Here is a 72,089-nt window from a genome sequence, read left to right as displayed (position 1 = left end):
TTTGTTCTAACCTGTCTGCATCCTCTAATTTCTTTTCGTTTTATTCTGTAATTTTCTCTTATTAAATGTTTCTTTGGATAAAAAAAAACACCTTACTTTGTTCTGCTTACTGTTTTATTTTTGAAAGGATTTAAATATAATGAATTTATAAAACATCTTTTTGATGGCCATAATGTGTAAAGTAGTAAATGAAATTTTAAAACAATTTAACATAATGCTTTTATATATCTGCATGTATGACAAAGGAATTCCCAAAAGGTAACTAGAACCATTGTACCAGTTTCAACATAGTGAAGATGGTCTGGAAAGGAAAGAAAGGATGGTGCATGAAGGTAGGAGCCACATCAAGGGAGATGAGGGAGAAGCAACATTCCTTTGGCGTGTTGGAGAACACGGAGCACAGCAAAAACCACTCAAAAGGGCTCATGTCTTGGGGAACAACAGCGGAAGAGAAACATGTCCAAAACTTAGCTGGAGATCCAACACAAGGTGAAACCTGCCTTCATTAACTATTGCTAAATCAATACTAATTAGCTTAAAGGGGAATACTCTACAAGAGAATCTTGGTCGTTTAGAGCGGGAGCACAGAGCTGTGAAGCAGCAACAATTACAAATCACCGGAATGAGAAACTCTGTATAACAGCAGAATAGATGTAGGCAAAGATGAGCTGGAAAACCCTCAAAGAATTCTCCAAAAAACTATATCAAAGCTAGAGCAAAAAGTGAAAATGTGAAAGAAACATCAGGGCAAAGACAGAAGAAGCTTTAGAAAAAGACAATAAATGAAGAGAAGAAATTATTAAGAACTCTTGATTGTGAACCTCCTACAATTAGAGGAAGAAGAAAAACTACAAGGTGAAGGGTGAACAGAAAAGGTGAGAAAAGGCATACGTTTCTAAGTAATACGGAAATCCAAGGACATCAAAATCAAAAGGAAGGTTCTGGAGACAAAAAAAGATAACACCAAGTTGATAATTTTTTTCTTTTTCTTTTTTCTTTTTTCTTTTCTTTCTTTCTTTTTTTTTTTTTTTTTTTTTTTTTGCTAGAGGTTATAGCATCAAATCTCTGGGTGATACTAGAATTCTTTCCTTCTCCTTTCCTTCCTTCCTTCCTTCCTTCCTTCCTCCCTCCCTCCCTCCCTCCCTCTCTTTCTTCCTTCCTTCCTTTCCACCTTCTCTTTTCTTTTGCTGTAGTAAGAAAATGAGTTCACAATAATTTTGTAAACACAAAAGCTAAGCTCTTGTCAAGGGTCATGACATCACACTCGAGCACACACCCGCCTTGGTGGCTCACAGACTTCTGTTGGCAATATTCTTGGAGGAAGTGGCTTTATGAATAGATGATGTGCAGGAAACACAAAGAAAACAGGCATAAAGGCGGAACAAGACCTGAAAACTGCAGTTTCCCATGGGAACCCTGAAAGGCCAATGAAGAGCAAAGTGGGGTGATCTGAATGAGGTTGAGCATAACTGGAGTGAGGGGACTCAGAAATATTGAATTTCCAGATTCTGAAGTTATACTCTTTGATGTGGAACCAGGAAGGCTCCTCGTCACTAAACATCAGAAGAGCCGAGCAGACAGCTGTGATTCGGTTTTAAAACTGGTAATACTTCCATAACTTGTGTTATGGTTTAAAAACGTGTCTCTCAAGCTTGTGGATTCAAAGCTTGGTTATTAATATATTGGATGTTTAGAAGGTGGTTGGACCTTTTAGAGGTGAGGTTTCTTGGAGGATGTTAGATCGTTGAGAGATGTGGATGGGTCCATTGAGATCTGCGCTTCTTCTCCTTCTCTTTCTTCTTCATCTTCTCATCTTCTCCATCTTCTTCATCCATCTTTCTCTTCTAGTCACCATTCTGCACTTTCCCATGGTGCACTGTGTTGCCACAGACCCAAAGCAACAGAATGTGGTCTGATGCCTCAGAAACTGAGCACCAACATAATTTTTCCACCCTTTAAAGTTCATTTCATAGGCACTCTGTTACAGTGGTCCAAAGATGACTAACACAATTTGTGAGTTTTCAAATTTCAGAAATAACCTCATACAAACACAAACTGTGTAAAAATATGTAGAATTTGTATTTACTGAGGATGTCCTGCTTTCTTCTGTGTCTGAATTCTGAGTGTGTGCTAAAGGAATGCTCACCATATTTAATCTTAACTATTAGTGTAAACTAAAGGTCTGCTACTAAAGAACTTCCCATCTTTTTCTCAAACATCACTGATGAACAGTATATGTTATCACCATGTCTGTTATTCAGATATGTTGCTTGTCCTGGTCAGCTTTAACTGTCAACAGGACACAATGCCGAGTCACCTGAGGAAGGCTGTGATTAGTGAATTGTCTAAATCACAGTGGTCTGTGAGCATGTCTGATGGTATTGCCTCGAGTATTAGTTGATGTAGGAAGACCCATCCCATCATGGGTGGCTCCATTCCCTAGGCAGGTGATCTGGGGCTATTTAGAAAAGCATGAGCCAGTGAGCAAGCCAAGTAACAAGCAACATGCTGTATTTTCCTAGCTATGACTGGATAGAGAAATATCGCTCCTGGAGGTTCCTGCCTTGATTTCCTGTCCTCACTTTCCCCAGTGATTGACTGTGACCTGAAAGTGTAAGCTGAAATAAACTTTCCTCTACAAGCTGCTTTTGGTCATAGTGGTTTTTTACAGCCATGAAAAGAAAACTATGACACCACTAGCAGCTTTATTGAGGTTTCAATACACAGAGCATCAGCACTTGTATCAAATGGAAAAAAACAAACAGATATGTGCCTCTAAATATAATTTTATCACCAACCAACATACACATTTACAAGACAGGGATGGCCAAAATGTAGCCATTTGGATGACCAAAACATAAATGTTGCTCATAAATATATATAATGAGTTTTCTGAGGCCACACAGAAGGGCAAAGTGTATCCTAGTGTACCAGCTGAGGCAGTATATTGACATTACACAGTTCAGACATTTTTAACTTCCAAAATATTTTGACATTCAACCGAAACTTACATTTTGTTACCTGACATTTAAGGTCATTTTGCCACTTTAAGAAAAAGCCATGCTCAAAACAGGAATCTTTGAAAACACAAAGCTAAAAAGAAGCAAACGTTTCTGCTATCCATGTGGCTGTTTAGTGTCCCTTCAGTGGTTTTGTCAATCCTGTCACTTAAAGCAATGTTCACTAGTATACAGCTTACAACTAGTTCTTTTTCCACCCCACACATAGACCTGGGCCTGGAAAGTGCCACCGACTTCTCCTCTATAACTTGAAGGGTGCAGCTGTGTAGTCTGGTATCTACAGAAGAAAGGACAGAGAATTAATATACCTATAGCTATACAGATGCATATATAAACACATACACACATACATAGATACAAATGCACACATACATATATACACACATCACAATACACATATCACACACACACACACACACACACACACACACACACACACACAAGGGAACTTGCTGAGTGGCCTATAAGACACAGGCTAGATAGTCCAGCAATGGTTGTCTGCACCCTGGAGAGGCTGAGAACCCAGGGAGCAGTCAGTCCAAGGCACGATGCCGCAGCAGTCCCAATGTGCAGCTGAAGGTCTGGCGGTTTCCTGGAGGGCTACTGATCTTCAGTCTGGGTTGCGGGGCTGAAGAAGCTGGGCTTTGACGGCAGTGGCAGGGAACCAACAGAGACACACTCAGTAAGAGGCAGTAAGTAAAAGGGTAAAAAGCTTTTCATCGGATCTCTTCAGATCTGGACCACTGCCAGAAGGTGCCACCAATGTAGGGAGGGTCTTCCCCCACACTTAATCCTTCTGAGATGGATCGGCACAGACAAGCCTAGAAGCTTGTCTCTTAATTGGCTACAGATCCAATGGAGATTCACCGTCACAGGGGGATTATCTGTCAGATGGTGTGATTACAGTTCTCATCTCGTGGTGCTGCTGTGAGCAAAGAGAGCGAAACATTTAACCCTGTGACTGGTGCTTAGAAAGCATTCAGCAAATGTTTGCAATTGTTACTAAAATCATCACAGAAGCCAGGCATAGTGGTGCCCTCCTTTAATCCTTGCAGAGGCAGGAGGATCTCTGAGTTTAAGGCCAGTCTGGCTTCACAGCAAGTTCTAGGCCGGTCAGGGCTACAACACAAAACCTGTCTCATAAAATAAAATAAAATAAAATAAAATAAAATAAAATAAAATAAAATAGATAAATTTTGATGAGATGAGGAACCTTGGGGCATGGCATCTACTCGCCCAAATTTCTCTCACCTCTCTTCACACCACCTAAACTGTAGTTTAAGGCCAAGCTGTAGTTGAAGACAATGTTGGCATCGAACATGCCATATTCTGCTATCTATTCCAAAGTAGAAAATCCCTGTGGATTCATCTCACAGCACTCCAGGAGAGCATTCGATAGAACTCACACTTTGAGTCATTCAAATATAATACTCCCCTGTTTCTAAATCAAGACATATCAACACAAGGCAAAGAACACTGTTCAAGCTGTCGGGGCTAGGAGGTCTGTCAGTTGAGGATGACCACGTAACAAGAGGTAGAGCATCCTCACCTCCCACAGGGAATCTCTTCATAGGACTTCCAGAAGTTTCCTATGCTGTCAGACATGCCTTCTTACGGGTGTCATCGCAGCCGGCTTCCTGTTCTCATGGACTACTTTTGCCTGTAGCATTTGGATTTCTTTTGCATAGACTCTGACAGCGCATGCGCTTTTGTGCCTAGCTTCTTTTGCTTAACATGTCTTTGAGATGCATCCCCATTGCTGATCTAACACCCACGAGGCTCTCAATTATTCAAATGGTATTGAGCAGGGGAAAGTGGGGTCATGGAAAAGCTTTTCATCTGAAAGACCTAAACTAGGTTTGCACCTTTGTACCAACTGGATAAAGCTCAGCCTGACAGTTTAACAACTGTTTGTAAATCCCAATGTTCTTCACTTCAAATGGCTGTGGAAATGTTCATTTAGTAACATCGCTGTCAAGATTAAGGTGAATGGGTGAGAACATGGTGCCAGACATTTGCATGAGAGATTGTTCAATCTAATATAGCTGGCAGGTGCTGCCTAATTTTTTTACCACAGTTAACCTTAGCAGGGTAAAGGGATAGAAACTGATTTTTCTATATCACACATGCATCATAAATCTTATTTCCCACCATGGAATATATTTCAGGTCTTGGAAGAGATTGTATTCAATAACATAGTCTCAGAATTAAAATAAGTGATTAAAAATACAGAAACTCTAACAAGGATGTGTCTGGGACTCTCTCTCTCTCTCTCTCTCTCTCTCTCTCTCTCTCTCTCTCTCTGTGTGTGTGTGTGTGTGTATGTGTGTTCTTGTGCATGTATATATGAATGTGTGTATATGGAGGCCAGAGGTCAATGCTGGGTGTCTTCTTCAATATCTTTCCCTTTATTTTTTGAGACACAATCTCTTCCTAAACTTAGAGTGTTTATATCCAGCTACACTGCCTGGCCAGCAGGTTCCTAAAACTTTCTTGTCTTTGCCACACCAGTGCTGAGATAACAGGTGCGTCCAAGGTAAGCACATCACCAACTGAGCGACGCCCCAGCCCCTCGTTTCTGTATTTTCATTTTGCAGGGTGAACTCTGACCCCCATCACTCATCTTTCCTCGGAGAGGGTAGATTAATTCTCAAGGTTTAAATGTAGCTAGCTATTCTTGTTATGGTAACATATCAAAGCAAGATGTGATTCTGGCAAAAACCCTTTCAGGATAATAAACTGCAGGCAGAGTACATAGTGGTATTAAATGAAACAGTATAAATGAAACATAAAATGAGAAAAGCAGAGCACTTTCTGACTGTCTTTCCATCAGCTCAGAGAACTCCCTCCTGTAAACACTGATTATCTAAGACACAGGGAATTCAATAACACGAACAGCCCATTATTTGTGCCGTTCTTGGAAAAATTGGGACCCTCGAATAGAACTAATTTGGGAATGAAAGCTGTTTTTGAATACACTGAATATTTAGATACTTCAAAAACCACTGCCACTCTGATTGCCTGGTATGACATGACCATGGCCATTACTAGAGCAGAGAAACTTGCACATCAGGACTGGGAAGCTCCGGGTAGAAAATAATGTGGGCCAGAATCCCCATCTATAAGGAGCACCACCCTGTGGGGAGCACCACCAAACTCTCATCACAAACATGTCCTGGGACGAGTGTGAAGAGTTGAGAAGAAAAAGTCATTTCCCTAATCTCATACAATGCCTGTGCTTATTTCCCAGCCTGAACTTCCTGAACTTTATTTTCTTTTTGCTCCAAATGTCACTTAATACATTGGATGGAAAATCAATATAAACGTCAAATGTTAAACGTGGGTATTTCTTTGTGTGTTTGGAAAATGGATTGTTTTTCATTAAGGTGCTTTTTCCCTCCATGACATACATATTGATTTTGAAACAATCACAAAACAAAAGTAATTTTAAGGGAATCTATTAAAAACACAAAGGAGTTTTGTAAAGCAAAAACCCCAAACACCCACAGGCAAGGGAGCAGCCTCAGGGACATTGTAGTTGTTGTTGTGAGATGAATTCTTGGTAACCTTTATTATCTTTGTGTCCCTGTCTATCTTCAAAATATTTCATATTCTCATCTGATTTTGATATTTTTTCGACCACCTGCTCCTCTTCCAAATGTGGTACAACGAGGTTGGGCTTTTGGCTAACAGATTCCATTTGGCTTCTTCTCCATCCGTAACAACATCCGTGATGACTATAGACCACTTTTCTTGTCAGTCGGCTTCAGGACCCATAGAGTTGGCTCGATGAATAAGAACACTGGCTGCACAAGCTTAGAGGCATACAGATCCCTAGCTCCCAAGTGCAAAGCCCGGCGTGGTTGTGTGTGCCGTGAAGGGCTGAGATAGGAGAATCGGGGCCTCACTCGCTGCCAGCATCGTTCCAGGTTCAGGGAGAGACCCCGTCTCAAGGAAGGAAGGTGGAAAAGGATGGAGCAGGACACCTGGCACCCTCTTCTGGCTCTTCCCTGTGCATGCATGGTCTTGTGCACCTTTACACATGTGCACTTAACACATGTGTACGTGCATATGTGCACACACACATACACAAATACACATAAAATAAAGTAAGATAAACACAATACTGAATTTGGATTTACCATTGATGACATTAACTGGAAAACAATATAGCCATGGGACTAGATAAACATTTAAATATGACACTTTATAAGGAAAAAAAAAACAAGAATGATCCCAGAAGTGTCCTCCAGGACACACAGCCCTGATATTAGTATTGCTCTATCCCAATAGAAAAGTCATTCTCCTTCTCCTCACTTCTCATCACCTGGCAATGTAAGTGGAAGTAGGAGGCTTCATGCCCTCTGTGGTTGTCACTGTCCGGGAAAAGCATGAGCATTAACTTGACATGATCTCATCAGACAGCTTTTCTTCTGTAAGATGACCTGCTCTTGGAGATGACCTGCTCTAGATGATCTGCTCTAGGAGATGACTGCTCTAGGAGATGACCTGCTCTAGGAGATGACCTGCCCTAGGAGATGACCTGCTCTTGGATATGACCTGCTCTTGGATATGACCTGCTCTAGGAGATGACCTGCTCTAGGAGATGACCTGCTCTAGATGACCTGCCCTAGGAGATGACCTGCCCTAGGAGATGACCTGCTCTTGGATATGACCTGCTCTTGGATATGACCTGCTCTAGGAGATGACCTGCTCTAGGAGATGACCTGCTCTAGATGACCTGCCCTAGGAGATGACCTGCTCTAGGAGATGACCTGCTCTAGATGACCTGCCCTAGGAGATGACCTGCTCTTGGATATGACCTGCTCTAGGAGATGACCTGCTCTAGGAGATGACCTGCTCTAGGAGATGACCTGCTCTTGGATATGACCTGCTCTAGGAGATGACCTGCTCTAGGAGATGACCTGCTCTTGGATATGACCTGCTCTAGGAGATGACCTGCTCTAGGAGATGACCTGCTCTAGGAGATGACCTGCTCTAGATGACCTGCCCTAGGAGATGACCTGCTCTAGGAGATGACCTGCTCTAGATGACCTGCCCTAGGAGATGACCTACTCTAGGAGATGACCTGCTCTAGGAGATGACCTGCTCTAGATGACCTGCCCTAGGAGATGACCTACTCTAGGAGATGACCTGCTCTAGGAGACAACCTACTCTGTAAGATGACCTGTTGTCACTTATTACTACAGAGGATTATATTTTAACTTGACTTTCTTGAAGCAAATAATAAAAGCTATTCACCAAGAAAAGTAAATGTCTCCATGCATTTAGTATTAACATTGCAGCATATGAATAAAGAAAGTTTACTGTACTCTGAGTCTCCCATTTGTCTTCTTCCTTAAAAAGGTTGCTAGGCTTGAGGCCAATGTAAGCCCAATCTTATTAGTTTGAAAAACATTTTTTTCTGGTTATTAGTATGTAAGAACCACAACTTTTCACCCACTGTTTGTCTTAAGTTGAATTTCTCTTCATTTTTTTGCCTGCTGAGTGGGAAGGCTGCCAAGAGAAAGCCAAAGTTGGTCTAAAACAAGATCCATTTATAACTCATGTGGAATCCAGAACCTTCTCATGTCTTTTATTCCAGTCTAGCCCTCGCTCTGGATAAGCTGCAGAATGGACTATGTGACCAAGAGACATGCACGCCTTACTCAGTGGTTTGCATAAGAACTTAAGTGTGAATGAGAAAGAAGACTGCAGAATAGTGACAGCTGCTAATCACTAGTATCCACAAGGGGCAGATCCCAAACAACTGGGAGCAGTTAGTCTTTGAGGTGGGTGACCATGGGCTCTGACATGACAGTAGTGAATACTGAACTTGTATATGTATATGTATATGTGTATATGTATGCGTATGTGTATATGTATACATATGTAATGTATATGTATATGTAATGTATATGTATATACAGACAGATTGATAAACAATGACAGATTGACAACATGTAAATAGGTGAGATATAGACAGATAAAGATGATAATATAAATAATAGATATAGGTGATAGACAGATATGGATGATAGATAAAATTATAGACAGGGCTTAGAGAGATAGAGATGATAGCAGATATAGTTGATGATAGAAATAGATTGATGATAGAAAAATGGCATAATAGGTGATATATAAATACAGAGATGATTGGCATATATGTTAGAGATGAAGATACATGATGGGCAGATGGATGGATGGGTGGATAGATAGATGGATGGGTGGGTGGATGGGTGGATAGATAGATGGATGGATGGGTGGATGGATGGGTGGATGGATGGATGGTGGATGGATGGATTGGTGGGTGGGTGGATGGGTGGGTGGGTGGGTGGATAGGTGGATAGATAGATGGGTGGGTGGGTGGATGGGTGGGTGGATAGATAGATGGATGGGTGGGTGGATGGGTTGGTGAATGGATGGGTGGATGGGTGGGTGGATGAATGGATGGGTGGGTGGATGGGTGGGTGGATGGATGGATGGGTGGGCGGATGGGTGGGTGGATGGGTGGGTGGATGGGTGGGCGGATGGGTGGGTGGATGGGTGGGTGGATGGGTGGGTGGATGGGTGGGCAGATAGATGGATGGATGGGTGGGTGGATGGGTGGGTGGATGGGTGGGTGGATGGGTGGGTGGATAGATAGATGGATGGGTGGGTGGATGGGTGGGTGGATGGGTGGGTGGATAGATAGATGGATGGGTGGGTGGATGGATGGGTGGATGGATGGGTGGATAGATAGATGGATGGGTGGATGGATGGATGGGTGAATGGATGGCAAAATTGATACATCATTGATGACAGACATAGATAGAAAGGATAGATTTTAGAGAACAGAAGGAGCCATATTTGCAGCCAGGAATCCTAGAACTATCTGACACGCAGTTTCAGGGACAGTTATCTCTTCATCTGTTGGTTGTGGTGTAGTGTCAGAAGTCATTCTGGAGACTTCTGGCTGGGTCTGCAGCATTAGGAGTACTCCATATTGTCTCATCTATAGGAACTGTGAGAAAGTGTCAAGTGTGGTTGAGAGTGCAGCCTGGAGAGACCAGACAAGTGCAAATGTATCACTGAGCTAGACTGCTTATTTTTTTGGGAAAAGGGGCCTGGGACAGAGGGAGTGGTTCAGGGCTGCCTATTAGAGAAAAAAAAAAAAAGATGAGAATTCTCAAGGAACAAGGGGCTACATGTAGTTATATATGAGAACTAAATTGGCAAGTTGCAGGGTTGAAAGAGATGTATTCTGTGGTTACTTCCCAGTGGGAATTATTGCAGCTCATAGCACATCCCTCATCCCGAGGTCACACATCCAATGATAACAGAATGACACTCAGTCCTTATGATATTTACAGTTGGCTCTGTCCATAAGCTGCACCCCTTGGTTACTGGATTCTCATCACAGAGGACAGAAGAGAATACCAATAGCAAAGAGACTGCTGTCACTAAGCAGACTGAAGTGAAAGAGAGAAGAAGAACTGGGAAGCACCAGTGACATCTTTCTCTATTGGCCACACCGTTGGCCTCTATGGAAGACAGGAAACCTGTCCTCTTGCATGGTTTAAAAAATTATATTCTTCTACTTTTTGAATAGTGCCACAATCATTGTATCTCTATGATAGAAATACGAATTCGGGCTCCATGATGCTAAAAATATAATTACCATAGCAATCAGGAACACTGTTCATAGGTATGGAGCCAAACAATCTAACAATTAAAAGCCCTGTTTATGACATCAAGTCATGTACTCATCCTAGGTGCTTGTTAAGAAAAACATGAATAAAGGAAATGCACACAGAGACACACACATGTATAACATATGCACACATATGCACATGTATACAGACATACACATACACAGATGCACACATGTGTGTAAGCATGCATGCATGCACATATGTATACACATGCAACATATGCATACACACATATGCACATACATATGCCAACATATATATATACACACATGCACAAGTATAACAACATACACACACCTGCAAGAACACATTCACGCACACACACACACACACACACACACACACACACACCTAGATTTCTCTGTATTGCTAGGATGATAGTCTGACTAAAAGTTGCTAACAGGAGTAAGGGGTTAGTTTTGCTTACACTTCTAGGTCACAGTCCACCATTGAAGAATATCTGAGCAGAAACTTGGAGCAGAAGCTATGGAGGAATGATGTTCACTGGCTTGCTTCCTGTTCTTGCTTAGCTAGCTTTCTTGCAGAGCCCAGGACCACTTACTTGCCTAGGGCAAGTGTTTTCTACAGCCAGGCATCAACAATCAAGATGATGTCCACAGACTTGCCCACAGGCAACTAATCTAAGCAGTCTCTCCATTGAGGGTTTCCTCTCAGATGACTCTGGGATGTTGACAATTGAAGCTGATTGGTACTTGGTACACACACACACACACACACACACACACACACACACACACACACACACACACATACACACACCACCCCTCTGAGTTTTATTCAGCTATTAAGAATAACAATATTATGAAAATTTCAGGGAAATGGGAGGATCTGGAAATCACTGTTGAGTGGAAGCCAGAGTCAGACAAGTATATCACATTTTCATCTGATGGCTAACTAGAAATAAAACCTTTTAAAGACATGAAAGTAGGAAGGATATTATTAGGAAATAGGGGGACAGGAAGAGGAGAGGGGGAAATACTTGTGAGTAATGTGCGACAAATAAGATAGATGTGGCTTGTGCACACATATGAAAGTGTCATTGTAAAACCTACTTGTGACAAGATTCCCATCTACTAACGAAAAGAAAGTAAAAATGCAAAGGCAGGATTTACCCTCGGTGTGAACGTATACAACAGACCTTCCATTCTCAACAAATAGGCCAAAGGTCTGGGTTAAAGGGTTTTCCTTGCCTGACCTGTTAAGATTGCTTCACAGGGACTGACCTTTGCCCCAGTGACTGTGACAACCAACTGTGTCAATGTAAAATGCTATTTGACACAATTCAGTTCTCTCATGTACTATGTAAAGGGACTGAACACCAAAGCATAGGCTTGGGGCAGCAGTTAGCCATTGTCTTCTCAGTGGCCATTGAAGGTAATAGATAAAGAGAAAACACACTGAGGTAAACTCCTCTTGCCCTGGGCAGAGGACATATTCTTAGCTCCCATGGCTTCTATCTTCATTGGATTGTAAAATGATCGGCAATTACTTCAAGTTGAGGTACTGCTCATATATCCCAGAGGCTTTACAAATACTGTGAGAAAGAGCAGGGACTCTGCCCTGCAGTCAGTGTGTCACCACACTGTCCCTAGATGGTGCATTTCTCTGTTATAGATGTGGCAAATGTTCCTTCTCACAAGGGGTGTGGTCTGGAGACAGTCATCAAAGCTCAATGACACCAGCAAAGGAAAATGTCTCCCTCGGAACAAAGACTGGCCTAGGGGCCACTAGAATTCTATATTCACTATTCATCAATTCCAGCCAAGACAGGTTATTTGTTATGTGCTGCGTGTCAAGAATTAAAAACGAAATCCAAGACTTGGGAAGTAGGCAACGGGTGTGTCCATGTTCTTTAAACTGTCACTGAGTGCACCGCATAGTCTGCAACCATTTTGATTCTCTTGGAAACAAAGGTGACAGTCACTGGAAAATTCCTACCATATTGGGCACAAAAAGATCTGGAAGCTCCGTAGGAAGCGGATTGCACACCACTCTCTTCCTCTGTGTATCTAGTGTTTGTACCTGTGGCTACTGTTCAAGACAGAAGCCATCGGAACTGCCTGATTCCATTGTGAATTCATAGCCTGTTATTCCAGCAAGCAGCAAGCTGGAGCTTAGAAAGGGACACAGGCACACACAGACATCCTGGCTCCCTTCTGAGCCAAAGAGCTGGAGAGAATGGCCAGTTGAGCTGGCTGGGTTCAGCTCTCAGCAGCATGGGGACTTGGCCTCCATCCCTCCCACTGCGGTACGTTTATGCGACTAGAAAACAGATCAAGTGGTGTCTGCAATGCACAAGGTATGAGAGTGTAGCAATCTATTTCCCTGAGGGGTGGCAGCTCCACAGCTCTAAAGACATTCCTAGGAGCAGGAGAAAAACCTAGAGCATGCCCTGTGGCTGGTGGAGCCTGCAGGTCTCCTTACCTATGTTTACAGTCCTATGTTCATGCAAGAAAAGGTAATGTCACCTCAGTAGAGCCATACACACCAGAAGACAAAGGGAAATGGGGGGGGGGGGTCCCAGACCTACACTCAGAGCCAAGTGTGTAACTCAGTTATGTAATTCACACTGGGGACAATTCTCATAGTTTCTTTGGTCCTGACTCTCCAGTTTCACCCTTCAACAAGGTCACATTCTGTTGGCACATAAACGCCTAAGAGTATTCTCTGCCTTCATAAACATATGTATGATCTCCCACTGTGCTGGGAGCTCATGGCCCTCCCAGTGTCTCCTAATTTTGCTTTCCTGTTTTATGGAGATGATGCGCTGTGGAGCTGGAGAGGTGGCTCAGCAGTTCTGAACACTGGTTGTTCTTCCAGAGGAATGAGTTTACTTCCCAACACTTTCGTTGAGTTTGTGTAATTCCAGGCAATCTGATGCCCCCTTTTGACCTCTGTAAGCACATGCATACACGTGTTTATGACATAGACACACATACACATTCTTGTAAATGACAATAAGTTAATCTTTTCTCTTAAAAAAAAAAAAAGAAAGAGTGTATTGGTCACCTTTTCCGTACTATAGCTAACAGCAATGGTGGAAAAGTTATGAAGAAGAAAGGTTTCGGCTCATTGTTTTATGGGTTTAGTCCACTCAAACTCACTGCTTTTGTAGCTGGGAAAATGTGATGGAGCAAACTCTGGCACCTCATGCCTGGAAACAAAAAGAAGAAGAAGAGACTGAAGTCTCACATCCCTTCTGAGGATGGTCCCATGACTAGACCATTCTCACTAGGCTTTACCTCTCAAAGATCTTTTGTTATCTTTCCAACAGTGCCATACTGAAGACAAAGCCCCCAGAAACAGAAGCCTTCGGGGAACACTGTAGATCCAAACTAGAACATGAACATAATAACAATTAAAATTCCTTTGCTTGTTTATGTTTGAGACAAGGTTTCCTGTGTTCCACACTGGCTTCAAATCCCCTACACAGCTATGGGTGGCTTTGAACTTCTCATCTTCATCCATTCTCTGAAGGCTGGCTTACAGATGTGCTTCCACCATGTCCCGTCTGGGAGTCCTGGGAACTAAGACAATGGCTTTGTGCATGCTAGGTAGTCACTCTAGACAGTGCTAGACTCTCGGCCTCTTTTTCTTTTTGGTATAAGAAAGCCCTAAGGGACAGTGGTCATTGTTGAGTGGACAACATGACCACAGCCCGCCATAAAAGACATACCTTGTGCTATGGAGTGAATTGTGTCTGTCCTAAAACCTACCAAAGTACTGCCCCTCGACATGATTGCATTTGGTGATAGGGCCTTTAGGAGGCAGTTGAGGTTGACTGAGTGCAAAAGGTTGAGCTCTGACATCACAGCATTAGGGACTGTACATGCTGAGACCTTAAGGACTCATGTTCATCGCTTCCACCGCTGGCACCAGCAGCACAGCAAAGCACAAGAGGCCTTGAGCCCATGGAGAATGTTCATTGCTCACAGGCCAAGGGGAAAGGCTTCAGACGAAAACCTCTGCGCTGACACTTGGACTTTCAATGTCTTGAACCACAATAATTGTGTTGTCTCACCCTTCGATAGGCATCTCTAGGAAAGTCACTTCCACCATCCAGAGCAGACAACCACTTCTGAACCCAGGTTATTGTCAACCAGCAGTGTGAGCTCAAGGTCACTACACCTTCCACTGTTAGAAACATGCCCTGGCTTTTAAGGTTTTAATGTAATTAATAACAATACAAGCATTGTGAAGATATGAGATGATGTGTGTGTGTGTGTGTGTATTCAACTTGATGTCATTTAGAGCATAAGTACAAATTATTTATAGATTGTTTTTTAAACATTGGAAATAATCTAGTATTCATCAAGAAGGGATCGGTCAAGGTGGGTCAGATAAATAATGAACCATCCATGAATCAAAATTCTTTATTAACATATATTTTATAGTGAGGACTAGCCATGAAATTCATAGAGAAGATAATTGATATCAGGATGTAATTTTAAAATAGAAGTAAATACTTAAATTCTAAATTTTAATAGATTATATATAAATTTATAATTAATTATAAAACATGTATTTTAATGTATAGTTGGTGAGACCAAGCACTCTAGATAGCATGACTCATAGCCCATAGAAACTCCATGAATGCAACAGGCAGAAATCCAGATGGAACATGTTAGATTCAATAAGCTGTGAGAAAAGCATACCTTTCCATTTCCAAAGTCTGAGAAATGTATCCATAATATACACATTTCCTTTCCAATCACAGAAGACTCACGTCACAGGCTTGGATGATTATGCACAACCCTGTGACTATCCAATGGCACATTTGGAAAATCTGCACAGAACTCTGAGTATTTTTCTTGGGTCTTGAACATTCACCAAGGGTCCATGTGTTCAAGACTCAGTCTCCTGGGACCTTATAGATGTGAGGTCTGGGACTCTGGGGATGAGCCATGACCTCATCTCTTTGTTTGTTTGTTTTGCTGGCTCATAGGAAGCTGGTTCTGCACTAATGCATGCTCTCTTTCCTTGCTACCTTGAGGCCTAAAGCAATGGGGCAGCCCAGTATTAGACTGAAGCCTCTGGAACATGGGAGCTAAAGCCAACACTGTCTCTTTATGATGTAAATATCCCAGATATTTAATTACAGCATAGAAAGCTAACCTTCACAGAGAGGAGAGAAAGAGCATGTGGGGAAAATGTCATTGGATTGTGTATTATAGAATGTCTAACATCTCTACTAAATGTCAATGTTATCCTGATCTCCATGACAACCAAAACTACAATTTCCCACACAGTTCATGATGGGCTGAGTGTTTTTATTGAATACTATAGATGAAATGCTTGTGTCTCCTCTAATTTTAAGCTAAAGCCCAAATCTCCAATGAGACTGCATTAGAGGGATGTTTGAGACGCTCCCTGACTCACTGGAGGACACAGCAAGAGTTCAGCTATTTGCAGCCCCAGAAAAGAGCCTTTCACAGACTCTGAACTTGTTGGTTCTAAACTTGTAATGCTAGACTTATACTTCTAAATTCCAGGAGTGTGAGAGCACACATGTCTGTGATATTTTGATATGGTCGTTCCATCTCACTAACACACTGAAAATCACAGAGCGGACCTTTGCTCATTCCCTTTTCTATTCTTTTGTATGTTGTAAGTCTATAGAGACGATTGCAGTGTGCAGGGAACTGGGGGATGATTATTAACAGAAAAGCCAAGGCTGAGAGTCCTTTGGACGACCTCATTAGTGAAGTCAACCAGAATTCTGGATATCTGAAGTAAGGGTAGAGCCTTTGCAGGAAGGAGAAAGTTAGATCCTCCGGGGACTTGAAGTGGACAGCTGACTGTCTGCCACCCAAGAAGAAAGCTGCTAGTGTCTTTCAAGTCTTCTGAGCGCTTCTGAGTTTTCCTGGGACAGATGCTCTCTGTGTGATCGGCGAGAGAAAAACAAAGCACAGTGAAGACCTGGTGGGGTGAGACTAGTAAAAAGACCAACATCCAGAGGTGATGAGACAAACCAAGTGAGCAGCATCAGTCAGATCAACGTCCTTGCTCAACCAGCCTCAACAAAATTTACAAACGCAAGGTTCAACAATGATTCTCTTCTGCCTTTTTTTCAAAGTAAGTGTACCTTCCGCCAAGAATCTTTAATTACTGGTTGTTTACAAAAGCCAAAATAACAAAACGTTTCAGGTCCAATGACTGAGGTCACAAAATCAGACATGCCCATCTTCAGACTGCTGTTTTCGTCCCTCCCCTTGAGTGGGGAATAGTTAATGCTCTTAAAAATACTTTGCCCAAGTTCTAATTCTCCACAGGGTGTGATTACATGAATAATCCTGTCAGAGCCAAGTAGCTGTTCCCTCCCTCGCCCGCCTGTCCACCCCCTCTATCCCTCCTCTTGCCCACTCCTCCTCTCCTGCTGGAATCCATCCTGAAGTTTCTCATCAGCTTCCCGGTGTGCGGTCCAGAAGTGAAGTCGACCCCTGTGCTGAGAACGGCTGTGTTTGAAAGCCACCAGTCAAGATACAGTTAAGGAGAGAACACCCAGCCTAGGGCTGGGAAGTAGAGGCTTTGCTGTATGGTCTCTGAGAAGCTTGGTGTAGGAAAGAGAGCTGTAAGGAGGAGGAAATAGTGTTCCTCCTCTTCTCCTTTCTCTCCCTTCCTCCCCATCTTTCTTCCTTCTGTTCTTAGATATTTCCATCTCCTTATTAGCATTTAAACTCCAAAGACAAGGATTCTGCTAAGTGTATGGCTCTTGCCTGAGAAACCACAGGAAAGAGGACCAGCTGGGAGCATCCTTTACTCGATAGCTACATGAAGACCAAGGTTCTGTGCTCCATGGTAGGTCATCCTAGATCTCTAGTAGAGAGGTTCAACTGTACCAGCATTCAAATGGCTCTCTGATGAGTGTTTGGATCCCAGGAACCCATGGTACCATTGAATAACTTACCATCCTCCTTGACATAGTTTTGGGATACTCCATTTGTGTGTGTGTGTGAGTGTGTGTGTGTGTGTGTGTGTGTGTGTGTGTGTGTGTGTATGTGGCCAATGGATGGAATAAATATTTTTGGGGTTGTCTACAGTCAGGGCCATAGCATATGAGGACTTTGGAGTACGCTGGCTGCTCCTGACATGAAGAGTGTGAAAAATAAATTTTATTTGTCAGCTCAGGATGGATTCAGAACGTGCGACCTTTTAAACTTCTGTGGCTGCCGTGAAAGAGCCACTTATCTTTCCTGCAGACACCCAGCTGAGGGAGCCAACAATCAAAGTCAAGGCTTCATCCTCAGTCTTGCCAGAATCCAGGGTCAGCTGAGCGCACGATGTGGGGGGGGCACCTGGTTTTATCTGTGGATAGCTAACATGCAGGATCTTTGGTGTAGGAAGTAGAGAAAACAGGAAGATTTGAGTTTTATGCTCCAGTCCTCGGAAGGTCTGGTCTGAGGAGTCCCAAACCATGGACAGCACCCTTCTCCTGATCCCCCCACCCTCACCTGCACCCCACTGTCTTGGTGAAAGTTGTCTCCATCCACTGCAGCTGCTTAGGCAAAGGCCCTCCAGGTCCCTTTGGGCTTCCATCATCTCTGTCTCCAAACTACAAGTAGGCCCTGGGTACCAATGCCATCACCCCTAAGAGAAGTCGGTTTATAAAGGCAACTGAAAAAAATGTTTCCCATTCAGTTTTCAAGAGATAGTAGTAGCTAAAAAGAAAATTACAATAAAATGTCCCTGAACATCCTCTTCAGTCTATACCATTGCAAACCTTAGGATCGACTGCAAGGGGACAGGTTCCCCAGTGGCCTTAACTGAGTCGTTTTACCCCCATCTCGCTTACGATTCTCAAGCAGAATGTGAGAGAACAAAGCACCCTGACAATGAGGAAACACAAAGCACTCATAGGGCGTGCCTTTCCTGGTCACACAGCAGGGTGCTCTGATGTGCTTGGCCTCAACAAGCCACACTGCACCCAGGAGGTAAAACCCAAGCCAGGTTTGTTTTCCCCAATCCCTTCAGTGTGGCGAGACACACAAGACAAGACAAGACTGTTCGCTTTGTTCATCGTCCCTGAGACCGGAAGACTAGCTCAGTGTGGATCCTATCTTCTTGGCATCTATACCTGAAGAACCGAGTTGCTTAGCTTGACTCATGCACAGACTGTTGGCACAAGGAGGAGCGAACAGTTGTCATGCTCCGATGCTCTGAAAACTCCCTGTCTACAGACCCCATGTTTATAAAAGAAAAGACTGGCAGTCCCTCTCTGCAGTCTCCTCCGAAGGCAGCGGAGAGGCATTTGACAAGTGTTCTGAATCTGGTATGTCCATCTGAACCTCCTCCTTCAAAGCAAGTGAATTAAGCGCTCAGAACAAACTAAAACTTGAGCTGCTTTCCCGGAGTTCCTGGAGAGTAAACCAAAATGGCGAGCACACAGCGGGAGGAGACAGTGCGAGGAGGTGGGGAGAGCAAGCAGCTGGAGTAAGGCTGAGACCCAAACCTCAGGACTCAGCCCAGTCTGCTCATGTGCACAGCAAAGGCAAGGATCCTTCCGAACCACACCCTTTGGTCGATTCTGGTCAATCAAGCAGGAGAACCTGGAGACGCTGGATGACTCCATAGGTCAGGCAAACTCCGTCTGCCCGAAGGTCCAGATCACAGGTTTGTAGGTAGAAATGCAGCAAGCATGGGTGCTACTCTCATGAAATTACAGCAATGTGGCTGCCTAAATAAGACCCACAATGAAAAATACCAGCCGACATGCCAAGGTGGATGGGGAAGTCTCCCCCTGGATGAAGAGATGGCTGTTGGCAATTAAGGGCTGCTGAGGGAGGGAGAACCGGTTTGCTCGAGGGAGGAGCTCTCTGATAGATTATCCAGTCTCAAGTGGTCAGCCCTAACACATGTTCATAAGAGTAACATTAAGTGCACTCAGGAGGATTTTACATATATATGTATATGTGTATATACATATACACACACGTATATACACATATACATATACATTATATACACACATATACAATATAAACATAGACACATACATATGCACATACATACACATATATTTGTGTGTTCATAAAAGAATAATCATTTTTAAAAGACTGTATGAATCTGAAAGGAAGTGTCATAAGACAGGCAAGGGTTGGAGGGAGGACAGGTGGGATGATTTAAATACAGTACTCATGTATAAAATCCTCGAACATAACCTCTAAAGAAGGAAATTGAGGAGGATCTCAGAAAATGGAAAGATCTCCCATGCTCATGGATTGGAAAGATCAACATTTTAAAAATGGCCATCCTACCAAAAGCAATCTACAGATTCAACGCAATCCCCATCAAAATTCCAACACAGTTCTTCATGGAATTGGAAAGATCAATGTGCAATTTCATATGGAACAACAAAAGACCTAGAATAGCGAAATCCATCCTCGACAACAAGAAAACATCTGCGGGAATCACTATCCCTGACCTCAAGCTATATTACAAGGCAATTGTGCTGAAAACTGCATGGTACTGGTACAGAAATAGGCATGTGGATCAATGGAATAGAATAGAAGATCCAGAAATGAGCCCTCACATATATGGTCACCTGATTTTTGAAAAAGGAGCCATAAACATTCAATGGAAAAAGGACAGCCTATTCAACAAATGGTGCTGGTTTAACTGGCACTCAGCATGCAAAAGAATGAAAATAGACCCTTTCTTATCTCCTTGTACAAAGCTCAAGTGTAAGTGGATCAAAGATCTCCACATTAAACCAGATACACTGAAACTGTTAGATGAGAAAGTAGGGAAAACTTTAGAACATATAGGCACAGGAGAAAATTTTCTGAACAAAACACCAATGGCTCAAGCTCTAAGGTCAAAGATTAACAAATGGGACTTAATGAGATTGCAAAGTTTCTGTAAGGCTAAGGACATTGTCAAGAAAACAAAACGGCAGCCAACAGAATGGGAAAAGATTTTTACCAACTCCACATCAGATAGAGGCCTAATATCTAAGGTATACAAAGAACTCAAAAAGCTAGACACCAGAGAATCAAATAACCCTATTAAAAAATGGGGTACAGAGCTAAACAAAATGTTCTCAGTTGAGGAATATCGAATGGCTGAGAAATATCTGAGGAAGTGCTTGACATCCCTAGCCATCAGGAAAATGCAAATCAAAACAACCCTGAGATTCCACCTCACACCAGTCAGATTGGCCAAGATCCAAAACTCAGATGACAACAGATGCTGGCAAGGTTGCGGAGAAAGAGGAACCCTTCTCCACTGTTGGTGGGGTTGCAAGCTAATACAACCACTCTGGAAATCTGTCTGGCGATACCTCAGAAAATTGGACATAATACTACCTGAAGACCCAGCTATTCCACTTCTGGGCATATACCCCAGAGACACTTTAATACACAACAAAGATATATGCACCACAATGTTCATAGCAGCTCTATTTATAATAGCCAGAAGCTGGAAAGAACCCAGATGTCCTTCAGAAGATGAATGAATACAAAAATTGTGGTACATTTACACAATGGAATACTACTCAGCCACCAGAAACAATGACTTGACCAAATTCTTAAGAAAATGGCTGCATCTAGAGAATATCATTCTGAGTGAGATAACCCAGTCACAAAAGAACAGACATAATATGCAGTCACTGATAGTGGGATGCTAACCCCAGAGGCTCGCACTGCCCCAGAAACAATTCACAGACTGTATGAAGTCCAAGAAATAAAGAAAAGAAAACAAAACAAAACAAAAAAATCTTTATACAACAAGAAAACTTTGACTATTTCTATGTTACATTTTGTTTTACATGTACTTTATGCTCATTGTAACTATTAAGTTTTCAATGCATACTATCAAACCTTTAAAAAAACCAAGTACTGACTAACAAATATATTCATACACTTTTATGTAAAAATTATTTTAAAATCTGAAAAAAAAGTACTGACAAAAATGTATTGTATAATTTTATGCAAAAAATGCTTAAAATCTGTACATTTGTCTTTGTTTTGTAAAATAAAGTTGTTAAAAAAATCCTCAAACATTCCAAAAAAATTAAATTTAAAGTATTTTCACTTGAAATTATCACACTTACAGTTCCACTTACTTGATTGCACACCCACCCCTACAGGCATTGCACACACCCCTCCAGGAATTGCACACATCCTTCAGGCATTGCACACACACACACCCTCCAGGCATTGCACACATACCCTCCAGGCATTGCACACATCCCTCCAAGCATGGCTCACACCACTCACTCCAGGCATTGCAGACACCCCCTCCAGGCATTGTACACACACCCTCCAGGCATTGTACACACGTCCTTCAGGCATTGCACACACACTCCAGGCATTGCACGCACGCACACACACACACACTCCTCCAAGCATTGCAACCTCCCCAGACATACATGAAGCAATTTTAATCTGTAGAAGGCTGTAAGCAGCAAGTACGCTGCGCCCTCCTCCTGCATAACTCTTGTCCTAGGAAGTCACTACTCTACTTAATTGTTTAATGTAATCGATTAAAATTAGTATTTGTCATCTAGAAATAAGTTGACGATGTCAGGGCAATCACACAGTCTTCATCTTTTTGGTGACTGGGTCATTATTTTAGTTCACAAAGTTCTCAAGGTTTACTCACATTGCAAAATAAGTAAAAATCCATTTCTTTGTAAGAGCAAATGGTGTTCCAGTGTATGCATACAGTATACTTTGTCTGTTCACTTACAATACAACTTGGTTCCTCCACATTTTGGAGAGTGTGGACATTGCTACTAAGCACAGATACCCATTTGAGGAACTGCCTTCATTTCTTTTAGACATTTTATTATATTATTTTGACAAGTAGAATTTCCAAATCATACGGTAATTTTAAATTTTAAAAATTAATTTTCGAGGTTCAGAACACTTTTTAAATGAGTAAAAATAAACCCAAGGACTATACAGGAAACTAAGAATATGGAGATAAGGCATTAAAATATTAAACATGAATGTATATTGCAGTGATATGTACTCCTTACTGATGCATTAAAGCAAAAATATATTTGAGATAGAGGCCAATTAAAGTTATTTTTAATCTCTTAAAAGATGCATTAGAATAAAGGCTTTATCGGTAGCGATGGATAAGAAAGCCCCTGTCAAGCAGCCTTTGGTAAGAAAGCAGAGTGTCCATGGCATTCTCCCCATTTTGACCTTGGTTATTAACACTTTAAAATCCCAATTTTATGAAATCCCACCTCTCCCTGAGGGGCTATTGGCAACTGATGGCTGTTGGAGGAAGCAGAGTCAGGTTTCTTCAGGATGTGGCCCTTAAGAGGCTGCCCATCATCCTGAAGATGGTCCCACCCCCACGCATGGAGGGCAAGGTGGATTACTACTCAGTGGATTAAAAAGAGACCCCATGAGGTTAAGAAGAAAACGTTGGGGAAAGAATAGAAGGAGTGGGGTGGGAGAAGATTTGATCAGAACACATTATGTACATTTATGAAATTCTTAATAAAAAAAAAAAAAAAACAACCCAAAACTTTCAGAGTCCTTTCTGCAGGGAAAAGTGTGTTTCAGAACTTTGGTGAGGCCAGGAGAGGATCCTGGCCAAAAGCTGGAGCTGTCATGTTTGCCATTAGAGAAGATTACTTTTGTCTGCAGATCAACATTTTAACATGGTAACAACAGGAGTTAGAGAAATGGCTTGACAGTTAGGAGAACTTGATGATCCCATGGGGGACCCAGATGATGGCTCACCTGTCCATAGTGCCTGTTTCAAAGTGTCTGGCACCCTCTTCTAACCTCCGTGGGCACTGTATACACCCAGTGCTCAGACGTACATTTAGTCAAAATGTTCATGCCCATTGGGAATAAAATAATGTAGGTCTGATGCCATGAAGATGCAGGCAGTCTTTGAAAAGCTCCATAGGGTTTCCTCACATTCTCTACTCACATATCTGAGTAAGAAGTTTCCATTCTGTCTCAAGTTGGAAAAGCTAAGAATTCTATACTGGACAGTGTGCATGGATGTTCTACTTCTTCAAGATTTGCCAATAACCAAGAGAGTTTGGCATTTTCTCAGATGCATCCATTAGAGCAACGTTAGAGTCCTGGTTAAAAGTAAAGCTCATGTCGGATGGTGGTGGTGATGCATGCCTTTAATCGCAGAACTCAGGAGGCAGAGGCAGAGGCAGGAGGATCTCTATAAATTCAGAACCAACCTGGACTACAGAGCAAGTTCCAGGAAAGCCAAGGCTACACAGAGAGACCCTGTCTCAAGAAACAAACAAACAAACAACAACAACAACAAAGAAAACCAAAATAACTTCACTTAGGTCCCCTTGGCAGATAGTTTATCACCATAATTACCACCACAATTCTTTATTCTGAAAAACTTGGGGGATATGACTTGGTTACTTTCACAAACACAAAACGTCTACTTTCAGCTCATCCACACACCACCAAGTCTTATTCTTGTAGACCAGCAAACATTGCTGTCACCTATTGCCCAACCCAGTTATCCTCATCCCCAAACTGCGCATTTGTTGCTTGTACACATGGTCCCACCTCTTCAGGCATGCATGCGAGACCAGTTAGCCAGCTCCCTGGAGACCTCATCTCTCTCAGACATCTGGCTAAGCAATTAGAAAGGTGCCTGGTTTTCCGATCGGAGTCTCAGCCACTTAGGCTGACTTTGACTTTTTCCTAATTGTCATTATTTGTGGTTAAATATTTCTTTGCTGAGATAATTGTCGAGGTGCTTTCCTGGAAGTAGTGCACGATTGCTGACTGATCTCTGCAAGAGTACAGAGCATTTCTAGTGCTGCAGTGCAAGAGAAACAGACGGCTTCACGTTTGCCTTCATATGTGCTCTCTGGGTTATGAAGCAGCGGCATGCAATGTAATGCATGACAAAATTGTTACCCATGTGTTGCTGTTCTATGAAAATACCATGCATTGAGAAGTAGCTTTTTCAAGAGCTGGAGAGATAGCCCAGGAGTTAAGGACACCGATGCTCTTACAGAGAACTGGGCTCATTTCCATATGCTCACACCGTGGTTCAGAGCCACCTGTAACTCCAATTCTGACACCATTTCCTGGCCTCTGTAGTAACCTGCCCACACATGGAGTACATAGAGATAAGCGCTCTCTCTCTCTCTCTCTCTCTCTCTCTCTCTCTCTCTCTCTCTCTATCTATCTATCTATCTCTCTATCTCTATCTCTCTCTCTCTCAAACTTTTAAAAACACCTTTTAAGGAAATCATGAAAGCTTCCTAAAATGCAGCAGCCAAACAACTCTATGTGACAGCAGTTGAATATCAGCGAGGACTTGGATTCTCAACTATTCCAGTAATTTGCATGTGTCCCCAATTACAATTTTGGATATACTTAAACGCTTTGCTATTTTATTTTCTTGTCATGTAAATGTCTTTAATATCTTGCATCTAGTTGATGTAAAATTAATGACAATACTATCATTGAACGATGGGGAGATGCTCTGAGAGAGGCATTGTCAGGCAATTTCATCATTACGAGAACATCACATAGTGCTGGGAGAGCTCAGAGAACATGGTGCACACACAGGGTATGGCCTTTGGATGCAGCCAAGAGACCTAGCAAATAGGAGATGCATATGCAGCTGCCACAGAGACACACTCACAGTAAACACTCAACGAAATAGAACACTAGCCATGAGACATGTAACCCAGCAAAGGCATGAAACAGTAACAGACCCTTTATTGTCATGCTTCCTCTTCCATGCTACCCATGACCACATTGCTTTATGTTTGATGTGACATCACAGTGAGCTTGTCTGTGCCACTGTCACTACAAACACAAGTGATATGCTATGTCACAAAGGAACGCCACTCGGACATCTCAAGCTGATGGGGGACTTTTCAGTACACTCTGAAGGACCATCATGGTATGCATCGTCAACCCACACACCAATGTGGGTTTCTGTGCATTTAAGCCACTTAAAACTCTACACTCTCAAACCGATAACTGGATCATTGTGATGTGGTTTAGTTTGTTATTTATATTTACAGACCTCATTTAAGTTGAAACATCAACAAGGTTAATGGGTCATGTAGGCATGTTTTCATTTGTATTGTCTTTTAAAAATATTTCTTGTTATTTCCTGACAATTTCACACATGTATAGAATGTGTCTTTATTCTCCTCAGATTTCCCCTTTGTCTCTCAATAGACAACCCCATGTCCTGTGCCCCTTTTAATGACGTCTCCTTTTGGGGTGAACCTCACTGAGTTTAATTTGTATTGCCTTAGTCCAGTTTCTATGTTGGATGCTAGCTGATCGTAATGGCTTCTTTTTGTGCAGATCTCACACAGGTACCCATGACAGTAGTGAGTTCATGGGTATAATGGCAGCATCATGTCAGAGGCAGCATCCCAAGGCTCTTCTCCTACCCTCCAGCTCTTGCATTCCTTCCACCTCCCTCTTCCATGTTGTTTTCTGGGCCTGACACTTGTCTTGTTGATGTGACAGAATGAAGGAACACGAGAACCACTCTGTTTTCCCAATCTCAGTGTCATCAACAGAAGCACGGAAACAGCTGGTGGAGCACTTTCCGTTCAGCCATGCTCCCGATGCTTCAAAATGAGACACGTGGGGTGGAGAAGTGAGGGAGTGAGCAAGTCTCAACTCTGAAGAGCTGGGTTGGAATCTGCCCAAAGCTTGAGTTTCCTGGCATTCTTGCCACATCCTTCGAAGCTGCTGAACACTACAAACCTCACCCTGTCGAAGAGACTTAAGCAGAGCCATGTGTTGCAGAGTTGAGCATACAATTAAGAAAAACCTAGAAACTATTTTCCATCTAATGACATGTTCTGGAAGAGTCAAGATGGTGTGCGACATTCTGAAGCAAGTCATCAAGTGGTTGACAGCCTCTTGAGTTTCTTTCAATGGGTAACTGGTTGAAAATGTGCTGATAACTTTGTGCAAAGCTATCTCCTGTTCTTAACAGCCACTATTTGCATGCTAATGTCATCAGAATAAGAACTCTTATTTTGTGAGCTCCTTTTGAATTGACAAATATTGGCAACACTCTGAGAATGGTTAAAATTTTTAAAAAGTCTTTTGCCAAACAGCTTTCACCGAAGAGCAGCTTCATACATCATGCAGATGGGTTCTATGAAGTTTGGAGGACAAATGGCAGTTTTGTTTCTTTGAAAAGTTAGAAAGGGCTGGGCACTGTGACACCGGTTTTCCTTCCAGCATCCAGGAGGCACAGGTAAGCTGATCTCTGAGTTCAAGGTCAGGCTGGTCTATAAATCGAGTTCAACAACAGCGAGGGCTATAGAGACAAACCCTCTCTCAAAAACCAAACCAAACCAAGCCAAAACAGAAAGAAAGAAAGAAAGAAAGAAAGAAAGAAAGAAAGAAAGAAAGAAAGGAAGGAAGGAAGGAAGGAAGGAAGGAAGGAAGGAAGAAAACAAAGAAACAAAGGAAAAAAGAAAACAAAAAAAAGAAAGGAGGAAGGGAGGGAAGGGAAGAAGGGGAGGAGGGAGAGAAGGAGGGAGGGAAGGAAGAGATGAAGGAAGTTCATCAGGACACCTTGGCCAAGCACAGAGATGTCAACACTTCTAGTATCACCAAGGAAACCTTACCGGCAGCCATGGAGTCATGGCAGCTAAGAGTGAATCTGAAACCTTAGTGGAAGATGATGTAGTGGAGAGACTGGCCACAGAGAGCTGGACAGCAACATTGTTGGGATTAAAGGGCGGGACTGTCCAGTACTGACTCCATGTCATTTGGGTCTAGAGTCAACTGAGTCACGAGAATTAATCCCCAGATGGTCCACTGACTTTTGCTTGCTCCTTCAAGAGTAGCAGTCTGTGGGACTGGGGAGCTAAGTCATTTGGCAAAGTCCACGGTGCACAGGCATGAGGGATTGAATCAATCCCCAGAAGTGTGTAGGTGGCACATGCTTGTAATCCTAGTGTGGAGAGACACGGACAAGAGATTCCTGGGTCTCAGTGAGTATCAAGTTCACTGAGAGATCCTAACTTTAAAAAGTGACTGCAAAGGAGAGGTGGGGGGGGGGGAAGAATCGGTTTCCCCCAGGGATGAGCTCCCTAATTGGTTATCCAATACCAAGTGGACAGTCACAAAATCATATATGTATGTATATATATATATAAGTAGCACTAAATGGAGTTAAGAGAATATATATATATGTATATGTGTATGTGTATGTGTATGTATGTGTATATATATAATGAAATAAGTTATTAAATATATAATGATATATATCACTAATAACTAAAAACAAGGTCATAAATATGAGAAGAAAATGTGAAGAGTTAGAGGGAGGAGAAATGACAAAATTATATATTAATTAAAATAAAATAAAATTTAAAGGTGAATAGAACTTGAGGTACAACACTAGAGGTTGTTCTCTGCCTCTCCCTCCCTCTCTCTCTCTCTCTCTCTCTCTTTCTCTCTCTCTATGTCTCTCTCCCTCTCCCTCTCTCTCTCTCTCTCTGTCTCTCTCTCCCCCCTCTCTCTCCCTCTCCCTCCCTCTCCCTCCCTTCCTCCCTCCCTCTCTCCCTCTCCCTCTCCCTCCTTTCCTCCCTCTCCCTCTCCTTCTTCCTCTCCCTCCCTCCCTCCCTCCCTCTCCCTCTCCCTCTCCCTCTCCTTCTTTCTCTCCCTCCCTCCCTCCCTCCCTCTCCCTCTCCCTCTCCCTCTCCCTCTCTCTCTCTCTCTCTCACACACACACACACACACACACACACTCACAGGCTGAAGGGTCATATCCATTTGCTAAACTTAGATCATTTGACAAACTTCACTCAAGGTCAGTGCCCCTATGGACCCCACAACTAAGACTGTCTTAGCTTCTGTGATTCTCTAATGAAAGCATGTTAATGAAGGGCAGTAGTAGTATGCACTTCATAGCTCCTACATTTTGCTTAACCCTCTATTCAGTCACATCAGTCCTTTCTGACATCAGTTTTCCCTGAACACTTTCCCACAGTTGTTAAAGCTCCACATAGACACGCAGTCTCCTTCTGAGAAGTGGAACCTTCCAGAACTCTGACCTCTCTGTGGTTTGTGAAGCAGGGAAGGAACTCTCTTCCTGCTGGGACCTGGCAGAGGCACAGGACACCTGACTTAAGAACCTGTAGAGGGTCTGAGATGTTCAAAGCCAGACCATTAGTTTGCTTTCCCATTGTCTCTGAGTTTTTGAACCTCATCTTTGATATTCCACGGGAATCCAGCTTTTGAGTTTTGATGATTGTTCTAAATACTCACTGTATTACGATATGTGAATTCATGTAGTTGCCCCGGGGAACCATTGCCTTCTTCACATCTTCTGAATTATTTCTATCTCTTCTTTCACTCTGAAGCATCCACTATCCAGGTATTAGGACCTCCTACCCATGTTCTGTCTTCCTATTTCTGTGTTTTTCCACCTCTGATCTTTCTTCCGAGTATAGATGTGTCTCTTCAAATATGCTTCCAAATCCTCCTTTAGGCGTTTCTTTGCTGGTGGTGTGTTTCTGCTATTACTGTGGAAAGCCTTTCTTTCTGAATGTCTATCATCTATCAGTCTGTCTGTCTGTCTGTCATTTATATCTACCATGTTCTTGTTATCTATTAATCATCTATCATTTACCTTTTCCATCTGTCCATCATCTATTATCTATCTATAAATCACCTAACATTAATCTATATATTACTTACTAATCTACCTATTATTTATTAATCAACTATCATTTACACTATCATCTGTGCATCACCATTTTTCATTATCATCTATCTGTAAATTATCTGTCATCTGTCTATCCATCCATCATTTGTATAGAATCAATCAATCGTCCACCATTTATCTCATCTATTTATCTATCCACCCACCCACCATCTGCTTAGAGCATCTAATATTTGTTTAATGGATTCAATGTCATGTCCCCTGTCTTAGGCTATATTAATAACTACTTTGAAGTTCCATCTACTCACATACTCATTAATTCTAAGTTGATTTTTTTTTCTGATCTATTTTTACTTCTAATGTCCTTATCAGGGTCCTTCTCCGAAAGTCTAGTAATAAAATGTGTACATTTGTAAAAAAAAAAAAGAAAAAGTCACAACTTTACTGTGTGAAGCAGATGTGAGCATTTCTATGTGGAACAACCTGGCTCAGACGTTCGCCGTGGGATTCTTGCTGTTGCTCTCTTTAGGTTTCATTCTGATTGGCTGTTAGTTTTCTTTGCCAGACCCTGGGTCGGATTTCTCAGACAACAATCCCACCTGGTGACACAGCCTTAGTGTCTAGTGTCCTGAGAACCGAGTTGGAGAGAGATCTAGAACTCAACTCTGCTAACACCCAGATGCGCTCTGCCTTCCTGCCTCCCGCTGCTATTGTGCTGGCTCCCAGAATGCTCTTTTTTTGGAGAATAAATCTCCAATTTTCTGATGGCGTGTAGAAGGTTCTAAGTGATCCTTAAATAGATTTTCAAACATTTCTCCTAATTTGGAATAGTGCGCACACTCCAGAGGACATGGTGTCCCGAGAGTACAGGCTTTTGCAGTACACACCGGATTGGATCCCCACTTCTCTTGTTAAGTTAGCATTCAGTGTTGTCAGGTCTAATTAGTCAATCATCGTTTCTTTTGCTGCCTTCCAGCTTCTAAACTGCTGTCCTAGTGGTTTCCTCATCTACCCTCACTCACTGTGTAGGCTTGTCCCGTTCATCACAAATAAAATCTTGTCATTTTCTATTTCAGAAGGGTACACAAATAAAGCTTCTAGTTCGATTCTGCAGTCTTTAGCCAGTATCTCCATCAACTCTAAAGATAGAATTTCCTTGCTTTATTTCCCTCAGCCAAATAAAGACTTTTCACAATGGTGCAGCAGAGAGAATTTTTGTTTGAAATTTATGCCAAATTAGCTAAGAAGGTTTCTTTTGGTTTAAAAGTTTTGTTGATTCTTTAAAGGCATTTTCTGGATTTTTAAGTTCTTGCTCTTTCAGTTCAAGTATGCACGTTCAGAAAGTTGGACAGGCTTAGACATTGGGATACCATCCTGTGTGATTTTAATGACTACAGATAATTTAAAGGCAATGCTAACGCTGTGAGTATATATTTCCTATTTGAGAGTGTTAAGCTCCGTTATGATTAAAATACCAACGACGTAAGTCATTTCCCAAAGCGGTAATAACAATGCAAAGAGTTGAGCTTATGCTGAGGCCCCTGTGCACGGAAGACCTGCCAGTCAATAAGACATCCATTTATTCTAACTCACCTGGGCATGTGATGGACTCAGTGGATAAAATGGAAAGAAGCTGTATTTGAGTGTTATTGTACCACACTGGGTTGTATAAGGTGGTTTTCACAAAAGTATAGTGTACCTTGGGCATATGCACACCTCCCCTTTTCCCTCTCCTCTAACTTCCTCTCCCCTTCTATCTTCCTCTCTCATCCCTTCCCCTCCCCCACCATCCTCCCCTCTCTTACTCCTCCCTCTCATTAGTTCCCTTTCCCCTTATACCACTGACTTCTATTTTCATGACATCTGTTCATATGTGATTTTATGAACTTGTGAAGTCTAGGTCCCACAAGTAAGAGAATACAAAGCTCAGAGACCTCAGAGGTCCTGTGCTTCAGCACAAGGACCCTAGGCACAGAGCTGAAATGCATGACCATTTTATAAAAAGAAAGAATTCTTTTGAGTGTTTCTGGCTAATGGATCAGCTCCCATCCATTTACCCAACCTTCCAATGAATGTTTGGATTCAAAGAAATATTAAGCTTCGAATTTCATGCTATTGACAAGGTCGGGATCTTTGTGGAGTACTTCTCTTTGAGGATGCATTAAGAACTCATCTTCTGGGACACTCATTCTTTTTGTAGAATGTCACATTGAAAGGCAGTGTGAAAAATAGAAAATTAAAAGGCTGACCTAAGCATGAAATTCAGTGGCTAGGTGGCTCCAAGTAGGCTATAAACTCAAAGAACCTTCCAGGGAGGAATTATGAAGACCACTCCCTTCGAAGAAGAAAAGAGTGTAACCAAGATTGCACCTCACTTGATGTCCCAGAGTAAACTGCAAGTGGTTTAAGGTCCTATCATTTAAAGGCAGAACGTTAAATCTCCACAATTAGTCTAGTAAAATAGATTATTTTTTATGAAGTCAAAGTGTAGGGTTTCTCCACTAAGACATAAAAGAAGCAAATTACCATGAAAAAGATTAATATATTCGATTACGTTAGAATTAAAATAAAAGCTTCGAAGCATAATGAATATAATTCATCTTGTAAGTCTTCACCATTGCATCTGCTCGACGAGTAGTTAGTCATGCAGTCTGCCGAAAGTGTTCTGAAAACACATCCCTTTAAGTAGAATAGCTGTGTTCAAGAGTTCACACTCCTCAGTGTTTGATGGTTTTCTTAACGTTCGTTAATGCGTGTTTACGTTAGCATCAAAAGTGTTTTCCTTCATCTTCTTTCCAGGGCTAATTATTAAGACTAATCACTCTGTCCATGGCACTTACTTATTTTTAGTCTTTGCTGTTTCAAGACGCATGACACTAAATTCATTACTTTTATTTTTGCCGTGGTCAAATGCTAGCCAAGAAGCAACTGAAGGGAAGAAAGGCTGATTTTAACTGAGGACTTAAAAGTACAGTCTATCATGGTGGGGAAGACCAGGTGGAGAAATGAGCCACCGATCACATGATCATCGAACACATGGCATCTGTAGTAGAGAGATGTATGCTGGTGTCCCCTGGCTTCCTCATTTTTTCCCTTTGTTTGTTCCATCTAAGACACCATTCTATGGGCTCATGCCCTCTGGCGTGGGTCTTCCCTGTCACTTAAGCTTTCCTGGAAACACCCCCATCAACATACACAGAGGTATGTCTCCTAGGTGATCCCAAACCCAGTCAAGTAGCAATGGAGACTTCATCACAATGTCGACTACAGACTGTGTGAGAAATTGAAGCAGTTAAAAACCACAAGTAGTCAACTTACAGACAAGAAAATCCAAGTGACCCCTGGTAGTAGAAAAAGATGCCCAGTCTCACTAATAAATGAGATTACTCTAACAGTTTCCATTAGTCAGATTGATGGGAAAGAGAACTGTGGTTTTATACAGTATTGGTTGGATTAGGAAGACATGACCAAGCTCATGAACTGTGGGTAAGAATGCAGAGAGTATATCTTTTTCGAAATCAAATTTGATCTTTGACATTCCCGTTCATGTACAGAGTGCATTCTGGTCCCTCTTGCTTCTCCCATCCTGTCTTTCTCTCACATCTGTTAACCCCCTCTCTTCCTTGAAAGTCTCCTCCCCATCAGTCCTAGACCCAAGTATTTTTGTTTTGATTTGAGAGGGATGATTTTAATCAGGGCCACTTACGTGAATACTATTTCTTTGGACACAAACATGACAATGATTAAAGCTTTAAGTCAGTACCTTTATTTCAAACCCATCTGATAGAAAGTCATATTTATGTCTATAATTTATAGAGACAATTTCAAAGTTCAAAAATAAGTAGAGGCCACATCAAAAATCAAAGTAGTTCACAGAAGCACCCACTATATGCCATATCTCCTTGAACTTTGTAGACACAGTGATGTCAAAGACAGAAGGATCCTCTGCATCACAGGACTTAACCATTAAATGGTAGTGTTGGGGGAGGGGAGCCAAGTTGCAAACGATCAGGCAAATTCTAGCTAATGAAATGAAGAAAATACGAAAGGTGTGAGAGGTAACTGGGGAAAAGGTAGCAGGTGGTCCTTTGGAAGAAGCTAAGAGCAAAGACATCCTCACTGAGCTATTTTCCTTCTCATCACCAAAATACTCATTATTTTTGTAGATGGCATTTATAACTCTGCTTGGTAATCATAATTATACCACCGATGTTCAGCTGTAATGCTAAATGCATTAAATTCACATGCACATCCTTCCTTAATCCAACATTCATACTTCTGAGTGCTTAATTCTGAGCCACGTACTGACTGTTAGTGTCCTCCTGTGATCTTCATTTCAGTCAGATTTATAAGTGCTCAACTTCCTAAAGCAGCCTTCAGATGATGTCAGTCTCTTGAAGGACTACTTGGCCCTGTGACTGTCAGGGTAACACTTCCCCTGGACCCTTCAGCTGTCCCAGGATCGTCTGCCTTCAGGGCAGTCTGTCACTCAGCCTTGGTTTCTTTTCCTTCCCAAAGCAAGACTTAATCTTTCCCACCAGAGGAGTGGACGACCCCCTCGTTCCTCCTTGAGATCCAGAAAGTGTGACCAAGACACAGATCAGCCCATAGTCCCTGTGTTTGCCTTTCCCCTAGGACACAGCAGGGCCCTTCAGGATTGATATTTGGTTTGAAAATTTAAAATCTTTGCAGTCTTTGATTTTACCCCTTAAATGTGGTTAATTTTACTTATTTATTTTCTCTCCTGTGTTTCCTCTCTTAATTCTGCCTGCTCTATTTTCTGTTGTCTTGGTGGGCCTGTGTTGTCTCAGTGGATTGGCTGTACCTTTGTTTTTAGCCTGGTCCTAGTAAGGCTATTTCTTTAATTCCTTTTAAACCATTCATGTCTTTAAAACTTCCTTCAGACTTGAGGCTATATTTATTTTCTTCTTCATGTTTGTTATTGACGTTTGATTTTAATTTGTGCTTTCTGTTTTAGTAGCACCTGTGTCCCCAAGACCTAACTCTAGCGACTTCAATCTCTCTCATCATTATTTCTGTTTTAATGTAGATTCGTGTAAGGAGAAGGATGGTTTCAGCCCCTACTTTTTTCCTCAGTTGCACATATTTAACAGGTACGCTTAAAAAGCCACAATATATGTGCTGTCTGCAAACTTCATCCTTTTGGGGGGGGGGTTAGGTTTTGTTTCTGTTCTGGGGAAGTTGTTTGTTTTATTTTGTTTTGTGGCAGAAAAATTTACTCCAAGATCGATCTCATTGACATATTTTAAAGACAGTGCTGTCAGACTGCTGAGTAAGGGTAACACCTTGTCCAGCAGCTCTCTGTGTCACTCAGTTGACAATCACAAAACTCTTCACATGGGACAAAACTATCCATCCACATCTCTCGTCCAGTGGTAACCGCCATTCCGTTCCATGTCCATGAGTTTGTATTTATATTAAGGGCCATCATACAGGATGTGACAGCTGACTTTTTTCAACTAACACAGTGTTCTTTTAGGTCTAACTATCTTGTCCTGAAAGGATATTGCAGTAATGGAAAAAGGGGGCACATTCTACCTGTGGACTTTCAATTATATATATATATATATATATATATATATATATATATATATATATATTATGTTTTTTAATTAAAGCAAGGAAGATCAGTAAAATTGTCTCCTTGCTCCCATAGTGTTTCCTCTCTTTGCTGCGCATGTCAAATTGCTCTGTGTCCACCCTTGACTGTGTGTGCAAAGCATGGTTTAGTGTGCAACAAAATGCTTCCTTTACTCTTTAAAGCTTGGTTTCCAGTGTGGTGCTGTTGAAGAAGGGAACCTGTAAAGGGGGCGGGGCATTTAATGGAAGGTCATACCGGATGACCTCAGACATGAGAGTCAGTCATTAGAAAAGCAATTCTGGCCTCCAGCTTTTCCTCCCACATAATGTCCCCTCTGTCACTGGTTATGATGTAACCAGAACACACTTACCAGTACCCGAGAAGTTGAAGCAAAAGGCCTATCTGTTAGAATGAGGACTCTATCAAAACAAACAACAAAACCAAAGTCAAACAACCTCACCAAAGCCTCTTTTCCTCAGTTTGTCTCAGGTAAATCTCTAAAGAAAGAAAATTGCGTGCGCGCACGCGCGCGCGCGCACACACACACACACACACACACACACACACACACACACACACACACGGAACAGTATCTGAGTCCACTTTTGGCTCAGTTTTATTATGCTTTACCAGTATTTTACATTTTTATTTCAGCTGGTGGTAGTGGAAGCCTGTAAGCCCAGCACTTGGGAGGCAGAAGCAGAAGATCTCTGTGAGTTCGAGGCCAGCCTGCTCTACAGATTGAGTTCCAGGACAGCCAGGTCTACACAGAGAAACCCTGTGTCAAAAAAAAAATTATTTATTTCTTCAACATTTGTCATTGTATTTATTCTACTTAAAACTGGAGATTTATTTCTGATGGGGGGGGGTGCCTGCTGTCCTGTTTTTCTCTGGTGCTCATAAAACAGAATATTATTTTTATATCATTTATTGGTTTATTTTTTAAATATTCTTAAAAATATTCTTTAACCTAGTTTAAAATATGAGTGCACAGGGCTGGCGAGATGGCTCAGTGCTTAAAAGCATTGGCTGTGCTTTCAAAGGACGTGCGTTTGATTCCCAGCACCCACCTACGGCTCACACGTGTCTGCAACTCATGTTCCAGTGGACTCAACTCCCTCACGCAAACATACAAGCAGGACAAACACCAAATGGACATTAGCTATAATGTATAATAGGAGTATGCTTCCAAAATCTGACTTCCGAATCCCTAGGCACCCCTCTCAATCTTTCACGGCGTAAACTGCCACTAGTTAGTCCTGATTGGGACCGTGGTGTGCACCCTGGTTTCAAGTACTGTGACTCTCTGGGAGTGGAAGAGCGAACCGAGGATCTGCATCTGTGGGATCCACGCTGACAGCAGAGGAAATGGAGAGCGGAGATAGTCGTGCATGTGGTGTGATATGTGATGCGGGGGGGGGGGGGGGAGGACTGCAGGGGCGTGTCACTGCCCCTACGTCACTGTGCTTTGATGGCATTCCCTGAAACTGTTTTTTGACACTTGTGCTGAGTGAGACAGTCGGAGTTATCATATTTGGATTCAACCCAATTTTCAAAGGGCCTTGCTGTTCCTTACTTATTCCTGACATATCACAGATTTTTCTCCCAGAGATCGCTGCCGTACAGAGTTGCCATAAATGCCATCAAGTCTAAGAGTTAGCTCTATGACTGCACTTCCTAAGCTCCTGCATGTCTGAGGATTCTCTGCGTATCACCGGCGTGGGAACTGTGATTGCTCTGAAGTTGGTGGGCCACACCTCTGTCCCTTAAAGTCCCCTGCAGTTGTTGTATTCCTTCCTGGTATCTTTTCTGCATTGGGAGAAATCGGAGATGAGGAGGATTTTTGTCTATTTGTAAAGAAGCTTTCAGAATTTTTTTTTTTTTGTTCATGTGTGTAGGTGAGCTCTTTCGGGTTTGTGGTGACACACCGGTAAAGGCGCAATAAAGGTGTAAGAGAGGGAACGCAGATGTACCTTGGAAAGAGAACACATCATTTGTTTTTGTTTTTGTTTCTATTTTGGTAAGAGCAGATTCATTGCACATTCAGAGAATTCTCTAGAAGTCATTATAATGGTCGGGCTGTGGGGTGCCTTCTGATGCAGACACAGAGCTCAGATGGTCAGAGGCGCTGTGGAAACTCCTAGGCTGTCTGTGATTTGCATAGACACTGAATGATTCCATATCTGAGCGTTTTCAGTGTGGTTGTCGATAAACCCTAACAAGGAGGCTCCAAATCCTGCCGAGAAGGCGGGTGACGCCCAGACATTCCTTGGGTCTAGTGCACTGTTTCTCTATGCAGCTTTCTTATTAGCCATGGGGTAATTTTTTTTAAATTGCCTTTGAAACCAGCAAGAGCACATTCTATGAATGCAAATAACACATAAAAGGGAAAATTTGGCCAGACATTCAGAGATCTTATTTTTGAAGAACAGTAAAAATCTGACATTTTAACAAATAATGTCCATTTTAAAAGATTTATTATTATTATTATTATTATTATTATTATTATTATTATTAGTAGTAGTAGTAGTAGTAGTAGTAGTAGTAGTAGCAGCAGCAGCAGTAGTAGCAGTAGTAGTAGCAGCAGTAGTAGCAGTAGTAGTAGTAGCAGTAGCAGCAGTAGCAATAGTAGCAGTCATAGTAGTAGCAGTAGCAGTAGTAGCAGTAGTAACAGTAGTAGTAGCAGTAGCAGTAGCAGTAGTAGTAGTAGCAGTAGTAGCAGTAGCAGTAGTAGCAGTAGTAGCAGTAGTAACAGTAGTAGTAGCAGTAGTAGCAGTAGCAGTAGTAGCAGTAGTAACAGTAGTAGTAGCAGTAGTAGCAGTAGTAGCAGTAGCAGTAGTAGCAGTAGTAGCAGTAGTAGCAGTAGCAGTAGCAGTAGTAGTAGTATTTCTTTTTAGCCAGCCATCATTTCTCCCATACCAGGCTTCTCTATTCCCTGGAGCCTCAAGTCTTTAAAAGATTAGGCTCATCTTTTCCCACTGAGGCCAGAGCAAGCATACCTTTGCTATATATGTGCATGAGGGATGTGCCGGGGGGGGGGGGCATTGGGGTAGGGGTGTCATTTGGGGGTGTCAGTTGGTGGCTCAGTCTCTGGAAACTTCCTGGGGTCTGGGTACGTTGAGAATGCTGATCTTCCCTCCCCTTCAGCTTCTTTAATCCTTCCCCTAATTCATCCACAGGGGTCCTCAACTTCAGTCCAATCGTTGGCTGTGTCTATGTGTCTCAGCCAACTTTTAAAAACATTTTTATTGTAAGATAAACAAGAGTACAGAAAGCTTACACAAACGAATACATAGCTTAAAGCATTAAGAATAGCTAGGTAGAAAGACATGGGCCGTATCCACTCCAATCTATTCTTTCTCTAAGATGCATACCGCCCTTACGTTATAGGCCATTCCTAGAGACTGCAGATTAATCTTGCATGACTTTTGTTTGCATTTTATTCTAATATGCCATCTTTGCTGTATTTTAATATATATTCCTCCATTGATGGATACAGAATAAAAGGAATGAATATGTAATTATAAAAGGGGCTGTTTTATACCTCCAGATGTTGAATAGTACCACAATAGCCATCTTGGAGTTGAGTAACCAAACCGAAGAGTAGCTGGCCAGTTTAGGCAGTTGGAAGCTAAGAATGAGAACTGAGATAGGCCATTGTATTAGGGAGAAGCCAGCCATTGATGAGGACAGTATCATAGAAGCCAGCCATTGATGAGGACAGTATCATAGAAGCCAGCCATTGATGAGGACAGTATCATCGAATGAGCCAGGAGCAGGGATGGAGCAACCAGAGGAAGAGAGAAGAAGTCTGCTGTGGATGCAGCTCCATCTTTCTAGAGCCTCTGCTGCCAACACTGCCTGTGAACCTGAGCTGCCTAGTTTTCTGTCAACTTGGCACAAACTGTCATCTTCTGAAAGGAGGAAACCTCAGTTAAGACAATATCTCCCTAAGATCAGAATTGGGCCAGCCTGTGGAACAGTCTCTTAATTAGTGACCAGTGGAGCCAAGTCACTGGGTGACGGCATCCCAGGCTGGGGTCCTGGGTTTTCTAAGAAAGCAGGATGAGCTAGCTATGGGGAGAAAGCCAGGGGCAATCAATGCCTTTCCATAGCTTCTAAATCAGTTCCTGCCTCCAGATTCCTGTCCTGTTTGAGTCCCTGCCCTCACTACTTTTGATGATAAACTCTTTTATAGAGCTGTGAGTGAAATAAACCCTTTCCTCCCCAAGTTGCTAACACCAGCGACCCTCTAGGGCACTCCTAAGCCTCTGTCTTAAGCTTCAGTGGGACTGAAGTCCCTGAAGCTGGATGTACAAGTAATTGTGAACCCCCTCCCAATCTGGTCATTGGGAACGGATCTGGGATCCTCTGCATGGGACGGATGTACTCTTAACCACTGAGCCATCTCTGTCCCCAGAAAATTATTTTTTGATAGAAGTAAAGCAATTTAAATACATAATACCTATAGAAATTGGCATGCTGGTAACTAACATTGCTAAAACACATCCTGCTTGCTAACTTCTTGGTCTGTTACTTACAATTTTGCCCTGGGAATTGGAACGACTGACTCCAAGTTTTTGGTCACTGTACACCATACAGTCCTCTCCATCCAGAAGATAATCAGTCATATTCTAGGGGATGCCTCACTACCTCCTATGCAATCCCTATCAGTATATATCGTGACGTTCAAATTTAGTCATTTCTTACCTCCTGCTCTTGTACCCCCTACTGTTTGCACACCTTACACCCCGTGTACACTGCACACCTGCAGCCACACCTGGGCACACCAGTGTGCACAGGCACTTGCACCTGTTTGAGCTTCATTTGTTAGAGGAGAGCATAGAGCAAGGAAGTGTGGTTTTGTTCTTTTTTCTCTTCTAGGCTGGATTTCTGATGATAGGAGTCCCCGGGTCTCTGGACATTCAAATTCTGGGAAGTGCACAGCCCACTTTGCCTGTGGTCATGTCTGCTCTTTCCTGGTTGGGAGTTCAGTGATGGAGGAGCCCAGTTCTGCTGTTCCTCTACAGCCTGGCTCCTTACCTCTTGCTCCACTTTCTAGTAATCCGCAGTGTTCAGCCTTTGCCTCATCTGCTTACAAATAAGCGAAAGAAATAGATGTGTTTATCACACTTGAAACAAAACCTCTAAATAAAAACAAACCCCTATGACAATATTTTTTTAATATAGTCTTACACATTGGCTAACAACAGGGTGTCTGTGGGAAATGGGTTGTTGGCAATTTTATTGAGATATAAACCTCCTAGCATGTCCAACCCATGTGCTTTCTCCTATTGCACGCTCGGGCTGTATTAGACCTGTTGCTTACTAAAACATCCCCGTGTCAGGCAGGGCTATTGGTGTCTACCCTTGATCCTTTCACCAGACAACAGCAGCAAGCAAAAAACTACTCTTAGGGCACACTCTTCCGACAACAAATTAGCTAGAATATACTTTCATTTGGCCATTATAATTCTTCCTTCCTTCCTTCCTTCCTTCCTTCCTTCCTTCCTTTCTTTCTTTCTTCCTTCCTTCCTTCTCCCTCTCTCTCTCTCTCCCTCCCTTCCTTTCTTTTAAAGTACTTCTAATTTCTGGAGGATCTTAGATAGAACCTGATGGCATAGGTACCAAGGCATGTCCCACCAGTAAAACCACTAAATAGCAAGAAGATGCTTGGTGAACACCCTGCTCAGAAATCCAGTGTTGGTTTCAGCTTCACGCACATGGTGTATCCAAAACCACACACTGGGAGGCCACAGCGCAGGAGTGCTATAGTTCATCACTCTTCCTTTCTAAGCCTGGCTGAAACCCAACGTGTAGAGTCAGAACCCAGTTCATTTCATAAATTAATCCCAGTTAGGAATAAAGTCACAGAACAATAATGCCTTTAAGGGCCGACAGAATGATGTTCCTCAGCCCCTTAGACTTTGATGCTCACTAAGATAGAAAGTAGAAAAATGGGGTTTTCTCCCCACCCCAGTGGTTTTTATTACCATTCAAGGAAGACAGCCTGACTCTAGCCTTGGTTCCTTTTAAAGCTATCCTGGTTATAATTAAGGTTGGGTAGACCTCACTCTGGCTGTTTTTAATCTAGTCTATACCCTCTGTAAAAATATCTGAGGCTCAGAGAGACCTAGAATGCCCCTTAGCCTGCATATTCTTTTTATTTTTAAGTGGTTATATAAACATTTACCTTGTTTTCACAGTTATCTACACTCATCGGTAATTTTCTCAGCCTGACTTTGGATGGGCTAGGCAAAACAAGGCACCTCTGCTCACAGATAATCCTGGATTCCAGAATCTTGGTTTTGATTCTAGTAGATGTTTTATTGGAAGCCACAAAGTTATGTTTAATTTCCAAGTGTAATCAAATACAAAAGTCCAAAAAGTGTTCCCGCCATCAGAAGTTGGTTGAGCCAGCCAAGCACCAGGGATATATTGAGCCTGTGGATTTCAGTTCACGGTTATCATTATGAGAACAACACACTTGTTTTTTCTCTCCAAACATGGCTCTCTCTTTCTGGTTCACCTTTTCTCATTGCTCCAGGCTGGACCTGGGAGCCATCTTTAATCCTTTCTTCTCACCCCAGCCATACCACCAGTACAACCGGCACCCTGTTCATCCGATTCCCAGTCAGCCATATTATTCCACCATTCCCTCTGCCTGCACATTATTTCTTGTCCTCAGCAGTACAATGACTTTCTGAAAGTGGCTGAGCTCTTCCTCCCCATTGACTTCAAGTCAGAGGGAGCTTTTGAAGAAACGGTGTCTGCTTGAATCTCTCGGAAGTGCTCTCCCCTCTGCCCCCAAATGTCTTCAGAACAAAGAACAAGTGCTGAGCAGATGTTGCCTGGTGTTTCCTAACTTGCTTCAGTGTTGTCTAACCCTAAGTGAAGCCAAGAGCTTCATACAGCATGAGCATTCTGTTTTCAGACTTAGCAGCTCCCACTGTTTGTAATGTCTCGAAACCCCAGAGCCCTTTAGAATTTGGGCTTGAGGCCATGTGCTCCCGGAAACATTCTCATGCTAACTCACCACTGTAATGCCCTGGCTGCAGAGCCTACCCGCAAAGCCTTGTAGCAAGAATCTGGGTTTCTTAAAAAACCCAGTGATGTTATGTGATTGTTTTTAATGCCAGGTGTGAGATTGTGGGGCTGCTTCAGATTGTCCACAGCAGCTAACAATGATTTGTCTCGTGCTCCGGCAGGGGTGGGATTCTGTCAGCCGAAGATTGTTTAAGTTTGGAAGTCTGGGAACTCTTGAGAGGGTATAAAAATGCCAGAGCCCCCAAGAGAGGCAGAGGCTACTGCTCCCCCTCTGCTGCTGGTTCCTGCTGCTACTTTTGCTGTTGGCCGTTTTGCTGGATTACTTGATGACAGATTGGATTTGCCTCTAGGAACTCAACACCCCTAACCAGCAGGAAGTTTTCTAAAGAGACCTATGTCCCTTTCCCTTCTAACCTTCTTTTTCTTTTTCTAGTGTTGGGAGGTTGAAAGGGATTGGGATGGAGAAGGGTAGTAGGTAAAAGAACCCAATGAAGTAGTCAAAAGTCAAGTTACACCCCGACTATGATTTCTTCTTTAATGTTCTCTTCTTACATAGACCTTCTGTTTTGAGGACACCAGCTGTAACTTTTCACCTAATTTTGTGTCCAGCCAATCCCATGCCAGACACCTCATGTCCTAGTTTTCTTTCTGTTACTCTGATAAAAATCACAGTTAAAAAAAAAAAAAAAAAAAAAAAAAAAAAAACTCAGGGAGGAAAGGGTTTATTTAACTTATGTTTCTAATTCATAATCTATCATTGACAGAAGTTGGGGCAGGAACCTGAAGCAGAATTCTGGAGAAATACTGCTTACTGTCTTGCTCAATGGGGCATGCCCAACTATCTTTCTTATATAGACCAGGCCCGCTTGCTAGGGATGGTGCCTCCCACAGTAGACAAGGACTTTCCATATCAAGCATCAGTTAAGATACTCTCTCACAGATATGTCAGCAAGTCTATCAGATTGGGACAATCTTACAATTAAAGTTTCCTCTTCTTAGATAACTTGAGGCTATTTCAAGTTGACAATAAAAACCAAGACATCTAGTGCTTAAGGTTAAAGGACTGTTAAATAATCGAATCTCTGTCTTCTACATTATGTTGACATTCTTCATACTTCCACATGAAAGGCACATGAAAACCCTGCCCCCAACAGATTCTGGTAAGCATAATTAGTAGCTGTAATTCATTGAGAGGTTTATTGCATACACGGCACAGTCCTAAGTACACCCAGTTCTGTTAGCTCATGGTGATTGTATAGTAAAAAACATCTTTCACTATGCAAAAAACCACGAAACTCAAACCCTCATGAAGAGCAGTATTAGGACACAGTATTCAAAAGCTCCATCAGTGGGACATCAACAACAAATAGGAAATTAATGAGCCCAGTAATACACACATTAGATAGGTAATGAAATGATCCAGCCCTTTACTTTTAGCTGCCCTGAAGCTTGCTTGTAGAATCAGATTTCAGAAGGCAGCAGTTTATAAAGAGATGGAGAGAGAGAGAGAGAGAGAGAGAGAGAGAGATATCTGAAACAAGAAGGTGAATTCCAACATTGAAGATGTTCTTTAACACATGATGGGCTGTAGGAGACAGGAACTGTTTCACTGTGTGTGTGTGTGTGTGTGTGTGTGTGTGTGTGTGTATGTGTGTGTATGCCTGTTTGTGCACTTGTGCGTTTTTTGTTATACATATAGCCCTACCCTGATGAATGCAGTTTTCTGTTCCTCTCACATTTCTTGTAGATCCAATTATACAAAAGTCAATGCAGAATTCGACGAATGCTCAAATCATTTCCCAATGTATCAGTAACATTGAGTCAAATATGCAGTTTCAAAGCAATTATAGTAACTAATTAACTATGTTAAAGCTTGGAATTCATAATTCTGACACAAAGTAGAAAGGTCAGTCAGTGATGTGTTGACCTCCATTTTATAGATGAGGAAATGGACTCGAGAAGGAGAGTCAAGTTGATTTCCCAAAGACACAGGTTAATGTCGGAAAGTCTCTTAGAACCCGAGCAAGCCTTTCCTGGTTCCTGGCTCATAGTCACCCACTTACTCTCTGCTCAGTCCCAACCAGGATGCTTCACTGGAACATCCTATGACTCTAGCATGGCCCGATTTCTAAGTGACTCAAAGCCCAAGACAAAAGGAAGAATCCCAGGTTCACTTCTCTGATTGTCTGAAGCATGATGTTGTGGGGAAGAGGAAAGGGAATGACTTCTGAGTCACACAGGTGTCACAGCAGAATCTTCGGGTTCACAGTCTTCGAGCCCACTGGGTCCACATCAATGAATTGAATCCCGCACCTGTAAAGTGTACGTGCCAATCCGAGCCTCAACATGTCGGTGTGTAAAGACATACCTAGATAACAGAACTGCTGGGCTTCCCCAGTTTGCCTCAGGAGCCCACTAACATCTGAAATATCCCCTGTGATGTTTCCAGTTAACTCTGGCACTCCTCAAAAAGCATATCAGGTCTCTTGGAACTCACTTTAAATAAAAGTTTCACAGGACCTCCTCCAGAGAGAGTGAAGTCTAACTAGTTTGTCAAGAAAGTGAACAGAGCAAGGACAGCGAATGCAGAAAGGTGGAGGGGGATTTTCCCTTCAGCACTTTACAGTCTATTTCTCCTGGTGGCCACTATCCTCTTGCTGGCTTTAGATTTTTATGTCGTGGCAGCTTATGGCTCACATAAGAGGCAAGGGCACAGAGTGATGGAAATAATGCTGAGAAAATAACTTTCCACACACAGAGGTTTCAGTTTCCAGCCCCAGCTAGCTCATTTCCCTTAGACAGATCTGGCAAAGGGGTAACAGCATTATCATTTAGCACAAGCTTAAGGTAATGTTTCTTCTTCTTCCTCTCCTCCTCTTCCTCCTCCTCCTTCTTTTTCAGAGAACTTCGCTAGCTGTGATGCCAGAATTGGATGCCTGGTCATCATCTATCTTTAATTTCAGTGGCTTCTTCACTTATTCTCCAGTCTCTTCCTAAATGCAGACCAATCTCAAGTCATCCAAGTTCATTCAAAACCATTTGCAATGATTGGAAATGTGCAAGTTCTGTAGTTGTTGAGGGGGCGGGGACACTAATAGGACGGTGAGTTGGCACATACCTCAGCAGAGCCAGTAGGAAACTGAGAGCAGAGCCCCTTCCTTCCCACATCAGTAGGGGTATCTGCAGGAGGAGCAGAGCACACTGGATGAATGGTGTTAGTTTGTTTGATGTGATCATAACAGAACATGTGAGGCAGGCTAGCTTTTTTTTTTTTTTAAGTTATTTTGCTTCCTAGTTCTGGAGGCTGGAAGACCAGGGAACACTTGTTAAGGGCCCACAATGAATGATGGGAATTTGTGCAAGGAAGAAGAGATCACATCTTCACACAGAAAGCCAAAAGTCCCTGCCAGTTGCTCCCTTGACCTAAGTATGTTTCACACCCCAAACTCCACTCCTTAAAGGTAGCACCTCCCAGCATGCCCACACTGGGACCTAGCTCCCAACACAGTGTGTAGGACTTTTAAACCATACCCACATCATAGTAATAACACTGCACACAAGTCTACTACCCAGGGAAACTGAGGAACAGGATAATAACCCAGGTCAGAAGAGTCCAAGATTGGGTAGACTGTGTCTGTAGGGAGGTCTTTGGGGTTTACTGAGTTGAGAGGTAGAAATTGCAAATCAAATGGTGAGAAGCTAAAAGAGTAATAGGTCTGAGCATAAGAATAGGGCAAAAGTAGGTTGAGGATTGACTTCCATAAGCCATGCCCATTAGCACTGTCCCCAGGTGGCCCTGGTGACTCTGCTCACTCCCCTTTCCTTGCTTGTGTTCCTCAAAACAACCATAGCACTTGCTAAGGATGTAGCATTCTAAGGCAAGCCAGAGCAGAGAACAGCAGCCTTCTCTCCAAAAGCAGGGTGTCCTGCAGTGCCTAACCCAGTGAGCTCAGTTGCCCACCAAGGACCACCCACTGTGAACAGCTTCCCAGGGCTCCCAGCTGCATCCGAAGCAAGCCATGCACCCATGAAGCATGTGGAATCATTGTGCTATCTGACCAGTCCATCCAGTGTCCCAGGCTTCTAGCATCCCTTCATGCCTGTTCGTGAGCAGTGAAGTTGCCTCCCTCAGCTTTCTCCATCCCATGCACACTTAGGAGTCTCAGTGCAGGGGATTGGAGAAAATGTAAACAAAGAAGCTATGTGCCCACTTGAGGACAACCAACCTTCTTGTCATCTGAGTGAACTACCCAGCCCCTTTCTCCTACGGCTGTGCCCCTGGTCTCTATCTTGGGCTCCAAGTAGCCAATGGGGGACACTCTCATTATTTTTTTCTCTTCATTTGTTAATATCCAGTTCCCATCTCTCTCAGCTGTGAGCAGGTGAAATATGATTTAAATACGGCCGTGAATAGTAAAATGGTCAGAACAGTTTTCCACAATGCTCAAAAGCCCAGCCTAGGAATTGAAATAGTAGAGAATCTTCCAGTTTCAAATAAAGTCAATTGGTTCTTATCATTTTAGGACATTCAGCATCCAAAGGACTGAAAAGAAGAAAAAAAATGGTTGTGTTTGTTTGTTTATTTGTTTTCCCCAAGGGTGGTACCCTGTGTGCTTGAAGGCTCTTGTAGCATTAATGTAACCTGAAAAGGGGGGAGGGGTGACTTTCCTCTCTGCTGCATTTTAGAAGTATGACTCCGGAATTTAAAATTAGCATGAGAAAGCACTTTCTGTAGATAGATTCCTGCTTCAGGCTGTGGAGCTGCCAAAGCTTTAGCTCTAGATAAGACCATATAAAATCCCCATCCAGGGTCAAACACACATCATTGTTCTGAGGTCCTTAGACAGCTGTGAGCCTTCTCTTTTTTGCAGGGAGATGGAAATTCTAACATAACCGTTCCAATCCGGGCCCCTAAGTCCTCCGACAATGTCAGGGGCCTGCAGATGGGCAACACCTCTATCCTTTGGCTCCTTCTTGAAGCCAGTGGGAAAACTGTCTTGGACAAGGGGGTGAGCCTTGTGCATGTCAAGCAGGGGGTCTCCCACTGAGCTGAACCACAGACCCTCTAGGAACATATCACGAGAAGAAGACTCATGAAAGGTGCTAATTACAAGAATATTAATAGCAGTGTTGTTTATAATACTCCCAATACTGAAAACTGGATACCTGACCATTTTAAAACAAGACCATAACACATCTATCTATAAATTTTAATATTAAGCCCACCATTTATGTAGGTGACTTACCCAGACACGAAATATCCAAAAGCTAAAGATTAGACAGTGAGAAGGGACTTTCAATATTGTTAGATAAAAACGGAATTGTTTCATTCTCTTTCAAGATTTTTCCCTGTTTTCTTCCCACAGATACCCCGACCCATTCAGAAATCAGTTAAATGGTGCTATGGTTCCCCTTAGTTAAAATGTTCCCCTTTCCCCTGTTCCCCTTAGTTAAAACGTTCCCCTTTCCCCTGTTCCCCTTAGTTAAAACGTTCCCCTTTCCCCTGTTCCCCTTAGTTAAAACGTTCCCCTTTCCCCTGTTCCCCTTAGTTAAAACGTTCCCCTTTCCCCTGTTCCCCTTAGTTAAAACGTTCCACTTTCCCCTCATCCCCACACACGGACAATAAAGAAACTGTCTTGAGTCTGAAGTTCACTGCTGAGTGACTCAGCTGGTGCCACAGTTCCCATGTGACCTGAAGAGGACAGGAGACCCCCCTCCTGTGCTGGTGTTGCTGAGTCCAAAAGGACAATACAGGCCTCAGCCTCTCTGTGGCTTGTGTCAGAACCTCAGATTCCTCCTGGATCCAGAACAGCCAGAGTCTTAGTAAGTTGTAAATGTGGCACTGACCACGATTGCTGCCCTTCCCTGAAAGGTGAGCTTTTCTTGTGAGAGAACCAGGATTTTAGTGGTGCACCCTCCCCGTGAGAGCCTCTGGTGGTAGGGAGGAAGCCAGGCACCAGCAGAGGCTATGCCGAAGGAAACTGTGAGCTCATGGCAGGAAGAAAATGGCGTCTTATTAGAGAAAGTCTCTTCAGTTGTCAGGAACTATTCAAAAGACATAAATGACTGGACAGGCTAGGGGTCAGTGACCAGCCCGGAGATAGGTCCAGAGCCTACTCCTGTAGCCTTGGAACCACTTCTGGTACATCGATCCTGTCCCCAGTCTTGGTTTTCTTTCCTGAAAACCATTTTCAATTAAGAATATTTTACTGTGGAATGCAATAGACAAACTAACAGAGGAAACATTTTCAGGACATGCTTGGCTTGGAGGGGCACTCTAAAGCAGAGGGGCACTCCAGTAGAGGGGTGCTCTAGTGTTGGGGTGCTCTCATGCAGGATTGCTCTAGTACAGGGCGCTCTATCATGCTGGGTGCTCTAGGCTCCAGGGGCTTCATCGCATGAGCGTTTTCCTCTCTAAGTGGGCATTCTGCTCCTTCATCCGTCTCTCACCACATCCAATCCTCAGTCAACATGGCTTCCACTGTCAACACGGCCGGTACAAAAGCATCCGAGGGTGTGATGGAAAGGTTGACGGGAGATGAAAATAAGAAAGAAAACATACATTTTTCCCTCTGGTTTGGATCAGACTTTGCGCAACCTACTGTGCACCCTCTTTATTTTGATGTAAAATTTTATGGCCCCGTGGGACAGCCTGGGGGCTTTGCACATGCTGGGATCATGCTCTTCCACTGAATTATAATGGAGCCTAAGTCTTTATCTGAACCGACATCCAAACCAAAATCCAAAACATCGGCTAACTGCTTGAACAGCTGTGGCTTCTGACAGAGTCTGTAAAACAAGACTCATGGGATTTGGTTCTTTCAGCACTCCATGGAGAAGCTGCAACCTCAGCATGAAGTCACCATTTCTGTCTGGAGTGGGTCCTCACAGCCCCACCCACTGGCTGGCATAGGTGCAGCTAAGCAGAGCTTCTCAACTTCTGATCTAGTCTTCCTGAATGTGGCTACAAATGAATGAATGAATGAATGAGTAGATGAATGAATGAATGAATGAATGAATGAATGAATGAATGAGTGAACAGGAGGACTTGTCTTTACAAATAATGACAAAATGTGGAGTTCAAGGGTGTTTTCGTGTTTCTAGTTTTCCAGTTCAATCTGGTTATGGGGGCCCCATCTTAACTTGTGGGATAACTGGAACAAGAGGTCGTTTGTGCAGGAGAATCTGACCATCTGATACACTGATAACAGAATCAGTCACAGAAGGCTGCCCTGACCAAGTGAGCATGGTGTGGCTAAAACAACAAAAATTTACCTTCTTGTCATTCTAGGGGCCAGAGGCTAAGATCCTGCAGATGCCGATTTCTTCCAAAGTCCCTCTCCTTAACTGGAAGAAAGGGACCTTCCCTTGTGCTGTCTGCATCGTGTGATGGACAGTTGGGCTGCCTCTCTGGTCCCTAAGGGATACTTCTTTTACAGACATATTCTTCATGTATCTTAGCCCTCACTTTTCATTCCTTTGAGAGTATGCCTGGAGGAGAGCTTCTGAGTCATTTGATTCTATGAGTAACATTTTTGGGGACCTGCCCAATTATCCCTTCAGTGCCTGGTGACTTTAGACTGCCAGTAGCAAGGGATGAGGGTTCCGATTCCTCAGCACACTTTCAAGCCCTTGTTACTCTCCTCTTGGTCTGTTTTTATTTACTTCTTTGTAGTGGCCATCTTAATGCGTGTGGAAAAACACCTCATTGCAATTTTGTTCTGAATTCTGCTACTGGGTACTGTGGCGAGCATCTTCTCGTGTTTATTGTCAAGTTATATAATGTTTTCAGAGAACATTTATTCAATGCCTTTGCCCATTTTTCGAATGTGAATTAGATTTTTATTGTTGTCAGGCATACTCTTTTTAGAAATAACACATTTTTATATGTTCTTATGGTAATCACCCAGAATCTAAAATCTAAGACCTCATCTTTCTCTCAGAACAACAGAAGATATAAGAGGTAAAAATGCTTACATCCTGGTAGGAAGATACAAATGACAGCTATGAATCAATCATAACATTGGTAAGAATGTGGCAAGGAATAAGCCAAATGATATAAAGCTAAATGCCATCTCCAGTGAGATATAATTGAAACATTTAATTTCCAAAGTATAAAGGGAAAATGTAAAGTTATAATTTACCCTAGGAAACAAAAGGTATGTGTGTAGGGGGGGAACTACAAACACACCAGCACCTGAGTAATAGGTCAAGGCCACAGAGGCTCAGGTTCCCTCTGTCCCAGATGTTTGCACCTTTGAAGACACCTTTCTTTTCCTTCTGGTCAACTTGCTTCCCTTTCCTGTGGCTGCAGAGCGATGCACCTGACTCAGGCATGAAAAGTCGGGGAAACTCCATCCCCTGTACAAGCTGACAGAAGGAGACGAAGCATGGCCTGCCCCTAAGAAAGCTGGTCACAGCCTCCCCCAAAACCCACCCCTACAAAATTAGCCACTGAACCTCTAAATGCCAAGTATGAAACACCAGCAACCGTTTAGCTCTCAGACAACCAATTGAATATCCACCGTCATTGTTCAATTCTGACAGTGGCTACCCAGAGTTAGTACAAACAGTTGCCTACAGATTGAATTGTACCTCCCACCAAGACTCCCACATTTTAGGTATCAACTTCATCTGGAGCTTCCACAGGACTGGCTATAAAGCTAGGAGAAGGATTTAGTCGCTTGCGAGAATGGCTCGCAGAATTCAGACCCGCAATTTAGTTACTTATCATACATGCTATGAGCTGGAAACAGGGAAATAAAAGAGGTTTGTGGGATGCCACAGGGTGTATCAGTCCTTGTGTCTGCCAAACAAGACCCTTTAGCACCCACTCTTGTCTATAACATGGAGAGACAATCCCTGAGAGAGGCGATATTGATTAAACACTTGTTGGTATTTTATGTTTGGCATTCAGAGGTTCAGTGGTTCATTTCTTGTAGATGGATTTTGAGGGAGGTTGTAAATAGGTCTATTGGGAGCAGACTATTGGCCAAAGTATTGGCCATCGATCAAGGAACAGAGCATAAAATAAGGTTTTACCCATTGTCTTGTGTGGTTATACCAAAATTCTTAAACACTGAATAAAGTATAAATAAGACAGGTTTATTTCACTCACCTCTCTATAGTCAGAAGGTTAAGAAGAGCAGAGTGCTGGTGTCCCAGTGGGTGTGCCTTTGGTCTCGTGACAACACAGCTGTGAAGCAGAATCAGTCTGCACAGAAGAGAAATATCTGCCCAGAAGGCCAAGAGTGAGAAGGAAGCCAGGCTCCCTCTTTCAAAACAACCCATTCTCCTGGGTCCTAATTCACTTCTAGATCTTACATGCTAGCTTCAACCTCACCATTAAAGTTAACCCCCCATGATCCAGTTACCTTCCACCAGATCCCACTTCTTAACAATCTCTGTTTCAACACTAGGGACCAAGCTTTCTGAGCAGGAACCTTTGGAGGACAAGCCATACCAACCACAGCCTCCACTGCTGTAAAATCTCACCAAATGTATTCAGTATCTAGTCTCACTTTTAAGTTACTCTTCATAAAACTAGAATAAAACTTATTTTTTTAACATAATGGAGAGTAGTTCACATTGATAGTTGTCACCTTCTGTCTTGCGTTGCTGTAAAAGAATACTCAAGCCTGGGGAATTTATGCACTATAATTTGTTTGGCTCCTGGCTCTGAAGGTTTGAGGCATCTAAAAGCAGTCATGGTGTTTGCCAAGTGTCTTCTTGCTGTGTCATGGTGGGTGGAAGGAGGAGAGGCACGCAAGAAAGAACAGCTTTTATTACAAGCCCAACCCCAGGATACAACATCAGCCCATTTATACGGTCTCTGTTCTCATGGAACACTCCCTCCCTGGTACCTGTCAAACCTCTTGGATCTGGGATTACTCATATATATATGAGTGTGTGTGTGTGTGTGTGTGTGTGTGAGAGAGAGAGAGAGAGAGAGAGAGAGAGAGAGAGAGAGAGAGAGAGAGAGAGAGAAGTTTTCAAACTGTAACACTAGCCAATCTCCTGTCTAGTGAAAATCAAGAATAAAACATGGCTCACAGTAACATTTATCACCATCCTGAACTATCAGCTCGGTGTGGACCAAATAAAGGAGAGATGGGAGAGAAAAATTATCACTGCTTATAGATTGTCCAATTTTCGATCTAAGATACATCAAGAGAAGTAACTGAAAATATCTGTGACCTGAATACTGATACAGTCAACTGTCATTTCCTTATCAGCACAATGGGATGCTAACATTTCTAAGGCTTTATTATCTCTAAAAGTATTTGCTTTGGAAGGGAACATTGGCTTTCTTTTCTGACAACTTTAATATCTATCCCCCGAGGAGAATAGATGGCCAGTGCTTCTAAAATACAGAAGTGCAATAATATTTAGTGTGTATTATCTGTCTACAGCCATCACTAACACAATTCCTATAAAATAGGAAAGGAGAAGTGACCATTTTTCAATATTCTTAATTGAGCAATAAATCAACCAAACTGAAACTGGATTTCAAGGCAGGCTTAATATTATACTGTTCAGACTCCTGGGTTTTGAGTCAAGGTTTTGAAGATCGGGTGCCTATTTAAAGATCTAGCTAGCATAAGCTCCATCGTCATGGCAAAGGACACTCTGTGTCATTGAGTTCCATCCTGTAAGTCTGGGGGAAATTATCTTTCCAATGACTCTTGGCACATCCTTCAAGAATTAATTGCTGACTCACTCCGCAATTCTCCAGTTAAAAAAAAAAAAAAAAAAAAAAAAACCTCCAATCTTTAGTCTTTAAGTTGCAGGAAGGAAGTGATCAGCAAGGATATTAGGTGGGAAGGCGTGCAGAGGAGTTCAAATGAGAGCTGATTCATGCCATTAGGAGAACGTGACTCAGCAGGAGGCAAATCTAAGTCATGAGAAGCCAGAGGTTAGCAAGTTCTCATAAGCCTGCTGCATCAGGGCACTGTCATCTCATTAGGTGACAAGTTGTGCCATTGCTTGTCAAGGAAGCCCCATCAGCGTCCAGATTTGTCTTCCAGTCCAAGTATCACATCCTGTAGAATATAAACCACGGCCTACACACATAAGCACAGAGCTGAATATGGTTACGAACAAGAATGTATATATGGGTGATGCTATGCATGCTGTAAATGGCCCTGGGGCAACTGGGACTAGTGGGTGTTAGGGACAAGAGAAACCTAGACAGCACCCAACCGAACACCTGCACTTGGGTAAATGTCAGGATTAAGTGAGCTGATGTTTAGTCTCCTTTCAGAAGTACTTGACTCACTCAGAATACCTAGGCTGACTGCAAGCACGCTGCAGGAAGCAAAGAATTATGTCCTTTGGGTTTATGGGAAGTTTGGTGTGCTTCTTGCTGGCTGGTTGGTTGGTTGGTTGGTTGGTTTGGTAGAGAAAAACAAATCATATAAATGAACTTTTTATCTTTACATAGACCAGAAAAGAGAGATATAAAGATCACTGGAAAATATTCATTTTTTTTTCATTTAAGTCAAAGAACACATGTGCACATGTGTGCACACACACACACACTGAGAGAGAGAGAGACAGAGAGAAACAGAGACAGAAAGAGCCAGAGGCACAGGCAGAGAGAGGCAGATACACATATTGTTTAACAATAAGGACATGTCCTGAGAACTCTCACCATTGTGCAAACATAATAGAATATAGTGACACAGAAATGACTGCAGTACCAATAGGAAGTGTACACATGGTCCATCATTGGCTCAGACACGTTTCTGTGCCACGTGCTCAACATCAACATGCATAACCACTATCGTGTATTTGGACACGCTATATAAAAAGGACCAGTCAGTTTTCAGACCCAGAGCAAACACCCGTTGTTGTGTTGAAATGATCATTCATCATAAAGTCCAGATGGAAAGCCAGGCTTGGTCTCTCTCAGCAGTGTGCTCCTGGGTGATATCAAAGTGGTTTGGGGGATTAAGGGAGCTGGCCTTCAAAGTGTCTACAGAAGTGCTTGGCAACCCCGTAGACAATTAGCCCTATCTCCACGACCCCACACAAAACGACTGGATTAGGCTCTGGAAAAAGACTGTAGAGGCAGGGTAGCCCTCCTGACCCTCCCTTACACCTTATTTGGTGCCTAGCAGAAGCTGACTGAAGCCTGGGTCCTCAGATGGAGAGGCCACCAAGCCCAGGCTCTGGGGAACTGGTTTCAGATATTGTGGATAGTAGATGAGATGAAGGGAGGAGCTAAAAACGGGTCTGCAGATGTGCCTCTTGAGGAAACGACCTGATGTGACCACAAATGGTATCAGGCCCCACCAGAGCTGCCTAGTAAAAGCAGGAGGAAGTGGAGATGTGAGTGAGCCATAGGGAGAAGGGAATCAGAGTGCTTAGCAACACGGTTGTCTAGAGCAGATGCAGAGGTTTAGACATCTGTGCACCTAAAATTCCTCAACTACCGAAGATCACCAGAGCCTGGAAATAACTCCACAAACAACCCGTACCCTCAGATGATATTATCAAGGACAAATCACTTATGAGACCCCAGACTTCCAGAGAGCTGGAGCTGCAGCAGCTGCCCCCAATAGAGCAAGGGTGGGGGCTGGAGACTTAGAGAATGCCAGGAGGATGGAGAGAAGCTCAGTCAAAACCTCCTTCTCTGACCCAACACAGAAATACCCAGATAACACGAATCTAAAGGTGGGGAGAGTGGCACAGACAGGGAAGCCTTGTTCGTGGAAAGAACACAGAGAAGGCTCTTTGAAGAGATGTAGTGATGAAAGACAAAGAAGACAAGGTAGAAGAGGGGAGGCAACAGGGGATTGACCATCTTCCAGAGATAGGCACGCTGCTCCTTTTCTTCGGCAGCATCATGTGTGAATGGACATTCACCACCCTGACCATTGCATACTTGGGATAGGAGCGCTCAGACCTACTGGTAATGGAGAGTAAGAAGAGACAGTACAGTGTGAAACACTTCATCAGAATACGGGAAAGACACAGAAGAGAGGGTGAGCATCACCCCCAAATGAACAAATATCCTCCATCAAACACCTGAGAGGGATTATGTTTAAGTCCTTACAATTATAAATTACAAATTAAGAGCACAAATGTACAGAATGCAGAAAGAAATGGAACAAAATCTAATCAAGATCAGGACGTAGATGAAAGAAAAAGCAACACTTGGGTTCAGAAATGAAAATAAATCCAAGTTGTCAGTGGAATAAAGTTTAAAAAATTATAAAAAATATAATAGAGGAAGCAGGTTCAAGATACAAGGGCAAAAAGAAGACACAAAGGAATACACAGAAAGTAGTTGAAAAGACCAAAAAGAAGGCTCAACGTGTATGTTTGGGGTTTTTCACATTTTTTTCTTTTTTACTTATTCTTTGAGAATTTTATACAATGCACTTTAGCTTGTTCACCCCTAACTCTTCCTATATACCCTTTGCATGACCCCTCTATACCCAATTTGAATTTTCTCCTTTTTACTCAATAGAGGTCAGTTAGTGTTGCCTAGCTAGTACTGAGAGTGGGACCTGTGTCAGTGTGTGGCCAGCCTACCAGGGGCTACATCATTAAAGACAAGCGACTGTCCCTCTCTAATAGCTCTTCAGCTAGTGCTGGGACCTGCCTACCTTCCCCCACCATGTATACTAGGAATTTTTTTTTTCTGGGCTGAGCTTGCGCAGGTCTTAGATGTGGTGTCACAATCTCTGTGTGCACCGTGTATCCAGCAGAGCTGTCTCCACCATCCTGACTCTTACAACCATTCTGCTCTCTTCTCCAGGAAGATCTCCAAGCCTCGTGGGAAGGAGAGTGATTTGCACTCTCCATCTGGGGCAGATCTGATGACTCTGAAGTCTTATGCTCTCCATGTTGAGCAGTTGGTGGAATTCATGTTCATTGGCTTGCACAGAGAGAAGAAGCCTCTCTGATGAGGGATGAGAGATCCTCTGATCTGTGAGTGTAGCAGAGACTCATTGGCAGTCATTTCAATACCATCATTTACCAGAATGACACTGTTGGGCTCTCCCTTGCAGCCTTTGACCTATCTGGTCATAGGTTCTTGGTCCTTTTGGAGTTTTGAAGAAAAAAGGGCACAAGATAGAATTAACACTTAAGACTAATTTTAAAAATTGTCCAGAAGTAAGACAGTCACATAATATTGTGTGTGTGTGTGTGTGTGTGTGTGTGTGTGTGTGTGTGTGTGTGTGTATGTGCACAGACATTTCTGATTCTGTTTCTGTTGCTATGATACCTGACCTAAAGCAACTTAGGGAAGTAAAGGTTTATTCAACATACAATTGCAGGTTGCAGTCCAGCCTGACATTATGGGGTCGTCAAGGGAGTAGCCGAAAGCAGATTGTTATAGTCAAGAAGAGGAAGAGTAAAATGCATGTCCCTCACCTCACTCTCTCTGCTCTTACAGGCCAAGGCCCTGCCTATGAACTGGTGCCACCCCCACTCAGGGCACATCCTCCCAACTCCCTTAACATAACTAAGCAATCCCCCCCCCCCGTGTGTGTGTGTGTGTGTGTGTGTGTGTTTCAGGAAATTTATTTCACATGATTATTCTGGTACATATTCTGGAATAACAATTGATCTTAACAAGAACAACAATCCTCTGACCTCCAGACAAAAAGAACAAACAGCAGTAAAAGTGGGCTGGCATGAACGGTCTCCAGAAAAACATGAGACACAGTAAAATAAGCATCGTTATCGAGAACCTCTGCACCCCAAAGAAAGGAGTCAGGTTTTTCTCTCCAGCTGCTCTACGGTGTGAATGTGTCCCCCCAAAAACATACTAGAAACAGACCCGATCCCAGTTCAACAATGTTGAAAATGAGGACTCAACAGAAAGGCATAGCCCTGAGGTCTCTGCTCTTCTGACCAGATGGATACCATGATACCAGGTGTGGGTTCCTTGTAAGAATGTTTTCTACAAAGGGACAAGAGAGTTTGATCCTTTGTCCCTCTCACCTCTTGTCCTTCCCCCTCCACCTTCCACCACAGGGTGATGTAGCCAGAAAGTCTTTATCAGATGGCAATCTTTTTTTTTCTTTTTTCTATTTTATTGGATATTCTCTGTATTAACATTTCAAATGTTATACTCTTCCCCCCACTCCTCTTCCTCCTCCCCATCAACTTGCTTCCATGAAGGTGCTCCCTTCCCCAATCACCCTTTCCACCTCAGTGCCTTGGCTGATGATGATGTTGTTCTTCCCATGAGGTTGCAAACCCTTTCAGCTCCTTCAGTCCTTTCTCTAGCTCTTTCATTGGGGTCCCCGTGTTCAGTCTGATGTTTAGCTGCAAGCATCCTCATCTGTATCTATATTACTCTAGGAGAGTCTCTGAGAAGACATTCGTGTCTGGTTCCTGCCAGCAAACACTTCTTGGCATCAGCAATAGTGCTTGGGTTTGGTGGCTGCATATGGAGCAGGTGATGGAGTCTCTGCATATGATCTTAACCACTGGGCCAACATATATATATATTTATATAATATACATATACATGTGTAATTTAACATATTGTTTATATAATTTATATAAATATATGTGTTCATATTCTTAAGTTAGACTTTCATATTCATTTCATATTCAGAGTACAAGACAACCCCAGGGTAGTTAGTTATAAACTAGTTAGTCTACTTCCTAGAACCTGTGCCATCTTTCAGGGTCCTTGTTAAGCACAATATTACCCATAAGGCCTTAAAGAAAGTAATTACAAACTATTTTGGGGAAAAAAAAAACTATGAGAATTGGCAAGATCTGCTCTGGGACCTTAAAGGAAGTAAAGGCTCCTGTTCCTGGGAACCTAGTTTTTTTCCCCTGAAGGATTGTGGTTAATAGTTCCTAAACACAAAGTCAACTGTGTCTGGGGTGTCCTATGTTCTCTTTGCCAATATTGTCTGGTTTAGATCTCTGCCGACCTTGGCCCATTTCCCCCTGCAAATAGTATATAGGATGTTGTACTTCTTAATAAGCATGTTTGGCACAGGTCATCAGCATACAAGACTTCCATGTCCCAACTCCCTGTCCTCTTTCTTTCCCATTCCTGGTCTTCATCCTCAACATCTTGCCACTGGGACCCTTATTCCTGCAGGTCTAGATCACCCAGCACCACACTGGAGATGGGAGGCAGAGTCTGGAGAATTGCCCAGAAGTTTTGGGACTGGCTAGTCTGGTAGCAGCATGGCATGAGCAAGGGAAACCCTGTCTCAATAAGGTTGAAGGAGAGAAGTGAATCTGGAAAGTTGTTCTCTGACCTCCACACACATGCCACGGCATGTGTGCTCTGCACTCCCCACCCAACACACAAGTGAAAACATTTAAAATGGATGTGCTGGGTAAAATGGGTTCCCAAGCTGACCATACTTTAGCTGTGGAAATTCTGACATGATTTTTAAAGTAAATGTCAGGTAGGCCTCCGTTGTTTTAGCCACATACCTTTCTATTTAATGCCTGCTCTGATGTTCCTGCTGATTTTCCTTGTGTCCCTTCTAGGTTGGCTCCGAGTAGCTATTTGCCCTCTCCTTGGGGGTATGTTGCAATATTTTGTGTCTTTGTGTATCTCGCCACGTCTGGGTAGATGACAGGCACAGTGACTCTTCCCTTGGCAGTATGCTGGATTCATTCATGTGAAGAGTTTTAAGATTTATTCTGGAATGCAGCCAAGTCCTCAGCTAATGGTTTGGTCTGTTTCTGATGTTGCTGTGCCAAACGTGATGGGAGAAGCATCTTGTCCACTGAGAACTTGGTTCTCACTATTGAACCAAGCCCCTTGTGGCTGTCCCACCCCGCTGCCTACTTATCCAAAGTTCCCCCTTGTTGAGCTCGTCAATGGGAAAAATCTTCAGAACAGTGTGAGCCTAATGAACTTTTTCCTTCTTATTGCAAATCTGGACACTAGTATGAGGGGTGGGTTTGGGTGTGGTACTTTAGAAGTCTCCGGAGATCTGTGTCAATTTCTCTCCTCCTTGCCTCTGTCCTACAAACTCTACCTGCTTGCTTCAACCTGGCGGATTATCTTAGTCTTTGGTTGGCTAATGCTCACACAGGGCAGTGAGCTCAGGCAACAACATGGCCACTCAATTGTTTGTCCTGTCTTAGAAACCACTGTCCTAAGGTCCACTGTCTTTGAAACTATTGACTTTCATAAAAAAATTAAATAAAACAAAATTCTAGTTTAAAAAAAAAGAAAGGAAAAGAGAGGCAAGTGATGATGGAGATAATGCTGTTAAAAATACCACAATCAAATTCCTAAATGAACGTGTTAGAAGTCACTCGATGTGCAGGAAAATGCAAAGATGTTGTGAGATGTCCCCAACAACCCTGCCTCCAGATTCCATTTTTACTTAGCATCAGTGGGAGTGGTGTGCATTTACCATACCTTGTGCCCCTGTGCTGAGAGAGTTTCCTAACACTCACACATTCTGTTAAGGTTTACAGAGTGTCTAATTTCTGTTCCAAGACTCCTACTGCCATCCAGGATGGAAGAGTCCCAGCTGTCCTATGACCTTAGACCAGTTGTTCTCAACCCCTTTCACAAGGATTGCATATCAGACATCTGCATATCCTAACAGTAACAAAGTTACAGCTCTAAAGTAGCAAACTAATAATTGTATGGTTGGGGGCCGCCATGTTATAAGGAGCTGTATTAAAGGGTCACAGCATTAGGAAGGTTGAGTACCACTGCCTTAGATTGTCCTTGACTGTGAGTTCCCAAAGGCTTTCCTTGCTTCTGAAGTCCTTGATGGTTTTGAGAAATGCTGTCAACCATTCTAAAGAACAGAGTCAAACTCAGGTTTAGATGGTGGTTTGTCCTCATGGCTGAACTAGGATAATGCATTTAGAGGAAAGAGCAGAGGTAAAGGATGTTTTCAGTACATTCTGTTAAGAGAACATGGTGTTGATTTGGTTTATGACTGATGATATTAAAATTCACTGAGGTCATATTTATACAGTTATCTGCTGCAAAATAACTTTTTTTGTAGATGAACCTTGAAAGAAAGTCATTATGTAGAACTAAGTTTTAATGAGAGGGAGCTACATTCTCACTCCTTGGAAGACAGGTTATTTGTACAAATTATTTGGATTTCTGCATAACAATTTGAATATTCTTCTACATATTCAGTTGCTTACTTTAATTTTCTATTTAGTTCAGCATGGACTTGTAGACATTATTTTGATATTTGCGTTATTGCCTAGCATTACTTCTTTTATATTTTGTTTTGTTTTATTTCTCAAACTGTTCTAGATTTTTACATTCCTTTGGCATGTCTTTTTGCAGAGCTTAAGCAAATAACTACCACCTCCTTTTGTCTGGGTCTTTCTATATCTCCTACCTCTGTTCCCAAACCGGCAGTTTCTCCAGAGAGCCTGTAGTCCTTTTGCTAAAACTTGAGACCAAACCTTGGTCAAGGTGAGCTCACTTTAACAGTAGTACCATTGTTTCTTATCCCACAAAACTGATCCTGAAAGAAAAATGTATTTGTATACTAAATCAAATTGCACATATATATATATCTATATCTGCTCAATTGTGTCTGCATTAAGCTAAACATGAGTCAATATGTATGTTATAGGTGGTTTTTAAATATTGAAACACTTCTTTGAGGGAGGGAGGAAGGAAGGAAGCTCACTAAACTCAGGAAGGTCAGGAAACTTACAAGCTTCCCAAGGCTCCTCCCCAAGGTGACATAAGCAGTAGACAGGTGTTGGGGGCCAGTGGATCTCTTGTGGTGCTGCCTGCTAACTCTGCCTGCAGCTCTGGTGATGTACATTTCCATTTCTGTTGGATTGAGCTTTTTGGTAGTGCAGCTGTCTTTGAGTTACCTGTGATCCTTCCTCTAAGTGACCCCTGACTTATACTTTGGAAAGTAGTTCTACTAAACTCATTGACAAAGCTAGACTTGGGTAGGATCATGTCTTCGGTTTTTTTATAGGTAGTTTCTGTGGGGTGAACAGAAACATGTGTCCATGTCTCCCTAGGAGAAGTCACAAAGCAACACTGTATTTACAAAACTAATTGCTTATCCCACAGATTATTTTATAAACCTTCTTTTCCTTGTCTGCAAGCTTCTACTCCAATGTGGGAAACACAGTTAACCACCATATGCCATGTATACAACTGTTCATTTCTAGTATGTACAGTGGACAAGAATTTGCCATCTGCACTTTCATTTTAAGCAATTTTACCAACACATACAGTCTTTAAATATAGTTCTTTTCAATCACAAGCCCATGGACTCTTCTCTTTCACAGAGACCTAATGCATGCCACCAACCCCCTCACTTACGGAAACGTTTTATCTATTCATAGCACAGTTAGGTTGTCTTCCATCTTTCTGGATTCCAGTATGAACATTCTCACATCCAGGATATTCCTTTTCCAATGGCAACAGACCCTCAGCATGGCACGACCAACTCTGTATCAAATGGACACAGTCTGAGAGATTCTCTCTGCATGAAGAGAAAAATATTACAAGCCTAAGATTATTATTAAAATTATTTTGTAAATTAGCTAAATTAAGACAAAATCTACTTCATCAATCAAGAAAAAACTAACAAAGTTTCTCTAGCATAGGCACAAACACACATTTAAAATTCCAATAACTACAATAGCATGAAAAGGATTCAGGGACTCAGGAGTCAAGGTGTGGGCCTGTAAACCCAGCAGTCTGAAGGCAGAGGCAGAAGGCTCACCTAAGAGTTTGAGGCCAGCCTAATCTAAATAGAAAGCTGTAAGCCAGACAGAAATATAGAGTGAGGGTTTGTAAAGCAAAAAAAAAAAAAAAAAAAGTGATATATTTAAGGTCAATTAAATAAAAGGAAATTCTGAGAATAATAGAAATGGGGGCGCACTGTGAGCATGAGATGGGAAATTAGCACCCTGGGGTAGGCATGGTGGCATGTGTCTATGATTCCAGAACTCAGGAGCTGAGGCAAGAGATTGCATAAGGAGTTTCTGCAAGACATGATAAAATACAAATGTCCCCTGGTGGTCCCCTGCCAGTCTCTCAACACACAATCATGTGGTTTAGATGCACTCAATACCATAGAATACTGGGTCTCAGGGGCTCCACCCTGGAACAGGCTGTCATTGGCAGTGCTGGTGGACTTGGCTAATGTGAGAGAGTCCAGATTCCTCTGTATACCTGGTTCTCAAAGGGCCAATCCACTGTTGCTAATCTAACAAAATATAATCTGGGTGTTGTAAATAAAAGAAATGTGTCTTTCCAAGGTCAAGCCACAATTGGCACTATGCCAAACAGAATACACAGTCCGGCCCTGATTTAAGCCATCTTTATTGGTTTGGACCTTGGAGACTCTAGAATAGAAGCAACTGTATTGTTCCTTGAGTGTCATATCAGACTGGGACAATTCAATGGAGGCAACACTTGGATGTCTGATGAAGGTTTTATCCCTGCTTCCAAAATAACACTTCCTAGTTGCCTCCTTCAGAAGGGACAAACCTCTGTCCTAGCAGATATCACTGGGACTGTCCTTGGTGAGAGCTCTGCTCTGTCCACAAAGGAACACAGCATGGCAACCATTGCTGGACTCTTTCCTCTCTTAGTGTCATCACTTTGCAGTTAAGTTCCAATACATATGTGTCTTAATTAGGGTGTCATTGCTGTGAAAAGACACCGTGACCAACATAGAGCTGGCTTGTAGTTTTAGAGGTTCAGTCTATTATCATCATGTCCAGGTAAACATGATGCAGGAGAAGAAGCTGAGTGTTCTACATTTTGATCTGAAGATAGCCAGGAGTAGATTCTCTCCTGAGCAGAATTGAAGCTCTGGGAGCCTCCAAAGTATACCTAAATGGACATACTTCCTCCAACAAGGACATACTTCCTCCAACAAGGCTAAACCTAATTCAACAAGGCCACACCACCTCACATGGTCCATGCATATTCAAACCACCACAGTAGGTTTTAGCACAACATGTGATTCCAAAATACAGCAGCATACATTTGGCTGAGCTCAGAAGGCTAACCCAAGTCATTTCTGACAACAGCAACTGTAATATGCAAAAGAACTTCATACAAATAACATGTTAGGTGCTTAAAAGCCACAAGTCTCCAGTAAAGAAAGCATCTAACATAAAATTCAGCTAGAATCCCTAGAGTTTAAGCCCAGGAGATGGCCCAAAGGGTGAAGGCACTTGCCAACAAGCCTGAGACTAGAGTTTAATCCCAAGAACCCATAGGATGGATGGAGAGAATTGATTTCCCTTTCTGAACTTCTCATGTATCCAATAACACATGTGCACCCTTAAATACACACACTTGGACAAAATAAATGAATAAACCAACAATGTAAAATACCCAGGAGAGAGAAAAACAGAAATGTCCCTACAAAAAGGTTCTATTCTGTGTCCCAAGTGACAAGGTCTCAGCACAACTCCCTGAAACTCAAGACAAGGCTTGGGAGGAATTGCAAGACAAGTCATGAGACCAAGACAGTTATACAAGCACAGAGAGTTATCAGATCAGGCACTGAATACCAGGAAACAAGAATTGAAGTTTCCATTCTCTGATACTGAATGGAGGCTGGAGCTGGCTGAATTACTTGGAGCCCTAACCACGTACAGTTGACAAGGCTGGAGGGTGCAGGCATGTACTGTCCCCAGCAGAAAGTGCACCTTTATGACTTCCTCAGCAGAGTGTTCTTAAGATTTCCGGTACTATCTGTGTGTTCTGACTGGGTAGAGTCTGGGCAAAGTGTCTCCATCAGCTGCAGGCTCTTGGCGAGAGTGTAGGCAAACACTTCTTAAGAAGGCAATTTCCAAGCAGGAGCTTTGCGATCCAATATTTTTGGTCATTACCTCCATGTTTCCCCCCTTCCCCTCACCATTCTGGAGTCAGGAAGGCGTTGAAAGGACGAGGCTTGCCAGAGTCAAACTTGAAAGCTTCATAATTTAGCCTTTGGCTAGGCCTGTGTTTTCATGTAAGAGCCAAGAATTATCCAGAATCAGACAAATCCCACTTTCTAAAGCCAAGAAATGTAGACCCACAACCTCAGTACAATTCTGGAAAATGCAAATTCTCTTTTGCTCTTATACCTCTGTTGTTATGTGTGCATATATGTGCACACGCCCATGAACACACACAGATGGTAGGAGTGAGACTGAAAATTCTACCGTGTATCCCATAATGGCTCCTGCTGTGACTCAACCAGGTTGGTGTCCTGAGTCCTTCCACATACCCGTCTCCCTCTGAACCCTCATCACCATAGAAGGGGCCTATGCCTTCCAGTTGACAGGCCTAGCTTATGTTCTTCCACCAAGGAACATATCAATCGTAGAGCTTCTCTACTTCATGATCTCTTTCCACTCTGAAAGTCAACAAGATAGCCCTGTAGGTTTTGATGGAGCCATTTTAAAAGGGAAAAAATAATTTTCTTCTATTTCACAGCTAGACATCAGAAATGATATTTAAGGACAAGGATTGCGTTCCCAACACCCATGTTCTTTCTCTACATTCTAAAGTTAGAGTGAGGATGTGGGAATTTATTTTTCTTTGAGCTGAGCTGTGTGAGGAACAATACGTACTTACAAGTCACTCAGAAAACACAACAGAATCAAAACAACCAAATAAATATAGAGCAATTAGCTTTCCCCAGGACTTCTTGTTTCATACATTTGGAGAGAAAAACCAAAGAACAAACAAAGTCCTCCGACTATAGATTCAGCCCCAACTTAGGCTGTCTTTATTGGTTTGGACCTTGGTGAGTCTGGGATAGAAGCCACTGTACTGCCCACGAGTAGAGTCTCAGCTTGAGATGGCTCACTGGGGACATCACTTCTTAGCACCTATCTTTGACTCACAGTTTTTAAAAGCATCATATTACAATCATTGATAAATATGCTTATATAGCCATCATGGCCACTCAGGAAAAAGTAACTACCTTTTAAAATAGTGATTTTACGTGCCAATGGTTGTCAAGCTCTGGGGACTTCTAGGAATCTAATCAAGATTCTACGGCATCTTGGGATGGGGAGGAAGGTAGAGTGGGGATGGGGACTGGGTAGGAGGCTGCTGGAATAAAGCATTGGCAATGCATGGGTTCTCAAGTAAGGTGGGTTTTTTCTGGGGGGTGGATGAGAAATAAAGATTGCTTGACCTTAAACAGTTTAAACATCCCTGTGTCAGAGATTGCTAACTGTATATCCCACTTTTTAGCAATAGTGAGAGAATCCCAGTGTCCTGATACAATTGTGGATGTAGCCAAAAGAGGGCATGGCCCAACCTCCCTTATGGGGATTAAGTTCCATTCAGTGCCAAGTCACTACAAATGTGATGTGAAATTTCCGGGGTAGATCCTTCAGAAGTGAGGCTGATCGGGAAACTGAAAATTAGAACTATTTTCACCCCAGTTATAATGGCTGTCATCAAAGAAACAAAGGACAAAACCCGTTACCTGGGACATGAGACAATGTTCTTCATAGGACTGTGGGAGTCAGCCTGGAAGTTCCTCAAAAACTAAAACTAGATATTCCTTAGACAAAGACACACCAACTCCAGGGCCATCTACTGAAGGGACTCAGTATCTGTCGTAGGGATATCCACACACCTAGGTGTATCACTGTTCTTTTCAAAATAGCAAGGAAATGGAATCAGCCTAGGTATCCATAACAAGTAATTGGATACTAAAATGTGGTGCACACAGACGACATGATTTAGCCATAAAGAAAAATGAAGTTGTGAAATTTGAACAAAAATAGATGGGAATAGAAAGCATCATTTTGAGTGAAGTGAGCCAGGCTCACAGAGATAAATGCTGCATGCTCTTTATTTGCAGGTCCTAGCTTCCAACTGTTTATGTGTATATATGTGAGAGTGAGCAAATAGAGAGAGGAGGAAACCAGGGTGGGTCCATGGAGGGTGTTTAATGGAGGGAGTGGGAAAGGTGATGCACACATGTGGTGTGAACATGAAAAGGAAATAATAGGAGGGAGGAGATACAGCTGAGATGAGGGAGTGGGAGGCAAGGAGATGGGGGAGGATGATATCTGTGGTGATCGGAACATGCTTGGCCCAGGAAGTGGCACTATTAGGAGGTGTGGTCTTGTTAGTGTTGGTGTGACTTTGTTGGAAGAAGTGTATCACTGTGGAAGTGTTTAGAGAGTTTCTTCCTAGTTATATGAGGATATCAGTCTTCTCCTGGCTGCCTTCAAATCAAGATATAAAATATTCAGCTCTTTCTCCAGAACCATGTCTGCCGGGATGCTGACATGCTCCCACCTACTCCAACAAAGCCCCACCTACTCCAACAGGGCCACACCCACTCCAACAGGACCACACCTACTCCAACAGGGCCACACCTACTCCAACAGGGCCACACCTACTCCAACAGGGCCACACCTACTCCAACAGGACCACACCTACTCCAACAGGGCCACACCTACTCCAACAGAGCCACGCCTACTCCAACAGGACCACACCTACTCCAACAGGGCCACACCTACTCCAACAGGGCCACACCTACTCCAACAGGGCCATACCCCCTAATATTGCCACCCCCTAGGTCAAGCAGATACAAACCACCACACCTAACTAAGACAGTCACCAAGTAAAGCATGAGCAAGCATGCCAGAAGTAAACCTGAAACCTTGTACATTAAACAACAAAACATAAGACATAAATCATTTTTTTTTAATTCAAAGCAAGATCACCTTCCCTGCCCAACTCTCACTTCAAATGTGCAGGTGGTAGCTACAAGGTCCAGCCTCCACTTGAACTCTAGTAGACCTTGAATACAGAAGTCGTGTTACGAACAGAGCAACTCAAATCAGTAAAGTCCTGATAAGGTCAGTTCTAGGCTGCCAGTCTCTAGGCATGCTTTATAGAAAGAAAAATAAACTAAAACTCTATCTTCAGCCCATGCTCATTTTTGTCAGTAGGGGCCAAATGCAATTCCTAGCAATAAGACACATTTATCCCTTAAAGAAATGGCACTGAAAAAATTGTTTATCACAAAGCGACAGCAAAGGGGTTGGACATGTAACCACTATTTGAAGTGGAAATTTCTGGGCTCTTTGGAAAGTCGGTTATGTCAAATGATGTTTTGCTGGGGCACGCAGGTGGAAGGATATTTTGCTAAAACAGACACATAAAAAAATGTTCTGCTACAGGAGACACATGAGTGGACCTGTGATAAAGAGATATAAATATGACCCTGCAGACAATAGGAGCTCAAGCATTGGTTTGGTTTGCTTTGCCTTGCTATTCATCAACTACATGACGCATGCGTATTGTTTCACCTTACATGTGTTACTACACTCCACTTGTGGTGCTGCCTTAGAAAGAAACTCGCCAAAGAACTTCTCATGAGTTTTCTGAGGGTTTCTTGCTGCTTCTACAAGCTCAGGCCAGTGAGACTTGAGCTTTCTTCTGGACTGAACTGTCCTTGCTGGTTCATGTGTGGTGACTGCTAAGCAGACTGGACTGCAGCTGCTGACTATTATATGGTGTTTGCTACTGGACCGAGCCGCTGATATCCTGACAATGAAGATTGGACTCACTCCCGGAGAGCCAATTCTAAACAGGTCTACTTCCCCTGTGTCCTAATAACTTTTCTTTTCCACTACCTCTGGTGGGTGGTGGGCTAGAGGAGAGGTTGAACATTTATTAAAGTAGGTTGAGAAAAAAATTATGTTTACAAATCTTCCTTTATGAACCCCAGATTGAGAAACTGCCAAGCCACCTGGATGTCCTTAGTTTAAAAAAAAAATCTGGGAAGCTTGCAGGAAAATGCACCCTGGAAACTCTCATGTGCATCTGCAAAGGTAGGTAGAGCCATAGAAATCTATTCTCAGAAGCATATCCACGAAAACAGAAAGCACATAAACTGAAAAACAGCCAGTAGTAAACATTATTCTGTTATATTAGATCAGTATAGCTTGGTTCTTGGACTGCATGAGTGTGGACTCCTAAGTGTGAAGGATTGTTGCTATTGTGTTGTTTTTGGTTTGTTTTTATCAAGCACATGATCTTGGTTTTGGAGTAAAAACAAATATATATGAAAAAGCTAAAGACGGAATGAGAAGGGAGCCTCAGTTAAAAAAAATCCTCCATAAAATTGGGTTGTAGGCAAGCCTGGGGGCATTTTCTTAATTAGGGACTAATGGGGGGAGGGCCCAGCTCTTTGTGGTGACGCCACTACTGTGTTCTACAAGAAAGCAAGCTGAGCAAGCCATGGGGAACAAGCCAGTAAGCAGCTCTTCATGGTCTCCTGTTTCCAGGCTCCTACCGTCTTTTTCTTCCTACCCTGACTTCTCTCCCTGATTTTCTTCAATAATGAACAAATAGGAAGACGTTGTTGATGTGGAAGTTTAAGCCAAAGAAAACCTTTCTTCTCCAACTTGCTTATAAGTTAATGGTGTTTCAGCACAGCCGTAGAAACTATTTTTATTCATTCCTATTAAGCAGAAAAAAAATAATTTCTATTGGAAACTGGTAGTTGAATTTAATAGAAACTATTGATTCCTAACAGGAACTAAGACAGAAAGAGAGAGATGAGATGGAGTAAGGTAAAAGACAGGGAAGGATGTGCTGGAGACAAGAACCCTGACTGATGTTCTTGACCCCATGTCTTAATGTAAGCTATCTCTTGGAAACCCACTCCTGCTAAGACTTATTTCTATCCTCTCGTTTGTGATGTATATGAAAATTTTGAATAAAATATATGAGAAACAAAGTCAAAGCCCTCCTTTCCCCAGGAGGCGGGAAGGAAACTAGTCTGTCGAGCCCCTTTATCTTTTCTGCAAGACTGGGTTGTCACTCAGTTGGCACAAGTGCCAACCCAGATGAAACTGGCAAAGAAGAAGAGTGCCCTGCAAAGAAATGGCATTTCTAATGGTCATGCCATTCTGGACAGAGTCATAGCAGAAGTAAACCTTTCCCTGTGGGTAACTTTTTTTTCTACCCACCTTCTTCCTAACTTCCATTCTACCCTGTGCTCACTTTCTGGTTGGGCAGGAGAGAAGCTCCAAATATCCCTTAGTGGAGACAGTCTTGCGGAACCTAAATTGTGTTTTATACTAATAACACAATCTGGGGCTAGAACAGAGGGACTTGGCTTTTCCAAGGAGGCCACTGACTGCCAGGAAACTGGCAGCTTCCTTTTAATGCTGCCACATGGTTCCCAATACATAAATGCTACTGTTAAAAAGAATCCAGGCTAAGACAGAAACTCCATGCTCATTTACCTCTCTTCCCACGTTACCAACCGGGATAGTTCAAGAGATGTAGCACACACAATGGACAACATAGGCACTGGAAACAGTGCTGGGGGACTTCTCAGTGCCGAAAACCGTTTGTAGATGTCTGCATACAGTAAGAGGCTGGACTGAAGAAAGGGCTAACACCTGAGAAACATTATAGGAAGACCACACACAAACACACAAGGGGGGAGGGGCAGAAAGAGAAAAACAGAGAGTCAGAGAGATAGAGACAGAGGGGGAGTAAGGGGGAATGGGGAAGGGGAGGGGAGAAAACCACACAGGAAAGTCTTTTGTTGTCTCCCAGAACTATAGGTGAAGGAAAGTAGAAAATGTCAGTTCACAAGGGCTGAAGAGCCAAGGTTTTGTAGACATTTGATTAAGTACCAAGGTTTTAAGATACTTCTGGTCATCAATGACTAGTTCTTCCTAGCTTGTTCCTGTTCCTCCCTCCCTCCATTCCAGCATTCATTTTCTCTTTTTCTTCCTCTCCCTTTCTCTTTTCTTTTCCCATCCTCTCCCTCCCTCACTTCCTCCTCCCCCATCTCCCTTCCTTTTCTCACTCACCTCCCCCCCTGTCTTAGTTAGGGTTTTATTTCTGTGAACAGATGCCATGACCAAGGCAAGTCTTATAAATAAAAAGATTTAATTGAGGCTGGCTTACAGGTTCAGAGGTTCAGTCCAGTATCAAGGAAGAAGCATGGCAGCATCCAGGCAGGCATGGTGCAGGAGGAGCTGAGAGTTCTACATCTTCATCCAAAGGAAGCCAGGAACAGACTGAGCATCCTCAGGCAGCTAGGAATGTCTCCAAGCCCATCCCCAGAGTAACACACTTCCTCCAACAAGGCCACACCTTCTACTAGCGCCACTCTCTGGGCCAAGCATATGCAAACCATCACATTCCATTCCCTGGCCCTCATAGGCTTGTTCAAACACATAAGTCTATGGGGGCCATACCTAAACATAGCATAATAAAAAGTACATTTAGTCCAGTTTCCAAAGTCCCTTTAGTCTGTAGCAGTATCAACAATGTTAAAAGTCCAAAGTTCAAAGTCTTTTCTGAGAATTATTCAATCACTTAACTGTAATCCTTGGATTAAGTCAGGCAACCAGCTAGTCAAACTCCAAATTCTACCATCTCCATGCCTGATGTCAAAGCAGTCTTCAGATCTTCAACTCCTTTTCATCTTTGTTGATGGCAACAAACTTCTTTCTCCTGGGCTGGTTCCACTCCCTGTTAGCAGCTTTCCTTGGTACAAATCCTGCCGCTCTGGCATCTTTAACATCTTTGGGTCTCCAAGGCAATTTCAATGTTACAGCTTCTCGTTTCAATGTCTGGGATCCACAGGTGATCTTTTGGGCTCCTCCAAGGGCTGGCTTCACTTGTCCAGCTCTGCCCTCTGTGGCACTTTAAGCTCAGGTTGATCCATTACACCTTTGCTGTTGTTCTTGGTGATCATCCCATGGTACTGGCATCTCTAATATACTGGGGTCTTCCATTGCAACTAGGCTTCACCAATAGCCTCTCACAGGCTCCCTTCATGGTGTCAAGCCTCAAATCCTTTGCATGACCTCTTCAATCCTGGATTATCAACTACAACTGAGACTGCACTTTCACCAATGGCCTTCCATGGCCTCTCACAGTCCCAAGCCTCAGCTGTTCTTCATGATGACTTCATGCCTTCAAAATTAGTACCACTTGGGTGATTCTTACACATTACCAAGTACAACTGCAGAATGAGGTACAACCTTGTCTATCTCTGGAACACAGTTTTTGTCCTCTCAGAAAACACTTCCCAGAACATTTCACCTCAGTGATGCTGGTCTCTTCTTAATCATCACTAATTTCTTAGCTCCAGCTAATCAGCATCATTTGTCCCAGTGTCTCCTTCTCCTGTTAAATATAAGGCCAGAGCCACATGGCCAAAACTGCCAAGTTCTGCTGCTTGCAGGAGCTGGACCATGCCCCCTTGTTCTAGTACATTTTTACTAGATTCCTCTTTTCTAACTCCTTCATTGCCTAAGCTGGGCTGTCCTGGATCTTTCTCAGTAGATTGACCTTGAATTTAGAGATCTCTATGCCAGTCTCCTGGGATTAAAGGTGTGTACCACCACATCTGGATTTAAGCTTTCTTCACCTAGAACTTGCTTTATTCTAGTCTGGCCTTGAACTCAGAGATCTGCTTGCTTTTTCCTCCTGGGATTAAAGGTTTGTACTAAATTGCCTGGAGCTAATTTAGCTGGGTGGAGTCTTTCCCCTTAGGTCCTTACTTTCTTAATTTAATTTAAAATTCTTGAAAAAAGGATTTTGCTCCATTTTACTTCTTGGTGTCCCTTTAATACTTGAACCATATATTTTGTATCTTTCCTTTCTCAACTTGCTCCTTTTCATTAAATTGCTTTTCATAAGGGTACGCTTTAGTAACCACACAACAGAATTTACACCAGGCTGTTTTGAGACTTCCTTTTTCAAAGAAATTAATTTAAATATCTTCATCTTAAACCAAGGCAGACTCTTTGGACAAGGGCAAAAAGCAGCCATGTTCCTCACCAAAATACTACAAAAATAGTCTATTTAGTATTTACATACTAAAATTCTCCACTGAAACTGCTTGATCCAAGTCAGCACATTTCAAATCACTCTCAGTAACAAAGTCTTCTATATTTTTACTAGGATAGTCCATTAAGCCCCATTTAAAGCCTTCCACAGCGTTCCAAATCCAAAGTCCCAAAATCTACATTTTTCTAAACAAAAGCATGGTCAGGCCTATCACAGCAATACCCCAGTCCCTGGTACCATCTTCTGTCTTAGTTAGGGTTTTATTGCTGTGAAAAGATGCCATGACCAAGGCAAGTCTTATAAATAAAAAGATTTAA

The sequence above is a fragment of the Micromys minutus genome (genome assembly GCF_963924665.1).
Source record: "Micromys minutus genome assembly, chromosome: 12".
In the NCBI taxonomy this organism is placed as follows: domain Eukaryota; kingdom Metazoa; phylum Chordata; class Mammalia; order Rodentia; family Muridae; genus Micromys; species Micromys minutus.
Note: the sequence above shows the minus strand (reverse complement) of the source record.